Below are 69,798 nucleotides of genomic sequence, written 5' to 3'. Positions count from 1 at the left end.
GTGCTGCAAGACTGTCAGTCTGATAAACAAATCTCGCGATACTATCAAGCCAGAAACAATACTTGCCGCTGTTTAGATGTCTCAATAAAAACGTTATTAGAAAACAAACTGTGACATCACGTAACTGATTGACAACCGACAATCCGACTGATCGTTACCATGGTTACATAATACATATGTCTTCTTTTATATTCCTGAACCGATTATATAAGAAAGGTTGCAATGGTTCAGGTCCAGCTGGCTCTCATTCCCTTCACATACACTTTGATGTATGTATGCTTGCATTGATTATAGTATATCGTCCATGTTGGGCAGAAACCTCCATTATGTCCTGCAAACAAACTAAGCTTTAAAGCAATAAACATATTTTGTCTTTTCCTATTACAACAAATATACGTTATATTCCCTGTGATGCTTTTGTGAACTTATGTGTGCATGTGTGTGTGTGTGTGTGTGTGTGTGTGTGTGTGTGTGTGTGTGTGTGTGTGTGTGCGTGTGTGTGTGCGTGCGTGCGTGCGTGCGTGCGTGCGTGCGTGCGTGCGTGCGTGCGTGTCTCACCCCTGCGCAGTGGCAGCAGTTTGTTCTCCAGAATGTCTCGTGCATCTGTCCCCTCATCCATCAAGTCCAGCTTGGTGATCACACCGATGGTCCGTAAGCCTTGAGACAAAATGCTCAACAAGTCATTTCTGTGCTAACTCAACTCATACAGTGTAAAACCAGGTAGGCGTTCAGTGACAAATCAATTCATTACATCATGTTACTGATGAAACTGAACCCATCAAGAACCACTGTAACGCTGTTATATTAATACCTGTTAATGATACATTTGCTGTTGCTAACAATAGCAACATATAATTAGTTTTTTGTTTTGTTTTAATAAAAAAATTATGTTTTAAAAAAAAACGTAGGTCAGGATTTAGAAGGTGTTTTTAAAATCGGCCTAAAGTCTAAATTGATTGAAACCAAATATTCTTGAAACAATTTTCAAATTACACTCGGATTGAATAGTTACAGGAATAACAAGGAAGCAGGAAGCAAATGGGAAAAGGAATTGTACATATATTTTTTAATTACCCATTAAAAGAACAATAATCAAAATCAAAGCTAGACAAGTCAATTTGAGTCCAGGACAATATAAATTGCTAGGTCCAGAGACCAATTTATACTTAGACACCTACGGCAGCTGCGAGCAGCTAAGTAAAGCTCAGGCCTCACCCTGCGGGTCCACTTCCTTGGATATTTTGAGTGCATCGGAGTTGGCCAGGTCAGTGTTGGCCGGAGTGACGGCCAGGATCAGACAGCTCTCCTTGGTGATGAACTGCATCAGCATTTCCCTGATCTGGTGCTCGATGTCCACCGGCTGGTCCCCGACCGCTATCTTGGTCATTCCCGGAAGGTCGATCAGGGTCAAGTTCAGCACTGTTAAAGGTGAATGGAAAGATGGAGCGGGAATCTTATCGTTGTCCCCATTTCACAATGCGCTACACCTCTGCTCTGGGAGATGGATTGCTGTGGTGGAGACTTGCCGGGGACATATTATTGGTCCGACTGTCATTAGACCGGCAACTTAACCCTAACCGCAAGCATGGTGCAAGTTAACGCATGTCGGGCCAATGCATGTTCGGGAGCGACGGGTGATTTCCGCACGTCAGACTTTTGGTGTGTCGGATCCAAGCCCCCAGTAAGGGTATCCAACGTTGAAGCTGCCACTACCTACTGGCGAAATGTGGAATTGCAGCACTTTCATGGAGGTGGACGACGGGCGTTCATGTCGTCACGTGCGTAAGCCCGGACCTCAAAATTGAGGCTAAACTTCCGCTCGCTCGAGCCATTGTTTTGTGTATTTGGCAGTAAAATATAAGGCAGTGTAAAATACAATGCATGCTAAGTAAAATACAATACATTGTAATGTGATGCAATGTTGCATGTGTTGGATCTGTTGTTCATATCGCATGTATTACTGTCAGTCAACAACAGTTGCAAAGTACGTCTATGTTGTAATCATGTCACAGATAACCACAATAGTAATACATAACAACGCCTGCATCACTTTGCACATAGACAGCAGCAACAGATTAAGTATTACAAGAATGTGTGTGCTTGTGTTTACCATTTGGAGAGTAAACACGTAGATTGATGGGGACCGGGGAGATTCCCTTGTTGGACCCGGTGATCCGGTCAGTTTCCGCCTCGATCTCTGAACGGACCTCATCAAAGTCCACAAACTTGCGGCCCTTACAGTGTAAGAACTCAGCGTACTCTACAAGGAGACACAGAAATAAGCATCAATTATACTTCCTGACATAATTTCCAAGCCAACATCTGATGCGTTAGGACCTTAGCTTGAAAGTCTGTTCTTTTTGTCACTGATCGTGTGACAAAGTACTGTATAGATTAGGCTTTAGACAGGGATGGAAGGAGGCAGATGCATTGAGTTATAGACGGGATGAGAGGGAGGGGTGCGGCAGCAGGAATGGTATCAATGGTATGTGAAGTGGGAGACAGTGGTGAGTTGTGAGTTACAGCAAAACCTTAAGGGTGATTTATACTTGGTTGCATGAGTATAAGTCAGGCTTTACAGGCATCTCAAGCATGTTGCAGCTTGTTAGTGAATTCACACCGGCAGTGGTATTTTGCTTCCAGGTTCTGAGGTTGCAGGAGCATTTCCTGTTTCCTGACAAAGTTGAGAAAGGTTCAACTTCTCCACTACCACTGTGCAGCAGCCAACGTGGAACGTGATATGGTCTGAAGTAACTGTGGACTATGTGACACACAAGCAAGGTGACATGGGTGTTTCAAATGGTACAGACACATTTAGTGGAAAAATACAGCGGTATTAATAGCAGACAGACAGACAGACAGCCAGACAGCCAGACAGAGAGACAAAACCTTTTGTTTTAGGTAGAGGGAGAGATACTGTATGTAGGTTAAACAATAAACACATTAGTGTGTGTGTGTGTGTGTGTGTGTGTGTGTGTGTGTGTGTGTGTGTGTGTACGTGTGTACTTGCCTGCTTTATTGTTGACCAATTGTAGAATAAGGGGGCGACGGGTGACAATACCATTTCCTCTCGGCAAAAAGTCTCTGTGAGGAACACACGCATGCGCACACACACGCACACACACACACACACACACACACACACACACACACACACACACACACACGCACACACACACACACACATTAACAGATATGATAGTTGTGGTACTGGAATATCATTTTGTTACGGTATTTTACTTCACACATTTAACCCCAGCAGCACTGCCATTTCAGAATGTGACCGTCCGTGATGTATTGTTATGAAATGATAAATAGCTACCAATGGTCGTGGAATGATTAACATTTCAATCTAGTAGTCTTGTCCTGATTTAACTGACATGCAAATTAGCACATTGCCATTATTATATGCAGAAATGTCTGAACTCACTCAGATGCATAATAATAATGTCAGCATTCAGCTAAATACAGTCTCTAAAAAAAAAGAAGAAAAAAATGTGTTTGGCCATACATCTCCTCGGGCAATGAGAAAGGCTTATGTGGCCATGTATGTCTACATGCTTTACAGATCAACAAGGGGAATGGGGGAAACAAACGGGGAAGTGTCTAGTGAGTCGTTTCAGTTTGACACGTGTGAGCACAGCCACACACACACACACACACACACACACACAAAAACACGCGCACGCACGCACACACGCAGCACGTACACGCACACACACACTGCTGACAGGGCAGGCAGGATGTTGCACAACAGTGATGGCTGTATACGACGTTCCTCACCTCTCCCTGAAACTTCCTGGAAAGCACAACATGAATACTAACAACAATACACCTCATACACCTCATAACGGAATTGAGGAGTTTTCATCTCATACGCCAATAAACAAACATGAAGAGATGAAGTCAGCAGCTCCCTCTGGAAGCCGGCGTGTCACATACACACACACACACACAGTCACACTGCAGCTGGTGACATCACTCACGACAACCCATCAATGCTGCTACTGTCTCCTCAACATGCCTCCAGGGAGATGCTGGGACAAAGGCAATGAGAAAAACATTCACCCATCAACAACATTCCCTATTGCTTTAGGGAATGTTCATTTATCCATTTGTAACCAAATGTAACCAAATGAACCTGTAGGGGTCCAAATTAACACTGAGATATACTGTGTGATGTGTAATACTGTGTATGCTCCCCCTTAAGTTAGGAAAAGGGAACACCTGCAGACTTAATGTAAGTAAGCTGCTGCCCTATTATACTTTGTTGTTGTACATCAAATAGCAAAGGAAAAAAGATCTATAAGCTCAAAATGCATCGATGCATTGATGCAACATGATGTAAACTTGTAGACTTGATATATTTTCATTACTTTTGAAAGAATTTGAACTTTTTGGAACAATTTCTCCTATAATAACATGGTTAAAAGTAGTCCTATAACACGTTAAAATGCCATATAGCCAAAGCTACGTAGATTAGGCCCACAGCAGCACAGCGTCCAAAGGACAAGGTTGTTTTCTTGAAACCCACACCTGTGGGTTCTCTGTCTCTGTCTGACTGGCCTTGGGTCACATGGCAGAGTTAAATCAAATATTAATGCAAGCTTAGTTTCACTTTTACATTGAAACAGTAACGGTGGTATATAGACTGCTGGTGGACTCTGGTTGATAAATAGTGATTGATTGATTGATTGATTGATTGATTGATTGATTGATTGATTGATTGATTGATTGATTGATTGAAGTATTTATTAACAGTTTGCAGAATTACAGTACATTTCAAGCACAATTTAATACAAAAAACTGTTAACTGTGAGTGGACAACCTATAAAGCACTAGACTTGTTTACAAGAGGGTCCACCTTGTTCAATTCAAGTGTTCAAGTGGTTAACAACTGCCTATTCACCCCTCTTGCTTTTAATGTGTTTGGTAAGGTCAAACTGTGGGAATCCCTCACATTGAAACTGCACCAGGCCCTAGGCCTATAAAGTGAAACATAATTCAGGGTGCAGACAATGACAGTATTGAACCACTTCACAATATTTGATATGACTCTGGAATGAAAGTAGGACATTTTCCTGGCCTGGCAAAGCCTGTGTAATGAGAAAGCAACAAAGACGTATTTACAACCAAAGTCTTTCTCAAGGAAATATTTCTCCTTGAGCTTTGTAAATGTTTGACAGGTTGTAATGAGCAACACAAATCATTGGGTGCACTTTAAGCTATGGCATTCCCAATGCATGATTTTGGCCTGAGCTTACTTTACTTTAAAACCTATATGTGTTTACTGTACGTCAAATATTATTAAAATACATTATTTTAAAAAGAGACAAATTCGATGCATGGCATTTCTAACGGATAAAAACAGTCGCTGACTAGCTGTGTCTACTGTCCAAGTTCAGGGGAGGTGGTAGTTCTGGTCCATAGCTCTGATGCGTTGCAATGTAACGCATTGGAGCTATGGAACAGAGCTAAGGAGGTGGCAAAACCCGTATTGACAACGCCCCCTCTGACTTTTCGACTTTTTTTCTCTGCCTCACACACTGTCGACCGCGTCAGCGTAAAAAGAAAGCGCGTAACATCTGTTCGTGAATACCACACAGCTCACGAACGGAAAGAATTCGTTGGAAAAACCGAACGATGAGCCGCTACATTGACGGACCGCGTATGTAACCAAGTCCAACTGTCCAAGTGCTTAGCTGGCGACTTTTACGCAAGAGCCGTTGCAGACAGTTCGCACCCCATGAAGAAGTATAATAACAAACATGCATAGTCAAAAACAAAACATTATTGATCCCCATTGATCCCAGTGAATATAAATTATACTACCTCCCAACGAAATTTTCCAAGACAGAGCTCTTCCCTGCGCTCTGGCCGCCGACAACCGCTATTTGTGGCAGGTCTAAATTGACGCTCTGTCCGATGGAACTGAATGCGTCTTGGAGCTTGTTGATGAGGGGAATGAGGTCTTCCATCCCCCGGTTCCCCATCGCGGCACCTCGGCCCAGTGGGCTCTCCTGTCCTCCTCGGCTGTCGGTTCAGTTCCCCCGGTGAAGAGACAGCTGGATCTGCGCTTCACTCTTAACTTCCACCAAAACCAAAAGTTGGAACTGAAGCTCCCAATTAACGCTCTATTTGATTGAATACGCAATTGTATCACAGTCAAGACCACAGTCACCCCTGCAGAAAATATATGTTACTTACTACTACAGAATACAAAAACTACATTAGACTAAACTTCTGTCATCATCCGGTCAGGCGACATCCAGCCTCCGCCGGAGATTGTGTGGCTCCTCCTTTTGCGATTTCTCCTTCCATTGGTCCAGTACAATGTCTGTCATGTCATGTATGGAGTTACATATCGTAGGTCTATTTCACCAGGAGAATGGAGATCATCATGCATATAGTTGCCAGCAGCCAGTCACTTGCATTCACACTTCATTTAAATAATGCATGATTTATGAACAAATGAACACACATATTCCTTTTTTATTTGCAGAGTTTGGCAGCTGGAAGAAATAAAGGACTTCATGCTTTAGTAAATATAGTTTACTTTACATTGACATATTTTACTTTCCACAACCTGGTCCTGAATAGGCCTAAAACTGTGCAGAGTTTTAATGGCGCAGGTCCAGGGAATTAAATAGTCACGCCTTGATAATAACTATGGGCATAGCATTTATTTTGGAGACAAACAATTTATATTATAATATAATGAATGTAAAATAGTCATGTGTTGCGAATTAACATTAACACATAATAGCAGATAAAAGGAGACACTGGCAGCCGGTAAACCAGCGGGGTCATGTAGTCTAGAGTGACTCTCAGACTCTACTCAGTAGAGTCTACTGCATAGCGTTCTCTGATGTTGGAGTGTGATTGACAGTGGAATTTTCACAAGTTCCCTCTGATGAGATATTGACAGAACTAGTCCAGAACCCGCATTGAGAATGGCAGGAGAATCGAGATGGATTGTTGTGGAAACTGACGGTGGCGTAGTTTGTAGGGGAAGCTGACAGCTAGAGGAATGAAGGGAAGCGCAGTTCCCGGCTCTGACTGCTGGGGGCGCTCCTGTACCTCCTAATAGTCATGGTCTGTCTGGGTACCCTGGAGAGGAGAGGGGTATTGGTCATAGCAGAGTTGTAACACAGTGGTGCTCAACCAGGGCTGCCAACACTCCTGCATTGTCATTTCTCCTGGATTTCTCCTGGTTTTGTTAAATTCACCAGAACAGAACACATCTACTATGTTAAAAAGTTTTGAGGGGAGGACCCTCTGGGCAGTGCATGCAATAATACAGAGATGTTCACTTAAATAATAAATGGTTATTGATTGATTGATTGATTGATTGATTGATTGATTGAACATTTTATTAACAGTGTGTAGAATGGGTATACACTACAGTTCAATGAAACTACAGGTCTTACATTGCTTCAGTCCACAAATCAATTGAATCAGTGTGGTTTTGTACTAACAGATTCTGTATCCAGTGTTACAGCGCTGTGGTGTGCTATGTTTTCAAAGGTGACAGTGGAGTACAAGTTGTCATCAGTCTCTTTGGTTAAGAGTAATATGCCATGACTTGAGACTCTGAAGGCGTGATGAGGTGTGATCTCGGTGCTGAATGGGGGGGGGGGGGGGGTGGTGAGCCATATATGGGGTTGATCCTGACCTCTGTATGCCACATGCCACATCTCGATGCTGATTGGTTGGCTGATGTGCTGATGTCATGGTTCTTACCTGAATAGGAAGTCATGGTCAGAGAAAGGTCTAAAATGTATATAGGTATGGTAAAGACATTACCATATACCTACATTAACATTTCAGTAAGTATCACTTGTCTGATACTGTAGAACTGCCGGTCCATTGTATAACTACTGGTCTATTATACATTTAGAAGGTGGTCTGGTGTATCTAGAGAACTACACAATGCATTTTACAGAATTGTTTCCATTCATTTGCTAAAAGCAGCTGGATGAAATGAACAGAAATGTCATGTTTCCATCACCATTTCCACTTTATTACGCTTCATTACCTCTGTTGAATGTTTTGCTTTTGCATACTACTTTGGCCTTCTAGCGATTAGCTGAACTCCTCTTACACATACTGCTCTCACTCTCACATCCATATCTTAACTTAATGTGAGTCTGTCATACTGTTGGATATCCTTTTTCCTCTGTTTCGTGGTCTGATGAATAATATGAGAATGAGTGCAAGCAGTACCACAGCTACTCCTAAAGTCCTATACTCATTTGACCTGGGCACAGTGTGGGCAGCAGAGCACAGGGCTCACATGGCTGTTATAATGGGACAGGGCTTACTATCGTTCTATGACTGTTCTCTCTGTCACTTTCACTTGCAATTGCACTTTCACTTGCACGCATTAATTCACACTACACCCCCCCCCACACACACACACACACACACACACACACACACACACACACACACACACACACACACACACACACACACACACACACACACACGCACACAGGCACACAGGCACACTATTGTATTTGAGCCTATGCATACAGTACACCTGGATGAGGTCAAGGCTAGGGCAAGTACTACGGCAAGTGCTATGGGCTAAGATGGAGTCTGAAGAGGTGGGTTTTCAGACTGCAGTGGAAGATTGGGATTCCATAGTTTTGGAGAGTTTGGGATGTGTGGAGCGCTGTCCCGGCTGTCTAGAAAGAATAGAAAGACTGTGTTCACATGTTGTCTCATGCCACCACCAGGTCTTACCTTCTGTCATAGTAGAAGTAGTAGTAGTCATAGTAGCATCAGTGATAGGAGTACTCTGCTCTGCAGCTTTGTGGTGGTGTTGGTGTCAGAGGAGGGAAATGGTGGAGCAGGACATTATGAATAACTCTGGGTCATACGTTCAGTGAGTCGTCTTGTTTCACCCACTATATATATATAGTGGGTGATGGATAGATTTGAATTAGCCTACAATTAATGTCACGGTTTTCTCCATATCACTCATATTTGTCACCATGCACATCCATAATCATCTTTAACTTTGGCCCTGTTTTATGTCATGTCACGTTGTCCCATTCTGTTGTCCATTTCACAGCCCTATTTTATCATTTATATATATGTCTGTCTCCAGATTCACCCACTGTCTCCCTCCCTACTCCAGTAACTTGCAATACTGTAGGCACTGTTTTTAATTCAGTTTGCACGCAGCTGCCGTGTTATCAAATACCATTCGAGATAACTTATACTAAGCTTATATATAAGCTTAATATCATAACCTAAACAGTGTGTATGCTAAGAAATAGAGACACTCAGTGCAACTTACAGTAATATTGTTGTAAATAAACTCACCATTTAAAACATTGAGTTCTACTGCAGTGTACGTGTCGACACCAAGTCTGTCTATTCCGCACCTGTATCGGCCTGAATCTTTCCCTGTCAGATCAGTAATCGTCACGAAGAATGTGTTTCCTTCATCATGAATGTGGTATCTCCCATTTGAAACATTTCCACCTTTTATCCCTTTATTATTCATTGGGACATCTTCGTTTTCACATGGTATCTTGCAGAAGGATTTGAAATTATAAAATGCATTCCTGTGAGCAGCATTTGATTGTGACCGTGCTTCCCTCCTTCTCTTCCTCCATCACACCCACAATGCTACATAACACTGTCAACAGATGATGGACAATAGTCAGCAGGTATTTTCTGTTAACAATCATTCATTGATATAGTAACAAAAATGTAGGGAGAACGACAGAGTGTGTGTGTTGGATGAGTATATGGTGTAATACTTCCAACTATGGTAAGGTAAACCATCTCCATGTTGCTCATACCATCCACTCAAACCCCCTAATTACTGTTAATTACCCAGACTTTCCTTGTTTCTTGCTTGCAAATGAAAAGTGAGTATAATTTGTATTACAGTTTCCGGTTCTTTAATTGTCTTTTTTCTGCGGTTCCCCTTTTGTCTCTCTGCCCAGCCTATTTCCTCTAGGGTGTGTGTGTGTGTGTGTGTGTGTGTGTGTGTGTGTGTGTGTGTGTGTGTGTGTGTGTGTGTGTGTGTGTGTGTGTGTGTGTGTGTGTGTGTGTGTGTGTGTGTGTGTGTGTGTGTGTGTGTGACTGTGTGTGTGTGTGTGTGTGTGTGTGTGTGTGTGTGTGTGTGTGTGTGTGTGTGTGTGTGTGTGTGTGTGTGTGTGTGTGTGTGTACTGTATATATGTATATTATAAATAATTAAAAAAATTACAGAGTTCTGAGATTATACATGTTAAGATTCATTATTTACTGAGCATTTGAAAAAATATATAGAAACATATGCTTTAACTTTCTTAAAGACAAAAATAAATAAAATAAACAAAAAGAAGACTTTAAGGCCCGGCCTGGGCCCTCGTCAACCCACACTCAAGACACTGCCCCCACTGCCATCCTTATAGATCTCCATATATGGAGCTGACCTGTTCTGACATTCCATATGCTGATCTGACCTTATCAAACCCTGTACACTCAAGACACGCTCCATATATGGCCAGTACAGAATTCATTCCATATGTTGAACTGACCCCCATGCCCTGCAGTCTGCCGTCACCCAGGCCGATGCGTGCACTTCTCGCCCTCAGAGCGTCTTACTGGTATGATAATGGGGGACGGGTTTTTGGGGAGGGGATAATTTTGTGTGTCACTAAAATGGTGTATTTCGATTGGGCCTTTTAACTCAAAGGCTTTCTGGAAGAAACCATAAATACACAGGGAAGACATTTGAATATTATAACCAAACCTAGGGGTCTATTAGGGTAGGCAACCTTAGTCACGGGTGCCAACATTGGCACAGCAGAGGGTGATCACTGGCACACTGGCACAAGTGTGAGAGTTGATTTTTCTTATAAATGTATATAAAAAAAGGTTTACAGTTACATTAAGTCCACTCACATCTGTATGCAAATTACATCCTGCACATAATTCTACATTAATTTAGACTCACATTCATTGAACTCTGACTGGAGAGACAGTGGTAAAAATAATAATTGAGTCTAAAAATCATACATTGTTCATGTATGAACAATCAAAATCAGATGGAAATATATAGTTTGGATGTGGTGTCATAATTAAACGTCGATATGGCACCTCGACTATCAAGAAAATAAAGACACAGCACTTCATGTCGAAAAGGTTGCAGACCCCAAATGTTAACTTCATAGACACATACAAAACAGAAAGGTACAAAACTATGGCACTCCAACAGTATCATATACAACAGATTCTTCATCAAGTGTCACTGTGACAGCACTGCGCCTGCGGTGTGCTGTGTTTTCAAAGGCGACAGAGGAGTACAAGAGGCCATCGGCATCAGTCTCAGTGCTTACGGGCATAGAGATGCCACCATCCAGTTTGACTTGAGAATCCAAAGGCGTGATCATGTTGGAGTTGGAGATGACTGTTCCCTGGTGCTGAATGAGTGGTGGTGTTCTGACTTCTGTTTCTCGATTCCCATTCAAAGTTGAGTGGATGGCACCGATGTCACAACAGAGGTCTAAGATGTAAAGTACATAATGACGTTCAGCATAATCATTTCAGCAAGGAACTACACAAACACCCTCCCCAAATGATGTTTCATAATGTGTCATAATGCATATCTATTGTAACTTCCTCTGTTGTGCACATAATGCCCATGAGTCTGTTTGTGTCATACCACTGGATATCCTGATTCCTCTCTTTCGTAGTCTGATGAATACTATGATAACGAGTGCAAGCAGTACCACAGCAACTCCGAGTCCTGCTCCAATATTTATCAGTTGACCTGGGCAGGAAAGGACATGGACAAGGGCACACATGTCAGTTATGGTCTCTCTCTCTCTCTCTCTCTCTCTCTCTCCCCTCTATCTATCTCTATCTCACTAACTCTCTCACACGTGTGCACGCACGCACGCACGCACACACGCACGCACGCACGCACGCATGCACGCACACACACACACACACACACACACACACACACACACACACACACACACACACACACACACACACTTACCTTGGGTTGAATAATTTTCATTTTCTCCCAGTGTATCTTAAAAGTGGAGGAGATTAACACAAATAAAGAGTGAAAGAAAAAAAGAATGAATGGACAAGAGATATTGAATGAGTTGAGTTATGTTCGTATGTTGTCTCATGCCACCACCATGTCTTACCTGCTGTTGTAGTAGTAGTAGTAGTAGTAGTAGTAGTAGTAGTAGTAGTAGTAGTAGTAGTGGGTGCTTTGTAATGGTGTAATGGTGAGTCAGAGAGAAAGGTGGAGCATGAGACATGAAGAAATAGAAATGGACAAATATGCACAACTCAGTTCAATGAGTCAACATGTTTCACTTACGGTACTATACATTCATGCTACAAGATAATAATTATTAGTATTATTAGTAGTATTATTAATAATTAGAAGTATTATTATTCTATGAGAAAGCACTGCAAAGCAGAATGCCTACAACACTCCAGATTAAACAAAAGTCTCAAGGTGCACGGCCCAATACCCATAAATGTCCCATTGTTTACCTCTCCCACACATTTCAACCTAACAGGTCTTCCTCAGACCTGGTGAAACAGATTACTTTATTTTGTTTGTTTTGAATAGGTTCAGATGTCAACCACGGCCTAGTTAAAATCTTCTCTGTCTAATTTGTCGCCCGACAAAATTATACAAGAAATACAGAAGCTGAATGCAAATTGTATTGTGTAATTATGGTGATGCTATTATGAAAGGAAAATGACAATATCTTAACTAACTTAAAAACTAAACAAAAACACTAAAACTAAACTGCCATTACGTAACTAAAACAATAATATTGTTGTTAATAAACTCACCATCTAAAACTCTGAGAAGTACTTCATTGTATGTGTCAAGACCACCTCTCTGTATTCCACACCAGTACCGGCCTTCATCACCCTTTGTCAGTTTATTTATGGTCACGATGAATGTGTTTCCCTTATCCTGAATGCTGTATTTCTCATTTGAAAACATTTGTTTTCCTTCAGTATAGATTAGGACATCTGCATAATTACATGCATTCTTGCAGAAGTATTTGGCATTATGAAATGCATTGCTGTGAGAGCATATTATTTTGACCAGGCCTCCCTCCGTCCCTTCCGCCCTCACATCCACAGATTCAACGCCACATAACACTGTCGGAAGGTAATGGAAAATAAGGGTCAGCAGATATTTTCTGTTAACAATGAGTAATTGTGACAAGAGAGATTGTATGTGGTTGTGAGGCGTGGTCTAATAAACTCACCTCTCAGAAGAATGACTATGGCAAGGAAAACCATCTCCATGTTCATATCATTCACACACGACAATCCTTTTCGTATGATACCCAGAGTATCTCACACTCATTTACAAATGCGTATGAGTTGTATTACTTTATATGTTGCAGGTTCCTCAAAATTTTTATCTCTGAATTTCCTCATTTTCTCTCAGTCTGCCAAGACAGTTTCCTCTAGGTTGTGTCAACTCATGTGTTTAGCAATATTGTCATCACTTTATCTTTCAAGGCATATTTAAAAGATCTTGGCTATACCCTCTCAGGGCGCAACAAAGGATGGGGGACGCATGGCACCATAATAATCAAGTAGACAATATGTAATAAAATAAGGAAATTAGCTACATAAAATAGGTTATGGACATGAGCAGTAGTAGGCACAGTTAGCTGTTTTCATTTGCCTGTGCAAAACCATTCAAGGCCTCCCTCCACTTCTCAGAATCTAGCTCTATTACGACATTATGACCCTATATGGGGTCTTGGCTCCAAAGGAGTAATATATGTTGTGGCTGTCAAGGATCACAAACCAATTCAGGCAAAAATGTGTACATTTAGAAAAAAAAGGCTTCACAATATTTAGAACATATAGGGCAAGCGTGTATATATATGTCGTCAGGGTGGCCAATGCTAAAATAACAAACAAAACTCCCCCCAACCCTACCTAGAAAAGAAACAATCCTACACCAAAAACTACACCAAAAGGAAAATCACAATCTAGGCTCCCTAACTAAACAGAAAACAATGGGCTTGGACAGTGATTTATATGAGTTGAGTTGATTAAAGTAACTTTGACTAAGAACTTTGTCAGACTAGTGACTTTGTCTGACTATAGTATTGTTTCACAGAACAGGGTCTCAGCAACATGTGGTGTTTGTTACAATGGCAAAAGAGGGCTTGTGGGCTGTTCTCTTTTATACTTGTTGGTGATGAGGCCCAGGTGTGTCACAATCTCCACGACACGCCTCCAATCTCTACTGCCACTCCCACCATCCATCATCAGCACTGGAAAACACTAACAGTGGATTATACACAGACCCAAACACCACTATGGCTGCCTTTTTCTTATGGCTTTGCTGATTGATTGATAGAATACTTTATGCAAAAAGGCACAGGAAAGTACAGTTCAATACAAGGTCTGCTAGATTTAAAACCCAAGAAAGCCCATGGCTTGTTTCCATTGGGGTCCTCCATATTCAATTAACCGTAACATTTAATGGCATAAAAATGTCCAGTCCTGCATAAACGTCATATAAACAGTTATAAATCAAAATAAATAATAGTGTACAGTAAGGGGGGGGGGGGGGGGGGGGGGGGGGGGGACAGTAAGTGCTCTTTGAGAGCTCTTGCACTGACATTTTCTGTTTTACCTCAGGACCGCTATCTTCTTCTTCTTTCGTGTATTTCTGCTAATAAATGAACACATATACAAGACACACTCACTGATATCACAAGTCAATTTATTTATCTGAATGTACTTTAACTTACACTTATGGTTAAACGAGAGGTATTGCCTCTCAATCATTATGATCGGCTGTTGGATTGAGATGGTGGTAGATGTGCTCGTCTTGCAAGCCAAGGTTTTGGTACTGTCCTGACACATGGTCACTGAAACCCAGACAGACACTAGTACTGTCAGCAGGCTCCCCATTCTTCATGATAGCATTGGAGTAGAGAGCAGGTGGAGGAGGTACTGACACGGCTGCTCCTGTGCCTGTGCAGTCTGAGAGCTCAAGTCCAACACTTCCAGAGGGGTTCATAGTCTCATAGTCACATGAGATCTGAGCAGGTATGCAAATCATAAAACAGGACAGGTACAATGTAAAACCCAGAGTGTTCCTTTGACTCACTACACTCCGATGGATACATTCACATTTTACAGTACAGTTTCAGAGTATCAGTATAGTCAACACGCTGATGGCCATAATTTAGGTATAGAGAAGTGGACCTGATTCATTGAACTCAAAGTACGGGCAGAGATGTTGAGAGGTAAGTCCCTTTTACTTTCAACGGTGTACGTCACATTCACTGTCTAAGCCTATGGGTAGGGCAGCTAGGGCCTACTTCTGTCCATTATCAAAGTAAAAAATGAAATATCCTCTCTCTGGTATATTTACACACCTATGGCTATGGCACTTTACCTTCACATTGGGATGGGGGGAATCTGGCACATGGAGAAAACAAACAAAACTAAACCTCTTTATTGTGGTGTACACCTGAGTTTCGGTGTTTGAAAACCTGCTGGAGAGAGAGTGTGAAAACACACACAAACAGCAGTGCAGCCGCACACATTACTGCAACAAGGACCAGTGGCAGCAGAGACTCTGGAAAAGAGAGCAACAACTTCAGTCCACCTGGCATTTCTGATTTTCACACATAGATACACAAGCATGCATGCATAATTGCATATACACTGTAAGACACCATGCAGGCCCATACATATTGCCATAAACCTACCCACATGTACACAAATAAACACACCCATGAAAAAAAACACACACACTCCACCAATTCACTACTCACTGTCACGTGTAACGTCCACTGGAGACAGTGACACAGCTATTGTAGTTTCTGTAGTTTCTAGGTAAATGCAGCAAAATGTGAATTAGTTAGTTGGTAGTCAGAGGTAACAAAAATAGAAATGGTGATATTTAGTAGGCCTACATATTATAGCACAGTTCAGTTGTCTATGAACAGAAAGTTCTGTAAAGAGGAACAGCCATGATGACAGTAAACTATACACGGTTCTCTTTTAGCAAAAGTGCTCTCACATGCATTTACAAGAAAAGAACACCATAGTGACCACCACACAGAAAGTTTAACTAGAAGTAATATGTACCTTATGTAGCATTATATGAATCCATAAACTAAGGAATGGTACAGTTATTTATATTCTGTCTTATAAGATGAACAAGTACCGTATAAGCAGTACCAGCTTTAACTGATTTGCAGATATCCATCTCTGGATTCTATTTTTAAAATAAGTCAAAATATGTTATTCACACATTCATTTTAGAGATATTTTGTGGTTGTAAATTGTGTTCCAAATATTTTCTCTAAGATTTTGGGAGGCAGTTTATCTTGTACATTTTGTAACTTAAGACATAAACAGCATTACTCTACTTACCAGGGGAAACATGCAGCTGTATCTCACTAAGGTAATCAGCGGCAGAGGGGATATCCACCCCACACCAGTACCTCCCACTGTCCTTTGGAGTGAGTTTATCCACACTGATGATGAAGAACCCTCCGGTGATGTTGTCGTACAGTGAAAGTCGTCCCTCTTTCACCCACTGGTCATGTTTATTGGTGTTGATCATCAGATGCTCGCAGGACAGACTGTCGTCTACGCGGCATAAGTACTTGGTGTAGTTCCACTGGCTTGGCGGGTACTCACATCTGAACTCTAAACGCTGGTCTTCTGCCCCTGTCACAACTGTGGTCCTACCATGACTGAGAGCTGTCAGACAGAACGACACATAAGCAGCCTGCCTAATCATGTAGAAAATAACAATGCTGTGTTGGTTCAGAGAGCGCATCATAATGCCAACTGCCAAGCATGACATAGATGAAAGTGCAGGCCATCAAATATACTGTAAAACCCTTTACAGAGTATAGGTGACTCGGGTCATTTCTGATATAGGTCACAGTCACAATAGTTCTATAATAGCACTTATCTAGCTTACCTGTGATATTTATTATACTGATAATGAAAATCTTGAGGGAATTCCAGTTTGTTCCCATCACTCCCAGCCAGTACTATTAATCCACACAGTGTAAACGTTGCAGCGGCAGCATGAATCTGTGACCTTCAGTAGTAAAGGTTTCGTCTTAAATGGGTTAGTGTGTGTGTGTGTGTGTGTGTGTGTGAATGCGTGCGTGCACAACATTTCTCATATGTAAACCTCTTCCTCTTTCATCAGTTAGTAAATCACAAACCTCACCTTTATGAATCCTCAACAGTGTCCCCATTCCCCAGCCTAGACTTGTGCAGACTTTTTTTTCTTTCTTTCTTTTTTTCCCTCTTTTTTATTTTAAATATTTGTTTATTGACAATTAATGGAGACATTATCATCAGATCACTTTACAGAATCACTCTGAAACAAAACAGGAAAAAGTCCGAAAAACTAAAACAAACACCAACAGGAAAAATAAAGCTGGCGAGCAACACAAAATACAGAGTTTTCTTTTTCCAATCAGAATTCTTTACTATAGCAGTAACTAATTAACCTGACGCTGCCAGATGGGGGCAAGCTTCTTGGATCTGGCAGCGTCAGGTTAGTAACTAATGACAATAGGATAAAAAAAAAAGAAAAACACAAACATACTGTATGCACACCACAGGAGGCCAGGGTCAGGGAGAATGGTCATCTCCAATATAATTGGGGTAGTTTGACTATTTTAAGCAGAGCACAAAATGTAATTGTACAAAATTCTTTCCCAAACCTGGCCACATTTACATTCTCTTAATTCCCTAATTACTTCCACTGACTTTGTATATTAGATAGATAGCAAAGAGATCCCGTTTGGATAAAATTGGTGTCCTGAGTCCAGACCTAAAAAAGTATTTTCTGAGACAGAGATGCATTTGGAGAGACATACAAAGAATATCACCTTGACCCCCTTTAAGGTGTTTAATTATTGGTAAGCATTGTATGATAGATCACTGGCCCTACCACTCTAAACACTGGCCAAGGTGGAATCAAGAATTATTGACCCCATAATAAAGGATTTAAAAAATGATCATAAACTCACATCTGGGCCTTATATCATGTGTAAATAAGTCAATAATATAAATGCCTAAACTAACCATACATTCTAAATCATTATTAGATTATTACAAAAAATATAAATATCATCATGATCATTCTAAAAGATACCCCATACTCCTATTAGAAGGAGGATGAAATATATAGTAGCAGTATTCTTTTTATACGTGCTTGCTTGTCATGGAAGATAATAATAACTTTATTTATATAGCACCTTTCTAGGCATGAGCCACACAGTGCTGCAGAGGAATAATAACAAGACAAATTCACAATAGAAAAAAATAGAAAAACAAATAAGTGACATGATCTATCATAATGAACGTAATAAACAAGAAATACCCAAACATTAAACAAATCAAGATAACACAAGATCAGTAAAAGGCAGGGGAAAACAAAAACAGTTATTTATAGGAATGCTTTTTGAGGAGTGTAGTATAAAATGTGTAAGTATAAAGAAACATACATCAGAACTGAATGATATCAGTGTGTATAATATAATCATCTTGTCTTTGTACACTGTTCAGAGCAAAAACCCCAAACCTCACTTCAGAGGTTTGGGGTCCAGTGCCTGGTAGATGGCGTCATACTGGTCGGCATCCGTGGCCTTGGAGTCAACGTATGTTACGACACGCTGTAGCCTCACTGCACGTTGGGTTGGGACGCTTTCTTGTTCTTCGCTGACATCATTGTAATCATCCTATAATCAAAGAATTATCTCTAAGACAAATTCCTTTTTAACCCTACATGTTGATGAACACGAGTCATAACAATTGAGATGAATCAGTTCATATTTATACTTAATAGGTAGTAGATGATGGTTACTCACTTTTCCACCTTTCTCTGCATCAAGTCCACATGGACCTGTATAGTAAAGACAAGGCGTTATTGTAAGAGCATGCATGTTTAACGGTTTCTCTTGCTCTTTAGAAAGGGTATGCCCAAAGCATACTGAAAAACAAGTGAACTAACAGCTTGTCTGATGTAATTTCCCTGGGAAACAGTTACAAAGAACGTTCAGAACAGCCTGAAAGTGAAACCCTATACTGGGCCCTCATGTGTCACATACCGTTATGGCTCCGTATGCAGAATATAAAAGGGATGAGAGCACACACCAGGGCAGCCAAACTCACAAAAACAATGAAGATCACTGTGGTGCCTGGACACATAACAGATTTGTGCGAGGTGATTAAATTGAACATATGTTACACTTTATTTGGACAGTTTTGATTTATTATCATCAAATATCTGAATTTCTGAAAGATTGGCTGTTGTTGGCTGTTAAATCTTCAATAGAATGAATTAGCTGCATCAGTGTATTCAACATGAACAGGACTCCAACTCAAAAAAATTCTGAGACGTCCTAAGAAAGCTGTAGCTAGTTTACCTGCATGGTGCGTTGATTTAGGGCGTTTTGTGGATGGATGTGTTACTGTTACTGCTGCTGGTGCCGATCCACCCATTGACAGATAGCTCCCTGCGTACATTGCATCAGTTGTGGTTTGCAGACTTACATTGGAGAAATGTGGACTAGGGGAAACTCTGAAAGAAGCTTTGAAAGCACCAACAAAGAGTTAGTATCAATGAATGAGGGAGAGCATGTGTGTGTGTGTGTGTGTGTGTGTGTGTGTGTGTGTGTGTGTGTGTGTGTGTGTGTGTGTGTGTGTGTGTGTGTGTGAGACACTCGAGTGTGTGACCATTGTAATGTTTGATGTAAGAGGGAGACATCACAAGATCTAGTTTGGTTAGGCTACTGTGAAATTATCTACAATACATAGCCTGTCCTTGTGTTTCCACTATTGACATTTTGATTTTATACAAGTCACTGCTATCCCTATTTTATTAAATATTTGGTTGTAATTATTTCATTTTATTTGAACAGCTTAAGAAAAACTGCCTCATGCTTCATTAACTAACTAAATGATCTGGATCCTTTGTGACAGGTCAACATTATACTTAGATTAGATTAGTGCTCTAGCCTGGACAAAACTATTCCTATTTAAGGAAATAATAATTATGAATGAAAAAAAAATGAAAAAAGAATATGCAATGTAGTATGTAAATGTCACCAAACAAACTCTTATCTGTCCTTGACCTAAAACTACACCAGAGTTGGGGAAGTTACTTTCAAAATGTTACAAATTTACTTTTGATCATTTGTTACTTTTGCGTTACTGTTGCATTACTTTCACAAAACTCAAATGAAGCACAAAATAGAATAGGCATAATGTTAAATGGAAGCCTAAATGGAAGAATGCCTCAATAATATTACTGGTATTAATTAAGTGAACAAACAGATTTTTTTTCTGAAAGTAGTCCATTACATGACATGCACAATTTATTATAGTAATGTGTTATATTACTTTGTTATTAATTAAATATTTTTGAATGATTATATAATGCATTGCCCTCAAGATAACTGGCAGCTGATGTTAGATTGTACTTGCAAGGGGAGGAGTAAATTGAGTTTAAACTTTAGAGGTATAGAAACTACTGAATAAAATAATGAAAAAAGGTTTAAGCTTTGATAAATAACAAATTACCATGGAGAACTTTGAGATGAACCTCTTGGTCAAAGAGTGTGTCCACTCCGCAGTGATATCTCCCTGCATCCGTCTTCTCCAGACTCCTTATGGATACAGTGAAGACTCCATCACCTCTGTTGTGTTCCATGCGGTATCGCCCTTGCTCTGTAACAATGGACTCCTTCCCCTCGCTCTGAAGAAGAATGTCTTGGCTGGAGCACATGTCCCTACAGAAGTATTTATTGTAGTTGTCATAGCTGGTGTTTGTGGGCCATTCATGTGAACATTGGATGGACACCTCTCTTCCAACAAACCCAATAGCTTCCAACTCCGTGGAGGCCTCCACACACGCAGCTATAGAACAAAGACATTGGCACATTTAATTGTTGTATGTTCTTGACTAATCATGTCGGAAATACTGAGAGGAAGGATATGTACACTCTAGGAGTTTAAAATGGATACATTGTATGTACAGTATGCTTATTGCTTTAATTAAAATTGTATTAAAAAATAAAACATAAAATATATTTGCCAAGGAGGCATGCTCGATAAATTTAAAGGCAAATATTTACTGTATATGCAATTTTCTCAATACAAATGGCAATCAATAAAACAAATACAGAGCACATCAGAAACCAAATCACCGTTTTCCGTTTGCTATTTGAAAATAACATCAAATACTTGACATGAATGGTTAAAGGTGAAATACAACAAAACCTGAGAAGAAGAAGCAAAGGATGCCAGTATGTAGAATCCTCATGCTTTATCCTGTAAACCAGCAGACCTCCCAAGGAAAATAGAAAAGCAATTTACGATTCTGAAGAAGACTGTGGTGTGTTTTTTAGTAGAGCGAAAACAGAATGCTCTAAGAAGAACTTAATTCCAGGGCTTCATGGAGAAGATGGGTGATCTGATAAAAGATATCACAAGTACAATAATCTGATTGTACAAGAAGCAAATGAAGTGGATGCGTCCTGCCTTTCGTGGTTAGATCATGAAATGAAAACTATTCAACGTTCCCCTGGGTCCCTATCTAACCATTAAACGTTCCCCTGCAGTCACTATATTAAACGGTTTTCTTCAGGATATATTTACAGCGTGAACACATCCTGCTTTCTCCCTATCTCCAACCCCATCTCTAATTCAGGTCAGTTCGGGCCTCAGGTTGATTCATTCACTGATTCATTCACTGCTGCTCCTCAAGTTTACTGAGAATCAGTCTGCATGCGCACAAGGCTCTAGTCTAAAGTATGAATGCTCATCTGCATCTGCAAAAAAGAAGGAAAAAATAAGCATCATGACTGAGTATTGGCACGGCAGGTCCCCTAGTTACACCCCTTGTTGTATATTTGTCTGTTACAAAATGTTTCAATGAATTTGACCCCAATGGAAACAAGCCATTATGCTCTCTCACTTTCTTGGGTTCAATCCTTTTAGCATTGTATTTCTATTTAAAGTTACTCTTCTGTGCTATATTTGCAATTATGTTAATAATGTACCATTCAATCAATCAATCAATCAATCAATCAAACAAACAAACAAACAACTATCACTAGTCAACTATCACTAGTGGGTCAACGACGTGCAACAAGACATATCAAGCCCTAACCACACCAAAGGGTCAAGACGTTTTTAGCGTTGTCCCTGCGGTGTGATATGTCTTGTTGCACGTTGACCACATCAACGCATGGAATTCAATGGCCCAAAACACACCAAAGGGTTTAGCGTTAACTCCTTGCAACCGTTTGGACCCAAGGAGTTGCATGGTGACTCTTTGGTGTGGTTTGGGCTTTACACACCACACCAGTAATGCACGGGCTCCCAAATGAGCATAAGAATGCTGTCCCTGTGGAAAGGTATACATTGGCCAAACTAAATATATGTTTATGATTTCTGAACATAAAACTGGAATAGGCACAGGCATTGCTGAATATGCCATGGTTAATCACTAACTTGAAGCGCAAATTATATGATTTGATAGAACCATAATGGTTCCCATTAACCCTGTGTAGAACAGGTCACTGCCCCTAGAGGGGGTAACCTCCCAAGTTACTATCTTAGTTAGCTTAGTTGATGGGAATGTACATTAATTTGTATACAATTACACAGATCCATATACTAAGGATAGACATTTCAATAATAATAGATTAGAAAATACATTATGATCAGGATATAACAATGTCTAAGCAATGAATCTGAAATAGATTTGGCATAGAAAGGGGACATAATTCCTTTTCCAGAGAATAAACTTCATCAATTATGTTCATGGTCATTTCATATTTATTTAAAAGTATCAAATATATATAGGTATAATAATGTATTTGAATAATAGTTGTTTTTATACACAGGTTTTATCTATACTTCTCACCCGCATACCCCACCAGCAGGGGACATCAATTAGGGCAGCCTATAAAAACTATTTTTATTCAAGTATAATTTGTGTTCAACACAATAAACCCAACACCCACGTCACACACACACACACACACACACACACACACACACACACACACACACACACACACACACACACACCCACACACACCATATATTAACTTTGTATTATTTGGAGTAAGACATTTTATTTGTTACAAAAGATGTTGACATCGCTGGTGAATAACTTACTCCTGTCAAAAATTTAAAAAAAACTCCACTCCACACAAACCGACAGAAAACCATAAAAAAGGTATTTTTTTCCTAAACCATTCCAAGCTGTCTGAAATGCTCAGGATATTTAGATTGTTTTATAATGTATACAGTACATACTATACATCACAAACTCTTAAAGTGATGTCACTTTAAATTATCAAGTGCAATGAAGTACAATCCCCACTCAAATTATAGAACATTCACCCCATCCACCAGACAGTAGTATCACTTTTATTCCTTAGCCTATAGTTTATGTTCAGCCCGAAACCATACGAATCTGCCAGTGGGAAAAAAAATTAAAAAATAAAGCCCTTGGCGGATTAGTCTGGCCCCGCTCGGATGTGATTTCCCTGCCCCCAAAGTTATGGGGCATCAATCAGGGCCCAGTATGCAAATACTGTGTGGGGAAAATCCGTCCCATGGAAAGGCAGGTTCCACACAGAGATTCCAGACTAATATCTACACAGAGATATTACTCTGGCCATGCCAGGCTAGTTCAGCTCAGTCAAAGTCTTGGCAGCATTGAGCTAAATAATAACAGAACTCTTCCCCATAAGCGAGTCCTTGTTGCATGTTAGGACAAGAAGCAACTTGCTTCTTGTCCTAACATTTATGGCAGCACCTGGGCGATCACGTCTCGTGCATTCTGACTAAGGTTCTCAGGAAATTTCACCTCGTATTCCACCACGAGGTCACCGCGACGACTGTGGGACTTGGACAATGGCAGCCCTTCCCCTGTGATGCGCCGTTTCATCCCTGGCCGCACAATGTCAGTGGTTGTCACAGGTATGGTCCTGCCATCCAATGTGGGTGCAATGACTGTGCTGCCACACAAGGCCTAAAAGGAGCCAAAGAAAAGAGCAAAGTTATTCATTCACATTTTGGTAACATCATCCATTCCAAATTACAATTTCCAATGATATCTTAACCACAGTGTGGTCCTAATTCCGGGGGGAACATTTGTCAAAAATAACAGTTGTGAGCTTGTAGATTTGCACATTTCTGCAAAGAGTTTTGTTGTAGAGGACATATAGCAGACCTAGTATAGATATATACACCCCTGGAGAACCCAAATCAATGAAGTATATGATTTAAGTGGGTAATAATATGTAGCTAAAAAGCATTTGCTTGAATTTACATTTTACCATGCATATAGTGCATACAGATACAGAATGATGACAATATGTGAAAGCTGCTGATGTGATAATAACTTACTTCTTTAAGGGAGACCTTGGCTGGGTAAATGATGTCGGAGCCGTCGCGTCGGAACACTGGATGAGGCCTGTCCTTTAAAACGAACACTACATCAGCGGGAATGTTGGAGTGGGTCTCGTCACCTTCTTTGGGGAAAGTGATTTTGGTCCCCTCCTTCCATCCCCTCTTTATCGCCACCTCAAGGATCTTGTCCTCTGTTCTTATCGTTTGCCTGTCAGGATTCAGACGTTTGTGGGAGATCTTCATCTTCTTGGTGCAGCCCGAGAACACTTCTTCCAGGGTCACGCGCAGTTCATGCACCACAGGAGGGTCCTGGCGCTTCACAATACTACTACCACCATGACCCCCCATACCTCCCATCCCAGTGCTGAATGAACGGGGTAAGCCCCCCATTCCACCACCTGGCATCCCAAAGCGTGCAAATGGGTCATCCGTGTCCATGTTTTCGCCCATGCCCCCGTTACCAAAGAACTGGTCAAAGGGGTTGCGGCCACCAAAGAACTCTGAAAAGATGACATGAGGATCACCCTGGAAAGAGTAGTTGAAAGTGCCAGGACCACCAGGACCACCGGGACCACCGGGACCACCGCCTGTGGGGCCTCCACCCTTCAGACCTGCAGTTAGGGAGAGAAGGAGAGAGGAAGAGAGAGAGAGAGATAAGCTGCTTATCCTCATCACAGGCCTATACAATACACTATATTGCCACAATTTGCCAGGCAATACTGAATACATGTGAATATGATCGAGGCTAAGTCTGATTTAGCTAAGTCTGATTAGAAAGAATATATTGGCTATTCATATAACGCACTTAAACCCCTAAACATTAAGGCCTTTCTTTCATAATCGTGACTTGTGGATCGCAGTGCCTAAATTGGTCTTTTTATGTCATGCATGGAAACTTTTGATAAGACACACCGCTCCACCCAGCAGAACCGTCCGGAATGAACGCACGTCGCACCCCAAAAGCCTCGCCCTCAATCTCATGTTTGCTTTGATAATCTGGCTGTTTGGAATTCAAACAAATTATAATAATGTACTGTAGAAGCTCTCAGTCTCTATTACAATGTTTGGAAACCTTAGAGTATTTGAAACAGAAAATCCTAGGCTGTGTATCACAGTGAAGTCTGTCACTCTGTTCGACTATTACAGTGGCGACTGTTATTTCAATTTGTAATATTTCCTGTGCCTTTTTTCCAAACTGCTAATAAAGTATCCAATCAATCCATAAAGGTTAACAGGAGTGAGTTATACATGCGTCCAAGTTCCAATTTACTATACTTTTACAGTAAACGAATGTATATTTATATAACACTTGCCTTCTTCACCAAACCGGTCATAAACATCTTTCTTCTTGTGGTCGCTCAGAACATCGTAAGCCTCTGCGATCTCCTTGAACTTCTCCTCGGCTCCTGGTGACTTGTTCTTGTCGGGATGGAACCGCAGAGCCTGTTTGCGATACGCTTTCTTTATGTCGTCCTCCGAAGCGCCTTTCTTAATGCCCAATATGTTGTAGTAGTCTTTGCCCATCTTGACCATCGGGTTGTCTAGTGTGTTTAGTTGTTACTTTGTAAAGGCGAACCTATCTCTCAGCAGCAGGCATGTACAGTGACAGTAGGTGCTCATCGGCCATGTTATTATAACGCACCGTAGAAAGTTCCAGCATGTTCCATGAGCACCACGAACAGTCTGGTTCTATGGTGGCTCCAGGCTCTGGGTTCTATCTTCAGTGTTCACATCCCATTAGCCAGAGGGACGCTCTCGCACGTTGACCAGGGATTTGGAATAATTGTTTTTTTGTTTAATAATAAATAATAATATTAAGGCTACTGCTCTGTCAACCCTTGGCCTAAACTATAAAGACGGAAGATCCCCTTACTGAGTGAACGAAATTATTTTTGTATTAGTTTTAAAGTTGCTTCTGAACTAACACTGTAACCAATCACCAATCACAGCAGCAAGGTCTCCGTCCCTCTTCCAGGCTATGGGATTGAATTTGACAGTTGCCTTAAAAAACAGGTCTGATTTGTTTACAAATTAATGCATGTTTAGACTTGACTTGAACTTTATGAAAAGTACTCTTAAACCATCTCGAGTTGATCCAGTTAGTGTTGTGACTGTTGTCATTGTATTTACTAAGAGACAAATAACGTCACTTTCCAGGCCTGGGATATACAGTTGTACATTCCTCCTGGGGCTATTATTATTATGATATTATGTTTGTCTGCCATTGTCATTGGTGACATGACATCATGCAAAAAGTCAGCTGTCTGGGGTATCCAAAAATACCCCCCCCCCCCCACACACACACACACACACACACACACACACACACACACACTGAACTGTAAAAATAATAAAACATAATAATGAAGGCAGTATAATACTCAATTCTACCACAAACACTATGTCAATGTATTTTCTTTCTGTGATTTTCCTGTTTTTGCAGGTCTACAGTTATCAGTCACGTTTTTATAATGCTGCCTGGCATCAAGAGTTCATCATCCTTCAAGTCGCTTAACCAAAAAGAACCAAGAGTGTCTGACTGCAGGGCAGGATTGATTGATCAGGAAGTCTCTGCGAGGGGGGAGGGCATTGATCAGGAAGTAGCTGCAAGGGGGGGAGGCGCCCTACTCTATGGGGAGGCGGGGCAAGTCAACATCAACCAGAGTAGAGGAAACACAAAAACGGAAACGGAAACAGATAAACGGAAACAGAAAAGGGCGTTCCCTTGTTCCCTCCTCAGGGACTCGGCCCCGTGGGTCTCGTGCCCGGGTGGGGGTCCGCGGGGGTCCCCGGCGTATCTCGGCCGTCTCTGGTCCGTTTTGGACAGGGGGAATCTCGTTGCGACCGGGCCGCCCTCAGGGACTCGGCCCCGTGCCCGGGTGGGGGTCCGCGGGGGTCCCCGCCGTATCTCGGCCGTCTCTGGTCCGTTTTGGACAGGGGGAATCTCGTTGTGACCGGGCCGCCCTCAGGGACTCGGCCCCGTGCCCGGGTGGGGGTCCGCGGGGGTCCGCGGGGGTCCCCGGCGTATCTCGGCCGTCTCTGGTCCGTTTTGGACAGGGGGAATCTCGTTGCGACCGGGCCGCCCTCAGGGACTCGGCCCCGTGCCCGGGTGGGGGTCCGCGGGGGTCCCCGGCGTATCTCGGCCGTCTCTGGGCCGTTTTGGACGGGGGGAATCGTGGGCCCTATTGTAAACAAGTGTAATGCTTATGGCAGCAGTTCCCAAAGTGGGGTCCGCGGGCTAGGGGTACGCGACGCATAGCCAGGGGGTACCCAAGCTGACAAAAAAAAAAATCATGTGTGTGTGTGTGTCTGCCCAGTGTCTGCCCAGTGCCTCCCCAGTGTCCGCCATGGTGCCTCCCCAGTGTCTGCCCAGTGGCTCCCCAGTACCTCCCCAGTGTCCCCTGAGTGCCTCCTCAGTGTCCCCTTGAGTGCCTCCCCGCAGTGTCTCCCCAGTGCCTCCCCAATGTCTCCCCAGTGGCTGCAGTTTCTCCCCAGTGCCTCCCCAGTGTCTGCCCAGTGCCTCGCCAGTGTCTCCCCAGTGCCTCCCCAGTGTCTGCCCAGTGCCTCCCCAGTGTCCCCCTAATCACAGACTGCTGGACATTCACTGGAGAGCACTCCAGGCATAAGGTTGAGCAACCCTTTTTTGGTCCCACCTGGTTTCTTAGGAGGCACTATCAATAAAGTCTCTTCAATAGTTTGTTCCACAGTAATTCAACAATCTGGATGGATAATAAATAGGTTGTTTGGTCATAGTAGTAACTTAGTAAGGACTAAGGAGTAGTAACATATAGCCTACACTTACTGCAGTAGGTGTAAAAGATATGCAGTCACCTTCACTCTGCGCTCCAACAATATCACTACCATGTGAGGTATGACAGCAGTTGAGCCAAATAAGTCCATACTAATTATCCATAATGTATAAATAATATGGATAAGAGTTCAGGACAGACAGGCCTTTTCGGGGAGGTTAGATGGTTAACTTAGATGTTTAACTGCTCTTCTGGGGTCATGTCAAAATTGGTTTCTACGTCCTCCTAAACTCAGTAGGCCTATGGGGACCAGGACAATTCCGGCTGTCTGTTGGTGTATTATGTTGGTCATGTCCATCTATGGTACATGGTGGTACAGTATATTATAAAAAAAAAATCTTTTCAATAATTGTTACCTATTTAAACCCGGCTATAACCCACTAACCCTACGACACTGTGGTATTGTGGTTTTGCATATTCAGACTATTACCCCAAAACAGTATGTATACTCACTCTGCTTCTCTTCTGAAACTGGCAACTTCTATCACATTTGATCACTCCTGGATGTCAGACTATAACACTTGTATAAACCAATGAATAGTGTGACAGTGCTTTAATCTGTGGGCACAATTATGGAAACTCTGTATACAATACATATTTTGTGATTCAAAGTAACGTCTAAATGGTTTCTACATCTTCATAAACACTTACTACACCGTTACACTACACTATACTATTGCACTTATCATAGTTCATGGTATCATATTACACGTGTCATAGCAGCATCCACCCACCTGGGAGGTACCAACATGGACTTCCAGAGCAGTACATGGACCTGGGAGAAGTGGCAATTCAATAAAACAAGCAGAAAGCCTGCAACACTGCATGTGTTTGGAAACAACAATAGAGCCACAACATAGTGAAAACCTTTTATCCTTTTCTTTATTGCTTAAAGAATACAACTTTGTAATCAAATGAATGTGTATCAATTACAACCACGTTATCTATGTTTATATTAAGGGTTTACCACACAGTCGCATTGCAAATGTTTGATAAAAAGAACAAATTCAGCCCAGATAACAAAGCATTTTACAAAGTAAACATCCTTAACATTGTGTACATTTGCTTGGATGCACTCTGCAGCCAAGCATCACATAGCTCCTACACCTCAGAAAATCACTACCCCAGGGTGTTATGCCTCATTCATACTTTACTACTACAATAGCGAACCTACAAGCTCACAACACCTCCATTTGATATGCATTGTGAGTTTGAAGGTCTGTTATTTTTGCGTGCGACGGAGCATACATTAGGCACTAGTCTGTCCTATGTCTTTGGTTCTATAAGTCAAAAATAGTCAGATTCTGTAAGGTGTAGCTAGCTAGTTGTCTGTCCCGCTATCCAAATATGGAGTGTGTTGCATCAGCAATCACTCAGCTCCATATATGGGCACAAAAGGGGCCAGGTCCACTCAGCTCCATATATGGGCACAAAAGGGGCCATTGATTTGTTTGTTGTGGACCTGGCCCCTTTTGTGCCCATATATGGAGCTATACGTCCAAAACCAGCAACCATTTTGTCCAGGATTGACATGTCCAGAGGTTCCTCAGTAACTATGCGATCACAGTAATCTAGTGAACGGATGTGTTCACACTGATCATAAGGAAGACCACTCCGTTGTGCCAACTGCAGGTAGCTCAGGCATTCATCCAATTCACACCGTGTTCTCTGTTTTTCTCCCCAGCATTTCCGTTGGACATGTATCGGTGTAGAAAAGCCATGGCCAGTTCTCTGGACAGCTGAAATGCCATTCTTAGCATCTACACATACACCTGCAAGGTGGCTTATGGCAGTTATGTCCTTGTTCGTTTCTGAATGTGCGCGTGCAATGTGAAGACGGAGATTCTTCCGGTACATGACTTTAGAGCAGTGCGGGCATCTGGAATGGGTAGAGGGCTCAGAAGGGCTGGGCGCCTGAACACTGTGCATCGCGGGGCTGGCAGACTGACCACTGTGCATCGCAGGGCTGGCAGACTGAGGAGGGCTGGACAGCTGACCTGAATAGAGTTTGCACTTCGGCAGGTGTTTTCTCATCGCATCAGCCCTTAAAAGGGTGTTCTTACACCGCAGGGACAATGATAGTGTGCCTGAGATGTGTCTGATCTGCAGTTAAGACAGCATCTAATGATGCGCAGATCTAGAGGGAGGGGAGACATACAATATGACAAATTAATATACAGTATATAATATACACACACAGCACCAACTCATGAAGCGTTCTTACATTTCAAATGTACTTAAGGGGAAATCCATCCTTCATAGACCACTGGCAGTCACTAGACTGACTCACTGAACACACAAATTGCATGCGTTGCAGAGATGGAACCTGGGTGAAACGAGTGCATGAATAACACACCCTGCCTGGCCAAGGCCAACAGTCTGAATAAGTCCCAATGTCAATTTGAAAGATAATGAAAATGCCTCCTCTCTACAGTACATCCAGACATACATCCTAAAAATAAAAAACAAGCTTATACATACCTTCAAAAGCGATTGCAGTTTTAATATGAGCAGTGGTACAGTGTACAGCAGGTTGTACATTGTTTGAGCTGTACAGACTCATTGGTGGTCAATATGGAACGATGCATCTGCAACGATGCATCTGCAAAAAACAAGACAATTTTAACAATTACACTGAATTTGCAGAGCAGATAATCTACATCTGTAGACAGGCATAAAGGCCATAGATCTGTCAATTTGCCTATGCTGTAATAATAACAGTAATCTTTTTAAAGTATTAAACTAATAAAAATGATCCATCATTTAACAGACCTCACAAATTAAAATAATATGTCACCAGAAGCAGGGATGTATGTTGTATGCAGCCATGCTAGCTGTTGCTGAATAACCTAACACTTTGGCTACATGTTTAAGCATTTATTTCATATTTATGGTATTAATGGTAGTTTAGCTTCATAAGTTAGAATCGGAATATTGCTTGTTGTGTTAGTAAGAGGCTAAGCTACTCGAGCAGGCAAGAAAGAAAATAAAAACGAACTCATTAACTCCTGTTCATAAGGCTATAGTTTGCACTGCAGAACGTTTACATTTATATTAAGTTATACTTATAATATTAATATTGTCTTGCTGGTTTTACGTACCTTGCTTCGATGAGAGAGGAGAAAGAACAAGAAGCGTCTGGAAAGTGGAAAGAACTGCAGCAAACAGGCTGTAAGTGGTGCCAGATTTTGCAACAGAAATGTTGAAAAGAAGCCACTCAACAAATTGCAACAGATTAGCTAATTTAAATCTAATGTTCATCAACTGTTTGAAAATAGCAGAGCTAGAAGCATAGCAGCATATTAAATTAATAATAATATTAATAATAATACAAATAACGATAATAATACAAGTCGCTTATAATAAGCGGACATGGCATGCGGACAACAACAAGCTCCCATGGACCGCCCCCACCCTTGCAAATACTTCCTGATCAATGCCCTCCCCCCTCGCAGAGACTTCCTGATCAATCAATCCTGCCCTGCAGTCAGACGCTTCTCAAAAGAACAGATATACAAGCTTAAGCTTCGCATCGCGACCGGATAGCGACGCGTTGTCAGCTTGTAGATCTGTTGCTATTTGCAGGCTTCCTTCGACGGTACGCGACATTTTGATTGGGTTAAGAACACGCGTGCTAAAGTGACCGCCCCTTCTCCCCTCCGATTGGATACTCCAGCTGTCACTCAACACGGATGATAGGAAGAGAGCTGCCAGCCAAGATGAAGCATTACGAGGTGAGCATTGTCTGTGTAACTCTAAACCGTCAATGGGGATTAAACATTCCATTTACTTTACTTCTGTCAATACGAAATAATTAGTAGTTATGGTGCACATGTGACATCGAAATGATCAAATTATTTAATGAATTATGAAAAGAGAATGGTCTTGAGAGTCATGCGATAACCACCTCGCCTGTTTTCAGGCTGGATGCTATGGTCGGTTATGGCCTTTGTGTTATGCTTATGGTTGCAATTTTAGACATACTGTGTCTGTACGGTACAATGGTACAATACATCGAATTGTTAAATAATGTATAGGATGTAGTCACTGTTTTTGTTACTTGTGCAGCTTTTGCTCTTTATCTATGTGATGGACAATGGGCTATAGTGAATCACCCGGCCGGTCCCCGGCCTATGAACTCTTATCTTGTGATTGGGGTTGAAGTTGAACGTTTAAGCAATCATTTATTGCCCAATGATTCAACTTCAACCCCACTGAACATGATGTCGCTGATTTGAGCCAGTAGGCCTATAGTACCTTTTGAAAGGTGTGATTTTGAAATTTGCATTGCACAATCCCAACAGGGTGTATTTGTGATTGTGAATAGGCCATGTTGAGCAACCAATCACTTTGGGTGATAAACTTCCACAAAGATGAGATGTTCATTGTTCACCTTTCTTCTTAACCACTCAAGCCCTATTTTAAACTTTGGCTATTGGAAAATAGCTTGTAGATATGCTATTAATGATTAAACTGGAACAAATGTAGTTTAATACAGATGAAAAACCCACCAGACAGCATTTCAGAAGAACTGACACAAACAAACTGCCCCAACCAGTGACTTGTCATTCCTTTTCACTCTGGTAGAATAGTTGTGAGAGACAGCATACCAGAGAGAGAGAGAGAGAGAGAGCAGCGTATACATTTACTATACAGTGATAGCAAAAATCAAGCTGCCTACAGCTCGTCATTATTATATTATTAAACTATAAATACACATCATTCTTCAAATGCCCCCAACAACACATTTTATGATCTTACTGAAATTGTGATGGAAGTATGTATTCTGTTCATATTCAGAGTCAGACCAGTCCAGTTGTATTTTCTCAATCTATACATGTGGTGTCACCATAGAGCTGCCTAAGGCTTTAAGTGACACCTGCTGCTACTAACCCAGCAGCTCGGCTTTAACACTACCACTGACCCCAACACCTCACCATAATGTGGACAGCATTGCTTAATGCTTTCATTTAAAATGTACCACGTTTGAGCGGTGCTAGCCAACATGTGACTATTCCTTTTTATTCCGCCCCCTGTGATGTCACGTCATGTGGACCAATACATCATCATTCAGACATCATAATCATATTATATCATCATATTATGACTGTGTTAAAAGGCACGGGCGCAGTACGACAACCCATCTCAAACCCTAACCTAACCCGCTCACTTCATTTTTGAGGAATGGCATTTGTGATGATTTGATTGGCTGAGCACGGAATGTGATGTATGATGATAAGAGCGCCCCTCACTTCACACGAGTGTGATTTTATTTTAGCTGGTGCCCTTCCCTTATCCAGATTCTAGATTAAATTCCTTAATCATAAATAAATATTACATGCAAACGGGCAATAAAGAGCTCAAGAGTCTGATTGTTTTCTGGGGAACTGTGTGCCGTTACAGTTACAAGGACATTTTACCGACAGGTCAAAGCACCATACCAGGACAGGGTAGTAAGTAGTAGGGTACCGGCCGTGTCACTGGTTACACAGGCAGGTCGCGGGAGGGGTCTTTATTTAGACATGAAGGGGGAGGTACAGTGTTTGGATAGACCTGGCACTGTGCTTATGGGGATGCCTTGAACTGGTTTGACCACCAGTTAAACTGATTCACTATATTGTCATTCATAAACGGTACAAGGGGGGTTTACTTCCTTCCACACACTACAGTACTAAAATCCTATTTTTTTTAAAATTAATTTGTGTTTACAAATTAAAATGTAACCAAACTGTAACCAACCATTACACTATCAGCATAACAGGATTTTACAGTGCACAGAGATAAAGGCCACACAAGACACAACTACTTGACCACCATGATATGCCCTCATTTTCCCCTCAAGTGGACGGATGCCATCCTTCCCTGCAGAGCTGTACTCACTGAGCTGACTGCTAGCTGTCATGCCATGATTTTTGGAAAGAGGGGGTGGGATGCCCTGACTAAGCCCCTGGGAGTCTGGAGTATTATCACTCTAGTGTGGAAGGAAAGGCTTTCTCATGTGTACTCAGTAGACATCTTCAGTGTTTCATTAATTTAGTGTACAAAATGGAACCAAATGGGCCCAGAGTTAAATGAACAGAAGATTTTACAGTTTATGTATTATGTGGCCGTTCCATTTTTGGCATTGGAGTGGAGACGATCATTAGACAACGACCTAGGGTCAAGGTAGAGAGAACTGAAATGATATGAGGCATAAATTCACAGACTGACCAATTAGGCACATGATGTCATTACGTAGGGATGAATAAGGGGTGGGGGGGTCGGGGTCGGCTTGGTTATGCACAGCCAGCAGTAGATGTTTATATTTAGCTGAGGAGGCAAGGAAAGGGGGTCGGGTTGGGTAGATCTATTTATCTTAATGCTGGGTGGCAGCAGTATAGTCTCCAGGTGTCATTAATAGTGGGGATGTGTTTTTTGTTGTTGTTGCAAAATTAATCCACCTGTTCTGGAGTAATTTCCTGACAATGTTCTAGATAAATGTCCAATATCTGATATGATCAGATAATTACTATAAATAATTTCCCTGCAGAAGTTTGCTGTGCGCGCTCACACACACATGTGCTGCATGTCTCTACTCTACAGAGCAGGAGTAGGTTGGCAGTTAAATAAAGAAGCGTGTTCGGAGTGAAGGAATGAGAGGCAGGGGGAGAAAGAGAAGGAGGGAGGGTGAGAGAATGACAGAAAGGAAGAAGAGGGAGGGACTGGAGAGTGGCAAGGGAGAAAGAGAGAGAGAGAGACAGAGAGATTTATTTCCACAGCTGATAGCTGCCCCTCTCCTCTGGCTTTAGTGTGTTTCTGGGTAAGAAGAACACTTGGTAGAAGTGATAAGCAAGGAGAGAACAAAGGGGAAAAGTGAAGGAAAGGAGGAAACTAATCTTTGAGGAGGAGGAGGAGTGTGGATATGGATGCTCTAGCACTAGAGGCCACCGGCCCTAAGAAGGGGAATAACGGGGCAGCACTGCCGCCACCCCCTGCCCCAACCAAACGAAAGCCCGCTAAAAAAGCTAAAAAGGCTGTTGTTTTCTTTGAGGTGGAGATCTTGTGTGGCAAGACCAAGGACAAGCTATGCTTCCTGGACAAGGTAAGAGCTGTGTTCTCTTTTTCTTTTCTTAAAGCTTACTCATAAGTCATTACTAACCTCCCCTTCTTAACGTCTTCAAAGTGATGTCCTGTGGCGCTGTGTTTGCACAATATAACAGGTGCAAGTTGGCTGGCCCCTATAGTATTGTAGTCGCCAAGGCTGTGTGTAAGTCTTTTCTGACTTATGTACAGCTGGGGTTACAGTGTTTGCTGTCTGTCAGTCAGTGAGAGTTTATAGTACTATACATAAAGCTGTCTTGTAAAAGTATAGCTGCCTTGCAGCAGCTAGACTGACATATATTGTAAACATTACCATCGTTTCCATTGCCACATCCACTACAGTATTTTATTGATTTATTGCTGCTAGGTCAATTATAATCATATTTTACATATATTTTTAATACATCGTCATCAACGAATCAATGTGAAAGAAATTTAAATTGACTAAATCGATTCGTCTAATTACCGGTAACCAATTTATACTTCTACAACTGTCTCACAAAAAATACAAAAGAATCTAATGTGAAGCTTCAAAAATATTTCCTTTTGGTAAGAAACAACAGAATGGCTTTACACAATGCAAGTCAAGTGCAATTTAGTTTTGAAAGTTTCAAGCAACTATAGTTGTGTTAAAGTTCACCTGTGTAAATAAAGCCATTGGAAATGTGTGTGAGAAGATGGGATATACAACAACCAAGTCAGAGGAAGTACACACATGAGATGGAGGCAGCTCTTAAACATGATAGCCTAACTGCCAGTATAGTAGTTCTAGGTTCAGTTTCCCTGCTTGTGTTCTTCCACCAGGGTACTGTGTATCAAACAGCCTGACTTTGGCCTAATTTAAGTCTACTGACTGACCCATGTGTTAAGTGTTAACTGTGGAAAATGTATTGCTCAAATGTACAATGTATATGTATCGAGTAGACAATGGTACTTCCATATCATTGTGTAATAATACCTTTCCATAGGTAATGTACAGTTAAAACAGAATAGTGGAATAAAACAGTTTCTAAACAGTTTTAGTCATTATTACAGTTTAATCAGACATGCTTAAAAAGTGTTAAGGTGGTTGCACACTGCACGCGTTTTTCGGAAAACCGACGGACAAACGCAGCTAAAAATGCGTCCAGTGTGCACTGTGCAGGAACCTTTACTGTTTTTTATTGGTCAAAGTTCTTTAGAGTTAATTCAAGTCTGCTATAGTTATCCAAGAGTGTGCAAGGCCTGTTCGTTTATAGAGTTGCTTTAACAAAGTTTACACTAGTGGTATCATGACCCTGCCAAGCAGGGCATTCCCAACTCGTCAAAGCCATCTCCTCAGGAGTACCCCATGTATCAGGTACCCTCCTGGATTACCATGGCTTTCTGCGGTGTTGTCAGCTTAGCGGTGTTTCCACAGTGATGTCATTTGCAAGATGCCGAGATGGAGAGACTGTCAACACGTGTTAAGTTAGTTATAACAAAATGTAAGGGTATGAACACACAAATATTTGTGACCCAAAAAAAAGGAAAAAACATAAAACGATTAGCAGCAGAAGATTTCAGTACCGGGCTACCGGCACCAAATACAAACATTTAAGTTAAGACAATGCGTTATCCCATCTCCATCTGTTTGTTGATTCTGGACTGTGTCCAAACAGTTCTGAAACACAGCAAGGTATTAATGATCATGTTTGACTAAAATGGCTGGGTTCTTCTTCTTGGACATTGATGATGAGCTTCAAATAATATTCGCTTCAGCTGGCTTTATGCTAGCCTCGGAAACCCAGACGTTTTATATCCAGGAAGAAAGAAAAGCGTTATGCTACTTTTCTTTTAAAATGGGTTACTTTAATTTGCCCTAGTGCTCATGTAGGTCAAAACATGAGAAAAAAAAAACAATCAAGCAAATGTATTCGTTGCTGTCGGGAGGAAACCACCTAACTGCATTTTTTATAAATCAGTGCTATTGAACATCCTTTACATCTGTGTGTGTTAAAACAATATTGTACCAATGGAAAGTATTAAAAAGCGCTTTGAACAAAACCTCTTAACTCCATTGAACCCTCAAACTGCTAACCCACCACCTCTCCCCCTCTCATGCAAGTAATTGACAATATATAAAGTCACAACACCAACTTTGATGAGGCAGTATTGCTTTGTTTTCTTCTCGACACCAAATATATTAAGATTCAATAACTATGGTGTCTTTTCCATATATTTGTAAAATAGCATGAGAAAAAAACAAGCACTCTTGCTGCAGGAGTAGTTTATGTGTCATGTATTCTCCCGAGCCAAAAACCCAATAATACCTGAGATCCGTACGGGTTTCGGTTGCATGTTTTATGTTCTCTTGGATTCAGGTCAGCTCCCATTCTATGAACAAGGGTGCTCAGATCTGTTGATCATTATGTAAAATACCTGATTAGATCTGACAAGACCCGTAATCAGTGCTGATCAGGACTGGAGAGAAACGCATAAAGTGTAACTTGTGTGATGATTACGCTAACCTAGGATCAGATTATAGCAGCTCAAAATAAGGAAGGGAAAGGTTGAGCAGTGCATCAGCAACTTGCGTCAGCAGAGGAAAAGTGCATGCTAACTTGGCATATACTGTATCTATACATCTATCTTGTATGTGAATTTGTTTTGAAAACGGATTCAACAGCTAAATCCATGACAAAATGTTTTTTTGCCAATTAGTTCCATTTGATGAACCATACGCCTACGTGATGGACCAATCACCACACGAACGCTCAACTGACTAATATACACAATGTATGCAGCTGTTGTTTTAATCGTCCATGCAGTTTAATTTCATTGTCACTTAATTCATAGGTTTTAGGTTGCAGTTGGCTAGATTCCATTGTGGTTATTACAATGGTAGACAACTGGTAGAATTTCATGGGCCCATTAGCGATAAACAAATTCCAAGATCCATTATGGTTCTGTAATTTTGGACCCGTAAAGACAGAATTGGACATGGGTCTCCTGGCCCACCACAATGCACACCCACTACTTTCTGCTAATGTTGTCCTGCAAGACCCGCATAGAGCAAGCATAAGATGGAGTGTACAGCGTCAGCATGTCATGTCAGCCCAATCTCGTTTAACCTGCTGGTGCTAATTTATACATGATTTTCATTCAATACCAATGCTAAAATAGGACCACACCCAAAATTATTACGAAGCCATTCAGTGGAAATTTTTATATTGTGCAACAATGGAAATGTTGATACTGTAGTAATCACACAGAGTGAATTAAACAGGCTTGTGCACCTTTTTTCCCCCACTTTTGGGGGAGCATACAGTTATCAACTAATGCATCGAATGAAGACACTCTTGTCTTGTGCCTAATTACCTGGTTTCAGATGAATCTGGAATTTCAAACACCAAAAGCTTAGTTAGGATTGGTGAACATTTGGATCCAGACCGCAATGCATGTATCCATCCATGTACATCAACATTCTGTACATCATTCAGGATGTCACAAAGCTCCAGGGCTGGATTTCACACAACCACTAAGTTAACCCCGGGGGGCAGCCAGGCAGGAATCAAGGATTTATTCAATGAACAAAAAGTAAATGGCGGCCAGCTGGAACGCAGTGATTTACAGAGTCCATGACGGAAGAGTCTCGGCGTGGCATGTGGAGTCTAGCTGCCACTGGCCAAAAGGATATGGCCATCAGTTTATACTTAGGTTGTGCTCTGGTGGTGTGTACCACAATTAGCATATCTACAAGCTCACAACATGTCACAGTGTGACATGTTTAAAGCAACTAAGTTGCACATGGAGATCATCGGAAACTGATAATCATCCAAATGGGTTGCGTGCGTTTCAGTCTGTACATGGTTCTTTATTGTTGTCATTGAGTGTTATATTTAGATGCTTTATGGAATCGGTGGTGGGTGGGCTGACACCGTCATGGGTTTTTTGGCTTTGTGTGCGCGTGCCCACACATACACATGTATGCACGCACACTTTGAAGCCATAATACTTTACCAGCTGTTAAAGTCCCCATGCTTGAGGAGAGTGGGTACTTCCAGAGCTAAATTTACAGCTAATCACAGACATTACAAAATTAGAACATTAATGTGTGTATTGTGAGTGTGCACGTTCATGCATGCATGTGGTTATATACAGTATATGTATGGGCATTCATTGTTTTCTATTTGCAGGTCGAACCAAATGCCACCATCGGGGAGATCAAGTCCATGTTCCACAAGAGCCGTGAGTCATGTCTCCCATGTCATTCTAAAGCCAAGTTTATACTTCTCACAATGTTGTCGCTCACCAGAAACCTCTGATTACCACAGTACTACTGATCTTTTTAGCCTGACAAATATTTACTTTTCAGCAAGCAACACAATCATAAAACAAAGGGTCTTCAAGTTTAATAAGTCACTTTCCTGATCAGAGAATGACCTGTACTTAATAAGTCACTTTCCTGATCAGGGAATGCCCTGTACTTAATCTGTGTTTCCATTGCTCTGCTTCAGATCCTCAGTGGTATCCGGCCAGACAGTCCATTCGCCTTGATGCCAGTAAGCCAGCTCACGTGGTGTTTCTGTTTGTTTTATAAATATATATAATATCCAGGGAATGAGGCAGCAAGGCCTGGCGGCATTTATAGGTGGAGGCATTTATGAACATGTCTGTGTATCGCATGGCTTAAAGTTCACAGTCATCACAACTTGATTACAGTCATTTGGATTCCGTAAAGGCCTGCATGTCTTTCTCTTGGCTTGTAACTGTGACACTGCTGCTCGGCACCATGTGGCCAAGCCATACAGTAATAATATATATTTTATGTGAACCTGTGAAGATTAAAGAATGTTTGTACATGTTCAGAAGCATCTTCCATAAAACGAATGGTGTCAAATATTTCTCAATCTACAATTTCTCCTGTATGTATAACGGCAGGAACAGGAACACTAATACCAAACACCATAGTTTTACACATTATGCCAATTGTTTTAGTGAACAGAGCAATACTGTGGTGGACTCCTTTCATGCTATTTCACACACCAAAAAAATAATAATCTCTGGTCTCAGCATGTGTATGTTTGTTCCAGAGGGGAAATCTTTGAAGGATGACGATGTTCTCCAGCACCTCCCTGTAGGAACCACTGCAACGTTCTACTTCAGAGACCTGGGAGCCCAGATCAGTTGGGTCACAGTGAGTACGCATGCACATGCACACATACATACAGGTTCAGTCTTGCTCTGAAAAGTAGGTTGAAGAAGTTGAAAAAGTGTGTGCGCCTAATGTGAGAGTTAGATCATGTGCTATATTGAGATCTCTCAAAGGGCAAGGTGAATTGCACAGAGAGAAGGTTTCATCCCATCCCTACAAATTGAATATGCTCAGGTCCTATTCTATTAGCAAGGGTCTTGATTCTAGACTGCAATCAAATCCAATTTATTTCTCAAGTCCGATCTTTTGGCCTGACTTTTCACACTGCATTTGCAAGTGATCAGACAAGCAACAACAACAAAAATGCATGCATGATAACGGTGCCACTCTCTTAAATCAAAATGAAATTCTTGCGCACTGTAATGACGTCAGTGGCGCTCGCGTCGCACTGCAAGTGACATTTTGGACGGTTTGATATGCGACTTGGGTGGTTGGATCAGGTTACAGCGTTCAGACTGAGACGCATCTTTAGAAATCAGATTTGAATCGCATTTGAAACCACCTGAATGTGGCTCAAGTCGGATTTGTAAAAGTCAGATTCCATGTGACTTGTATGTGTATAGACTTAATTAAAACAAATCGGATGTGGCACAGATCTGATTTAGGCTGGATTTGGCTGCCAGTCTAAATGGGGCCTGATATATACCTGATACCTGGTCAATGCTGATCAGGAGAGAAGCGCATGAAGTGTTTAACTTGTGTGATTACGCTAACCTGGGATCTGCACTGTAAATAAAAGCAGTAATTTACATAAAAAGATATAATTGAATTCTCTCATCTACTCTCATTATGTTTATTTAGTCACACACAAGATGCTACAGATATATATGTTATTTTCATTAGTAATTACTGTCCAGCTTTAGCCATCCTCCTTTAACTGTTTTTCCCAGGTATTCCTGACAGAGTATGCTGGTCCTCTGCTCATCTATCTGATGTTTTACTTCCGGGTGCCGTTCATCTACGCAACTAAATATGATTTCACCACCAGTAAACACTGGGTTGTACAGTGAGTCCCCATCCACAACAACACACAATAACACATAATTACACTAAGCTAAATTGTTTTCTGGAATTGCATAACTGAAACGGCAATATTCTTTGTGTTTTGAGTTCATATAAAATGTTATGCCAGTGATGGTATTCCGGGGGCTGACATGTTACCGGTATTCCTTCTGTTGTTGTACCATTGTTTATTCAGATGCCAATTGATCCCCCTTGGGCATAAAGATCTTATAATGTCTGATATGATTTTGTCTCGTTAAAGCATTCTGGCCAATAAGCCCACTGCAAGAGGGATAATAATACACCCGTCCACAGCCCTCCCCACATACAAACCCACATACAGTAGATAGAAGACAACACAGTTAAAGCATAACAACAACAATAATATTATACAAAAAAACGTGGAAAACAAACGCAAAACAAAACAAGAAGAGACAAATCTACTATACAAAGAAAATTGTTTCCGGAAGCAATCGGTCCAGACTGATTGTCTCTGCTTTTTTCACCCAGTCTGGCTTGTATGTGTCACTCCTTCCACTACATAAAGAGACTGTTGGAGACCCTATTTGTTCATCGCTTTTCACATGGAACCATGCCATTGCGCAACATCTTCAAGGTGAGACATGACATTGCATGAGAATGAGCCATCGTAGTGTTAAAATACACCTTGGTGAAATGAAAAGCTAGCATAAAGCCGCACTGATAATATAATAAATAATATTCAAATTAAAATTAAGTTTTAAGCTGAGCACGGGGGAGCAGTTGGTGGGGGTGTGTGTCTTGCACACCTCGACACTAGGGTTGGGATTCGTTAGGATTTTAACGGTTCCGGATCCCCCTTAATTATATTTTGACTACTGGATTTTCAGTATGTAGAGTATTTCTACATTTACTCGAGAATTCAAGATTTTTTTGAGTACTTCTTCCACCACTGAGAACCATGCTGGGCACAGTCAGTTTTTTCCAACACCGCTATATAGTTTTGCAGCAGTGATGGGACAGCCAATGGGTAAGGTCTATGTATGTAGAAATATAAATCACCTTCAACTCCAACAACATAGCAACAGTGACAATGTGACACAGAAGCATAAATCAGCCTTAACAACTTGAGTCTGCTCTTTCAGAACTGTACCTATTACTGGGGCTTTGCTGCATGGATGGCCTACTATATCAATCACCCACTCTACACACCACCCAGTGAGTACACACACACACACACACACACACACACACACACACACACACACACACACACACTGTCATATTATGTTACTTACCTGTATAGTATACCATTTTAAGTGTGCATGTCTTTGTTGCAGTCTATGGTGAGCAACAAGTGAGACTGGCCCTCATCGTATTTCTGGTAAGGGCCTTCTACTGTACACATGTCACCAAAAGGCTAAATGTTTTGTTTGGTTTTGATCATGTATTTTATATAATTCATGCTGTGTTTGAACATTTTTGTGTACTCTGGTCCAGAATAGTGGTGTCTTTCGAACCCTGGTGTTAAATAAATTACATTTTCCGCTCAGTAATTGCCTCACTGTCCAATGTCCAACCATCAGTGAGTCACACTGCCTTTGATTAAATCCCCAGTTCTGTCAGATTGGTAACTTCTCCATCCACATCGCTCTACGGAACCTCCGCCCTCCAGGTACACTGTGGAAGGCATTTCTACTTCAAGTACACTAGTAACCTAAATCAACTGTTGTTGTTGTTTTTTTACATAATCGATTCTGGCCTACCTCGCACTCATAAATCCACTGCTGCTTCATTTTTATTCTATTTCTGTAATTTCCTTACCCAGGCTCTAAGACGAGGAAGATACCGTACCCAACTAAGAATCCCTTCACCTGGATCTTCTTGCTGGTCTCCTGTCCCAACTACACATATGAGGTACTATGCTCTCTTTAGAAATGCTCTCTAGAAATGGATAACCTCCTATCTCGTTCCGTGCTTTCCTTGAGAGCTCTCGTGGAAAGTTATTAAGGTCTTCTTAGCCATCCACAAAGCCTCAGATTGCTTCCGCGGCTAGCATCCATAGACCTCTGATTGTAGAAACAGCGAACATGATAATCTGCGTTACACGTGCACAAGGTTATTAGTCTTATTTATCAGAATGGCATAAAATGCCATGTTTATAGCCTATTAAAGTTTCCCCGCCAAATTACGTAGCCTGCGTTATTTGTCGGGCAGCGACACTGCCAAAATACGTAGCCTATGTTTATTCAGGTGTATAAATGTGTTTGGTTCGATCTAGTGGAAAGGCTACGCACATTAGCTTCGGATGGCTATCTGTTATTAGCTTAGACCCTGGGCTGCGCCATCTTTGATTGTGCACACGTGTGTGTGCATGCACACGCATGCTTTCAGTCGCTTAGTCTCCAAATGCCCCTGTCAGGCGGCATTTCTGAAAACAACGCTTATTGCACAGAGCCTAGCGGTCGTAGTAATGGCGTTGGCCTGTACTGATCATGCTCCAGGTAGACAATAACATCCGGTTGAGAGTCAACACACAACATTAACCTGAAAACATCCGGTCGCGGTGTTTTGGATCTTCAAAATAAGGGTTGAACGGTGTGATATCCTGGCATGTTATTAATTAATTAAGAAAATTGTGTTAAAACGGTAATCTGAGCCGTGCTGATCACCATCGCTGCTCTGGGAGATCAAATGCTGTGCTTGTTACTGTACATGTGCTTGTAATACACCTGACATTTGATTTTGAATATTGTGATATGGCATAAGTGTTGTCTTGAATACAGGCAATGGCAAGGATATATGATCCACATTTAGCTATTTGTAATGACGAGGGATGACCTGACATGTCTGGGCTTGTATACACCATGTCTGGTTATGTCTTGTATACACCATGTCAGGTTCTTTGTATGAAGCTGGCAACTTTATCTTACACACAAGGACAATGGCAACCTATAGTAAACTACTGCCCTCTGGTGGTACATTTCTGCATCCAATTAAACATACTATGCCTCATTTCCTCCTATTAGCAAATTATCAAAATATTAAATGTTTTTAAAAACACGTAATAATTAGGGATTATGGACCAATAAAAGGTTAAACTGTGACTTTTCAGAGTAACAATGCAAAATTGTCTTGTCTGCTCCTGTAGCTGGGGTCCTGGTTTGGCTTCACACTGATGACCCAGTGTCTGCCGGTGGGATTCTTCTTTCTGGTGGGCTTCATCCAGATGACAGTGTGGGCCAAGGGGAAGCATCGCAGCTACCTCAAGGAGTTCCGCGACTACCCACCTCTGCGCTCACCCATCCTGCCCTTCGTTTTATAGATGGCCCTCTCTCCCTCCCCCCTAACCTTCAATGTAGGAGCAAGTACCCCTCCACCTGCTGAGCTCCTTCTCCCATTGTGTACACTGGAGCCGATAACCGATGTCTTGGAATGGATTCAAGTCATTTTTTTACTTTTTGTTCTGTAACACGCATACTCTTCCATTTCCCAGCCGGAGTCGCATACACTCTTGTAGTAGTGGGACTTGATGTAGTCGAACACTATGCCTTTGCCCTGAACTGTTATTGGCAAACCACCAATTCAGACCGGAAATTGTGACTTTTATCTGACTTGCCGTGGGGTTCTTCTTCCTCCAAGCTTGGTTCTGATCTTGATGAACAGACACAAAGTAAGCAAATGTGAGCCAGATGTCTTAACAACTCGGACATCATCACAAAAAATGTCGTCTTTTGTTTTTTCTTAAGTATCCCATGTCTCCACTGACCCCTGCTGGTTGGTCTTGGGGAGAACATTGTGGTCTTTAGAGAAGGTTCTGTATATTTAACTTTAGTTCATTGTCACATCACAACTGGTTTACTGGTATAAAAGAGTACATAATGGAGAAAGAAATAATAGTAACAATTCAGATAACAGGAAAACTATGTGTTAAACTATTAGACAGAATATCGCAGTCTCTTGTGCAAGTAAGGGACATCTCTTAGCAGCAGTATCTGTTGAAGAATGGGTGTTCAATAAATCTTGAAACAGTTTAGTTTCAAACTTGCCCATTAATCAAAATGTGGAATCTGATGACCTTTTGGTTTGTTCTTTCTGTTGGAACTTTAATTGTGTGTTTGAGGTAATTTATTAAAATAAAATAATTAACCAAATGATTTTGTGGTCTAAATCAGTGATACTCAACCTCAGGCCCGCGGGCCACATCAGGCCCGCGGGACCATTATGACTGGCCCACCAATGAAAATCTAAAAAAAAAGAAGAAAAAAAAATCTGGAAAATGAAATAAAAATAAATAAATCTGAATGAAGTTATCTTTAATTACATTATTATAAGTAATACTATTAGAGTTGTAGTATTACTCGAACGAAAATAAAAACTTGGGGGGGGGGGGGGGGGGGGGAGATGCAATGCAAATGAAAGACATATACTGTGTATCCCTATTCCCTGACATAATTTTATAGCTAAACGGACAGAATTCTATTTTATTTGAATGATGAAACCCAGCTGCCATTAATAGTTGGAAATGGAAATGGAAATTGCGGAAATTGTAATTGCGGAAATTGTGGAAATGGAAATTGCGGAAATGGAAATTGAGGAAATTGTGGAAATTGCTCTTCACTTATAGCATGTCCTTTTTTCCCACTTCTTTGTCTTGACTTGTGCCAAATTACCAATTAGGGAGAAGGTAATATTTGTTGATACTTAATGTATTCGATTTGGTTGAAAAACAAACTAACTGTAACCTAACACTTTTACCATCTACTGCACATTCTTCACACAGTACCTTCTCTTCAGTGAACTGTACAAATACAACTTACAGTTCAACCATACTGCCACATTCAACGTCTTGTAGTTGATAGTCGGATTCAGTCGCAATGTGTCCTTCAGGTACATGCCAACCAGCTTTCAGTTTCAACACGGAAGCCAATGATTCAACAATATCCATTTCACAGGATTGAGTTTTATTTATTAGCAGATAACTGAAGAAAAAATAACCATATTTCACAGAAGTTTAGAAGCCTAGAGACTTGGATAACTTCACCTTTTTGTGAAATCAATGGTGTGAAGTCTTATCTTTCCAAAAGTTTTTTTTTGCCTACAAATTATATATTTATTAAATAAAGGCATATTACACTATTTTACAAATGTGTACTATCTATAACTTAATTTCTCACATGATGGAAGGGTGACCAGATGTTAACTTTATAATAATAAAACGTGGAATGGGTTGAGCTGAAACAGCATTATTTATTTTGGACAGCAACAGGTATATACAGTGAAGAAGAATAAGGGCCAGATGTCAGCAAATTCACGCCGCCTCAGCCTGGGCTGCGTCTGCGAGTCTCTTCTTCCTCAGCTGGAGCCTTCGTTCCCTCTCATACTCTTTCATACGCATCACATAGCTGTGAAGAGAGATGCATGGTATTAGTAACTAATTTACATTTAAAACATACAGTAGATCAACAATAGAAGCAAAACAAATAAAATACATCACCTGGGAATTAGCTAATTTCGCAAACTATTATCGAATGCACACAGTACATGGTAGGAAAAAAGGACAACAGACAGAGCAGACTATGGGAGAAAACGGTGAATTCACACCAGAAGTGTCATTTTTCTTCCACATTCTGAGACAGCAATTCAATGCATTGTCTATGGAGAGGAGCGATGTCTGCCTTTCTCAATATGGCAGGATACAGACTACAGAGCCAGCAAAAATCAGCCACTGTGTGACGAGCCAACCAGAAACCACGCTGGGCAAGACCTACGCTGTAGTGCATTGCTAGAATTAGCGGGATTTTGGCGGAAGTACCACTCGAGGAAATGACGTTGACGTTTTACAAATCCGTTTGGCATTTACATTCTCTGTGAAAGTGTTGTGATTGGTCGGAAAATAAATCTGACTGGCGTTCCGGACCGACACTTCTGCCTATGCAATCTCTGCCTTATATTGTGACCAGGCTTTTCTCTTCGCAGATGAGTAAGGCTGGGAGCTAGTCAGAAACAGACAACTGTGTGTACACTGTTGTACTGAATATATATATATTTTTTAAAGATATATATTTTTTTGGCTTTTTCTGCCTTTATTGATAGTTAAGTAGACTGACAGGAAATGGGGAGAGAGATGGGGGGGAGAAGACACACGGCAAAGGCCATCGGGATCGGGAGTCGAACCCGCAGCACACCGTCAGCAGCCTGAGCCTAGGTGCCTGGATGGTTGACCTAACCGTCAGTGCGTTCGGCTGGCTACTATTTCCACCCAGCTGGACATTGTATAGAGCTGTTGAACACCCTGTGTGCAGTGTGGACTCCAGACACACTTACTCCTGATTCTGGCAGGAGTCCCAGTCGTGTCGCTCATGCTTGCAGGACAGGAAGTTGGGCCAGTTGTCCCTCTTACACTTCATGAGTTTAAGAAGATGGTGGGCACAGTAGTCCCTCTGCTCCAGTGGTAGCTGGGCCAAGTTCATCTGCTCCTGGGTTGCTACCATTTCTGATAAAGAGACAGAACTGTATTATTTTTTGCTTGTGGAGCCTTCCTACGCTGCACCCTGTCCACAAACATAATTAAATTGTTGCATTAATTAACACTATAGACGCTCAAGGTCTAGAACTTAGTGTGACCATATACCTCAGCAAACCTATCAATAAGAAGTGTACACAAGGGGCAGCGGTGGCCGAACGGTTTGCGGAGCGGTCTTGATATCGGAAGGTCGCTAGTTCGTATGGTGTAATGGATAAGTTTAACACAAATAACTAAAGAAACTTTTAATACCAGTAATTAAAATAACATAATCACCTGTTTGGCCTAGAAGAAATGGCAATGTGTGACTTACTGGGTCACTGGGGTAATTGTAGCAAGTAGCAACCGTTTAAATTACTAATTCGGCATAGTTGATAATGACACGATAATAAACACATTAGATATGATAATGACATGCAGAGAATAACAAGCTAGAAGGAACAAACCTCTCTCATTCCTGTCAGGAAAGCCGACCTGCGGGCCAAACTCGGATTTCTTCTTTGGGTCTGGCTCAGTGTCCGTTTCGGTGATATATCGTTTAGCGAGATGAGCCCCCATTTGGACAACGGTCGCAATACACTACACACTCCAATTAATAAGTTATGTTTACGTTAAAGCGCTTTATTCCAGTAGCTTAATGATTATTATGTTATCTGCCATTCGGTCACCTCCACAGGCTCCCTTAAGCTACTTCCGTCCCTAAACGGAAATAAACAAGACGGACAGTACTGAGATGAAACACTTCCCCGTTTCACCGACAATTAATACAATAGTTCCGATGGCTCAAAAGAAGAAGTGATTGATCTCACGTTTTCTTTCTCATAGATATTAAGAAATAATTGTGTTTCTGACGTCACTCTGACCTGACTTCTGACGTGTATGGTTTATTAAACTGCTCTGAGAACGACTGATTGTACATTGGCAATTTCGTCATGTTAAAGCAGATCTAGTACCAAGATGGTAAACATTCTTAGATTTTAGTCCTAGACGTTTGTTACATTTTCTACAATAATGTTAACGCCTTTTATATATATTTTTTCATATAAGTTCATTGTGTTTTTCTTGTTGGCCATGTTTTCAGTATTTTCATTTGTTAAACAAATCCCCTGACCTGTAAGTAGCCTAATTTGTGGATATAGAGGAACTCCTTATAAGGTCTATTAGCAGAAAAAATACAAATTTGTATTCTGAAGTAAGTGAAATCACAAATCACTTTTATCAATACCTTTAACTTGAGTGATGGTCGATTCCAGTTTCAGACTGGAGTACAGTGGGATAGGCCAGTGTTTGGAATTAAAAGCACTATGCATGGCATGCACATATTGAATCTGTAATTAAAATCATCATAATGTATAGTACCGGTATGTCCTTTTTGCGACGATTAAAAAGATGTATGAAAATCATGCTTTTCGACGACATAATATTATAGGCCTATGTCTTGTGATAATTTCTTGTCCGACATACTATAGTATGTCGTTCATGATTTTATATATATAAAAAAAATGAAAGTCATACTTTGATGACCATGAAAAAACATAATTTTCATACTCTGAATGACACAAGATATTTAATTGAAAACATTTAAGGTTCAACAATCCACCATGAAGCACTTCAAGGTATTACAATCTTAAAATGTGTCAATGCACACATGCACAGCTAACGGTACACAATGTAGAGGTTACAAATCAGACACAATTAGTAAAACAGTAACTTGTCAAAAACACCTTACTTATATAAGGCCAGATTTATTTTTTACACACACATAGATCATCATTCCTTAAAAAAAAAAAAGAAGACAGCATTAACAGCCAGACAGGAATGTCCCATTCCAGGCAGGCACAATTTATCATGATGTCATTCAGGAAAGACATTTTCTCATTTCTTCTCATTGATAAAGGTCATCTTCCCCTCCTTCTGACCCTGAGCCCAACACTTGACCGGAGGGAAACCTAAGAGAGAGAAAGATAATTGTGAGAGTGTAACCAAAACAAAAGAGATTTGTGTTTGTAACTACATAGTAGAGGAGAAGTTAGATGAAGACTTCATTGATTGTGTGCGCGTGAGTGAGTGCGTGTGCGTACTTAAAGGTTCCAAAGCCACGGCTCTGCTGCAGAGTCTGAGCGAACATCTCATATTTCCGTATGTCGTTATCACTGACAGAGCGGCGAGCAAACCGCATGGCCTCCTCAAAGTGATCCTTTCTGATTTCAGGGACCGGATCCTCAGGGACCGTGTCCTCATCCTGCAGTTACACACACACACACACACACACACACACAGTATAGAGGACGGTAAATTACTTCACATAATTATTATCCGTCCATGCAAATGTATCATGTATGCGTCCATAGATGTACTGTGTGTGTCTTCTCATATGCAAATGTACATGTATACAGTATACGTGCATGCATGAGTGTGTGTGTGGAATGAACACTCAAGCTCTTTCTTCTGATGTGTTCATAAACTATAGTGCAGTGCACAGCAGGAGAAGATGTCAGTCTGACCATTGCTGTGCCTGGATTCTCCTGTCTCTGACGCTCAGCTTTGATCTCCGCCTCAATGCACTCGCGGATGGCCAGCTTACACGCCCGCTGGCAGATCTCTGTCAGGTCAGCCCCAGAGAAGCCCTCTGTATTGCCAGACAGGAACTCCAGGTCTACGTCCTATGGAGGAAGGGGATGGAGAGATTAAGAGCCTGCAGGAAGAGAGACTGCCTAATCTATATTATTATAAGATCACAGTTCTTGTCAGCAAGTGACACTTGACTTTTGTTTGATGGACTAAAGAATTAAACTTTATAGTAGAGATCTACTATAAAGTATCCCTTCTCCGTGTAAACAGGCAAAACGGTGAATCCGCAAAACTTATGACATCATGGCTCACAGTGCATAATTATGTTATATATATATGATATAATGGAGTTCCTGAACAAGCCTCCCTCTCGCCTACAAAGTGCTGCTCATCAGCGATGGTGAATGTAAAACCATGATGTAAATAAAAAGCCTTGAGATAGGCGGCAGCCGCGGCAGCAGCATTTATGTAGCCTTATGTATTATAAAATATATAACCATCCCGTGGCACGCTCTGCCTGCATAGTCTGGGTTGCGTGAAGGGGTTCTTCTTCTTGTACGTGGGTGACTGGTCTATTTGGCAGCCCGTTATCGCCACCATGGACGTTATAGCGTTTTCATAAAGTGTGCGTTCTCGTGTAAAGCCCCCCCCCCCCCAAAAAAAGAGAACGCAACGGGACATTGACGTTTTATCTGGAGATGGTCGCTGTGTAAAAGAGGCCTCAGTATGATGCCACTTAATAGAAGGACCAATCCCTTCTCTGCCATCATGATACACTTTTAAGTAAGCAGTGAGAGCTAATCATTAAAAAAACCTGCCGAGTCATGTAAATTGTATTTGTGATTATATTGGCCTCACCAGTCTATGTGTAAAAAATGTGGGTACAGGCTTTAGTTTAAACATACTATTGGTCTGACTGTCATTAGACTGACAACCTACCCGTTACCCTAACCTAACCCTAACCGCAGCACATGTCTGACCGCATGTCCGACCGTTGTTTCAGCACATCGGTCCGTTGGCGTGTCTAATCCTCGTGTGCATCCCGAAAATGTCCCCGACCAAGAAACTTAACTCCTAACTGCTTCCTGGGCACTGTCTGTCCAACTGCTCCCAACAGTTATGGGTAAATGCAGATGACACATTTCATGGCATGTCCAAAATGTAAAGTGACAAATATCCCAACAAGAACTAATAAAGGAGTAAGGGGACTGCATTATATTATTACTAACTTGTGCGATTGGGGACTTGCGCAGGTTGGCGCCTAAGATGGCTCTGCGGGAGGCTTTGTCTGGCAGGGGGATATAGATGAGTTGGTCCAAACGGCCAGGACGCAGGATGGCTGAATCTATGATGTCTGGTCTGAAGGGAGCAGAGATGGAGAAATGTGTGAAAATTTTATACTGTAGCATAACAACAACGTTCACTCACAACACCGTAGTGTACACACAGCATGATAGCAGAAGAAGCAACTATTCTTCCACGCGTGTGTGTTGGTTCTCGCTCAAACGCACTGGCCTTCTTCTCACCTGTTTGTGGCACCAATGATGAAAACATTCTTCTTGTTGCTCATGCCGTCCATTTCAGTGAGAATCTGGTTGATGACTCTGTCCGCCGCGCCCCCGCCGTCCCCATTCCCGCCACCTCTGGACTTTGCGATGGAGTCCAGCTCGTCAAAGAAAAGGATGCAGGGAGCAGCCTGCCTAGCCTGAGGCACAGAGTAAAGAGTAGACATTCAACAAGATAAACGGAGTGTATGCCTTATTATTTTGTACTGTATTGTATTGTTTATTTATGCTGCTGGTCCGTGTGTCCAAGACAAATTTCTCCCCTAGGAGACAAAATAAAGTAACATTGAAGATGTCATGTAAGGACCCCTATTAACACAATTTGTGCCCAAGACACCTCCAGACGTCCTAGGAATTATACTGCATTGACATGACGGGTAGTTTCAGCCATGCAACATGATTGTTAAAACACATACCGGTATATTCTCCAGTTGCACCAGTCCTACCTCATGGCACTGCTCTACAGACTACATTAGTAGTTTAGTGGTACAAAATCTTTGTTTCCCCCCCCCCCCCCCCCCACCCCCGTGTACTCTAAGTAGGCAACACTACTGTATACTGAAGAACAATACACTTGCCACACCTGCCATGGCAACTGTTGCGTAAGCTATAAGGGATGTCGTTTACTGTACTGTAGTAATATCATTATAGGTATGATGCGATGAAAGCTTTGCCATGGGTTGTTCCTACAGTCACTGCTTGCATACATCCCAGACCACTGATCATGTTCACACAGTGGCCATTTTCTTACAGTACCCCAACAAAATGGTCACCATATGATAATGATCAATGACTATGTTCTTCTATTACCTCTTCTTGCACCCTTCTTCCATTCTAACCTTGTCAAACACATCTCGCACGTTGGCCTCGGATTCTCCAAACCACATGGTGAGCAGCTCCGGTCCTTTGATAGAGATAAAGTTGGCTTGGCACTCGTTGGCAATGGCCTTAGCCAGCAGGGTCTTCCCGCAACCTGGGGGTCCGTAGAACAACACCCCGCGTGATGGGGTCATTCCGAACTTCAAGAACTTGTCGGGATACTCCACTGGGTACTGAAGAGAGGGATGACGATTAATTATTTATGGGCAATTTCTAGCAGTTGTGTGTGCTATATATTGATGTGTGTGTGTGTGTGTGTGTGTGTGCGCTCGTGCGTGCGATGTGTTCAAGCCTCCCCACCTGTACAAGCTCCTGCAGCTCTCTCTTGACCTCACCCAGTCCTCCGATGTCGTCCCAGCTGACATTTGGGACCTCAGCCACAGTCTCCCGAAGTGCAGAGGGGTTACTCTGACCCAGTGCCCACTGGAAGAGGGACACAGTTGTGTAACAGAGCCAGTGACAATAATGAGAAAATACATATTCGTTCATGTTTGCATGAGTTAGTATTTAGCATTTCACTGGTAAATAACTTAAGGGATATTTCACTTTAAAACAAACTTTGTCATTTAATCGTCTACTCAGGCTTATGTGAACACCCCAGACAGGTTTTAAGTTGCTCGATTCAGTATTTAGATATTTTATATTATTTTTTAGCTGCCCCGCCCCCTTCCTATGCAAACTCATTGTAACTTCAACCAAACATTTTAACCTTGTGATAGGTTCATCGAAAATACCTGTCCTTTTTTTTCTGGTGCCTCATACTGCCCTCCTAATACGCGAGGGGCCGTGTTTTTTAATTTACTGTTAATTTATTTTTATTAATTATTTTAGATTTTTTTGTCTCCTTCGTCCTCCTGCTGGCGGCACTTCTTTCCCAAAACAATTATAAAAAATAAATGAAAACAGTAAATGAAAAAACACAGCACCCTCACATATTAGATGGACAATATCAGTCACCAGAAAAAAGTATGGGTGTTTTCGATGAATCTATCACGGCTAAAATAGAGTTTGAAGTTACAATGGTTTGTATAGGAGTAGACATGGTGTAGTAGACAGTGAAATGACCAAAACATTTTTTTAAAGTGAAATATCTCTACAACTGTTGTTAATAGTTGTAATATTGACTGACAACCACCAGGGGTCACCAAATGAACTTCTATGGTGAGCCCTCAAACTCCCAGAACACAGAAGTACAGATACTTCTGTATGGAGATCCATATTAAACCTACTCAGACTGTCATGTGACTGTTTTACACCTTTTACAGTGGTGTGTTTTTTACACACACAATGGACACAAATTGCCATGTTATGATTAGAGATTTTCTATCGTTTCTTATAAGCAAATGGGTTCCCATTAGCCTGGAAACCAGACGAATCTGCAACAGGAGAGTGGACTGGCACTCCTCAGTTTGAATTACATTTTGCTCACCCTAGAGTTGTGTGTGACCAATCAGAGTCACTATTTAAAGTGAGACTTTTTGAGGGGCGCTATGCCCAGCTTTGTGTGTACCCCATAGCGAGGATTTGATTGGCCGAGCACGGAATTGAGGATAAAAAGTGAGTGAGAATGAATAACACTACAGATTAAAGTACACAGTGAATCCCGTTTTCAAATATGAAGGCTGTGTATGATCATGGAATTGAGGATAAAAAGTGAGTGAGAATGAATAACACTGCAGATTAAAGTACACAGTGAATCCTGTTTTCAAATATGAAGGCGGAATGTGATGATGTATGACGATAAGAGAGCGCCCCTCACTTCATACAAGTGTGATTGTTTTGCTGTGACGTAACTGACCCCTGGAAATAAATCCTCCACACCGAAGTTCCAGACTAATAGCTTAGCAGTGATATACACAGGTCCCCATGCCCAGGTTATTCATTGGAAATTTATGTTCATGCAGTTACAATAAGATGATGCTGTGTTGTAAATCACATATATAGTGAGCCTTGTACATGTCTGCAGGCATGCGTGTGTATGTGCGTGCACCCCCCAGATTGCATGTGTCCGTGCATGGGTGTACTTTAAAGTCATCCATGGTGACGGCTAAAGAGTTGAGCACGTCAGCGTCGATGGTGTCATCCTCCAGGTCTATGAGAGTCATCTTCTTGCGGATGGCTTGTAGAGCAGCCTCGGAGCACAGGGCAGCCATATCGGCTCCAACATGGCCGTGGGTCTCTTTAGCGATCTGGGACACATGGAGAAACACATACGGACATACATTATAAATCCCTGTATACCGAGCATGCATATGGTATCACGTTAATTTGAGGATTTTCACGGTTGATAAGATAATTCACCTTTTGAGCAGCACCAGTCTTAACATAACAGGTGTGTGGGTGCCTGACTAATGTCAGTAACAGCCGCTCAGGTTGATTTACGTGCCTTAGAATGATTACCAGACTGTGAGGGAAGACAGCCGTAGTGGGGGAAAATAGTACCACAAGTCAGGGAGAATTGTTTTGACAACCCCCCTTTCCCCTTTTTTTGTGGATGTACATATGGATCCTATTTTACCAATTACAATGAACTCTTTTCCCAAGTATGCAAGTTTGCAGCTGGAAACCACTGGCTGAGTTTGTGGAGTGACGCAGTCGCAGTCAGCTGATTTCTTGCCATTGCAGAAAGGCCTACACTCCTACAGGTTGCCCCACCGCTAACCTGATAGATGTGCTGAGAGAGTGAGCTTATTGCGTTCACTGCCGAAGGCTGCTGGCAAATCATAGAGACAAGCCTTAACTCTATAAGTTATTACATTAATAATTCATAGCAGAGCTTTTGAAAGTGATGACACATAGCACGCATTGAAGCGAAGACTCATCATACTGTCTTCACAGAAAGTAAATTGTGTGTTCAATGCCTGGATGAATAACATAAATCTTAAAAATGGCTTTCTCTGATGTCTCACCCTCTCCAGGTCCACATCATCAGATAGTTTCATGTTCTTGGTGTGGATCTGCAGGATCTCCAGCCTGCCAATGGCGTCTGGGATACCAATGTCTATCTCACGGTCAAACCTCCCTGGATGAACACACACACACACACACACACACACACACACACACAGAAATCACACACAGTGCACATGCGTATGATAGCATTTTTGTAGACATAGCACTCTATAGTGTATATAGTTTCATTATATAGATATTACGTATAGCTTACGTATGATTGATGACTATTTTTATGCATTTGATGTATTACCATGTTTTGTTCTTGCTTGCTGTAAATCGCTCTGGATTAAGAGAGTCTGCTAAATGCCTAAATTGTATGTATATGGGCATTGTATGTGATCCCCGTGTGTGTGTGTGTGTGTGTGTCCTAACCAAACCGTCTCAGAGCAGGGTCTATACTGTTGGGGCGGTTGGTGGCTGCCATGACAACAACATGTACTCGCTGCTTCAGGCCGTCCATCAGAGTCAGGAGCTGGGACACTATACGCCTCTCCACCTCGCCATGGGTCTACACACACACACACACACACACACACACACACACACACAGTGAAGTATGAATTAAGGCGTAAACCAGACTTGACATACTGTATGGCACACACGTACAGTATCTCCAATATTGTAGTGCAGAATCAAACAAACTCCATTCTCTTCTCCAGCCTCACCTTCTCTCTCTTGGGAGCGATGGCGTCCAGCTCGTCGATGAAGATAATGGCCGGAGCGTTTTTCTCTGCCTCTTCAAAGGCCTTTCTGAGGTTGCTCTCCGACTCTCCTGCCATCTTGCTCATGATTTCAGGACCTGAATGCAGTGATATGCACACATTATGTATCACATCTCTGTCATGCCTTTGTACCCATGTGGGTCAGATCAAGTGAGCACTCAGTGAGAATATAAAACCGCCATACATACAACAAATTTGGTTTATACCATGGTAATCTGGTTTGTATTCGTCAATTGAAATCATAGCCATAGAAACGCCACCCCAAGAGGAGGCAATATCATTACTAAATTATTGTGGAAGAAAGCTTTTTTTATATAGCCTTAATGCAGCATCTTCTGTTGCAGTAAATGATGAAACAAACCTCTCCTGCTTCCTCTAATGATCCCCATTTAATTTTTCTTGTTTAGATTGTACTGTGTAAATCAAAATCTAAAACATGGTTATTGAACAGGGAGGGGTTCTGCAACCCCATGCAGGGGGGCCATCAGTTTATTGTTTGATATAGTTTATAAAATATTTGAATGTCTGAAAAGACATTATGCACATGCACATCTACCGTGGCGTTTCTGGCCATTCAGGAATACTAGGCACGATGACGAGAAGACATGCTGATTTTTTAAAGTGGTCAGTTCTTTTATTGAGATGAGAAGGAAGCCGTAGAAGGAGCACTTTAAAGTGCTCCATCCCTGTTCTGATCATCAGCAACACCAGAAACAGACAAATGCTTTTAAAATGTACCTCTATATACACACACACACACATGTCTCGTCTCACACCGTGTTCCTCACAGGAAGAAACCACTCACAATACCAACTTTCAACAATGGATGTATTACAAGTCGGGATGTACCGATATGGACGTATACTTGGCCGATACCGATACTGAGGTTTAAAATAACAATTTAGTCAAAAGCCGATACAGATACCAAATAAATGTTTTTTAGTTTTTGTTGTATTTATTAACCCCCTTTTGTGCCAGGGAAACAAATAAAGCATGCTACTGCAATCGGTTAATGTCAGATTTATTTGCAGTCTACCGATATTGACCAATAACGGCAAATATCGTCCGATACCGATATGTGCCCGATACATGGGTGCATCCCTAATTAAACGTTGTGGCGGTGGTGGCGTAATGGTGTTGTCTCAGAGGTCGCAGTACTGTACCATTGATGAGGAAGAAGAAGGCTCCAGTTTCATTGGCCACGGCTCGGGCCACGAGGGTCTTCCCTGTACCCGGAGGACCGTACAGCAGGAGACCCCTTGGCGGCTGACAGGGAGGCAAGACGAGAAAAGGTCATTGCATTAACCACTTCAGCCCTATATATTTTGTTACCCGTGTTCCATGAGGTGACTGTACTTGGGGGTGCAGTTGCTGTGTGTGTGTGTGTGTGTGATAGACACCTTAACCCCTATAGCCTTGAAGAGGCCAGGGTGCCTGAGCGGGAGTTCCACCATCTCTTTGATCTGGGCCAGCTGTTTTCGGCAGCCTCCGATGTCATCATAGCCAATCTCATTCAGGTTCTCCTCCTCGTCCTGTCACAAAGCATCAGGCTGCCCATCACTCATTCCAAATCACTCCAAAGTCCCTATAGTAAAATACTGAGTGTTCATTTAATTTAATGTGTGCACTTTCTGAGTTACAAGTGGATACATTAAACATTTAAGCCTATATACTTAGTTGACCCGGGTCCCACAGCCCCCCCATCAACCAGATTTCTTTGCTTCTGTCATCTACAAGTTCTCAACATGAAATGTCTCTGTTGTGCAAACAGTGAGTCATTCATCTAACACTACATACCTCTCTTTTGATTGGGTCTCCCTCGCAGAAGATGACGGTTTCGGGTGAAACAATGCATTGGGGACTGGGGTCAGTCTCCACTATCTTGAACTCCACCGCCCGCATACCCCCTCGGACCAGGAAGATGTCACCTGGCAACACACAGGACAAGTCACCAATAGGGGACATGCGTTTGCACCTTCATGTTCATGCTCGCTCACAGTTTTGTGCCCGTCTGTGTGCAAAGGCAGCTTGTGTTCAACACACACTGGGACACTTTTTTCACTTCACTGTAGGAACCTTCATGCATTCTCAATATGCTAGTTGTAGGACCTGACTTTGGCATCTTTTACAAACCTATTTGACATGTCCTACAATTGCTATTTCTCTATCGTTCTTGTTTCTGAACTTATCTTTATTTGTTTCCTACAGTTTGTTATTGCTGTAAAAAAGTATAATAATAAAAAGAATCTTGCGTACAAATTACATAATAAAATGTTAAATTTAAACCGTAGCCTATAGTAATACTTGGCTGGTTTGGTCGTGCTACTGTTAGACAGAAAAACACATCATTACAGCAGCTTACAAACTCCTGGGGACAAAGCAGTTAAGTCTGGACAGCATCTGACAAGAGCCTTTGACAACCAGTGTTTGCAGAAATTGTTTAAATTCCCTCTAGCTGCATGGCCTAAGAAAATCTTGTTTCTCAGTTTGTGGCAGGGTTGTTGTTGTTAGAGCACCTTTGTGTGCTGGCCGGTACGCCTCCAGGAAGTAGGGCTTGAGGAAGACTTCAAATAGGTTCCCTGACAGGCCCTCAATGGTGTCATCTATGGGGAGCACATGGATCCTCTTTCCATACTTCACGTCAGGACAAGCATGGATGCTGACACACACACACACACACACACACACACACACACACACAGTTACACTAACAAAACATTTAATAAAGTTTGATTTGAAACACACATGCATATGCACGCACGCACACACACACACACACACACACACACACACACACACACACACACACTCTGCGGTGTACCTGATGACGTCACCGAGCCGTACGCGCAGGTTGTTGCGTGTGACACGGTTCAGGCGGATCCGCTCGGTTGCACAGTTGTCATCGGTCAAAATGATACACACCGTTTCACGACGCTTACGTCCTCGTAACACCACCGTGTCTCCACGGAAGAGCTGCAGCTCATCCGTCTTAACCTGACACACACACACACACACACACACAGGAGTGTTCATCTAACTTCTAATCTACTATAGTTACAAAATACGTTGTTTTGTTTACATTCACAATCTCATCACATCACATTAATTTAGCGTGTTAGTTCTCAACGTCGGGTCCAAATGTCACCTCACTTACAAGTCTGTAACTCTGAGAATGTACAAATGGAACCTAATGGCGATGTTTAACATAACACTAATTTACTAAATATGTGTTATATGTCTAATATGCATATTAGACTAGTGGTTGTTGAAATTAAAGGGATTGACAATCACTGTCAGAAATGACCACTGGGGACATTAAAGTGTCCAAACCTGGGCCAGGCACACAATGCTGTTGTCTTCATTTATGGCTTCATCCACAATGAGCCTGTTAGGTCTGTGTTTCTGCTTCAAGATGGCAGTGGATAAATCTTCTCCCTTCAGGCTGTCAACAGAGAGGCACAGTGTAAAACACACACACACACAGCTCTAGCTCCAGTTTCCCCATGTGACGGTGGTCTGGATTTAGACTGCATGCTTACTCATGGATGTGAAATCCTGAGGGTCCTTTGTACCAGTGCTATATGACAGCGCAGGATTTTGCAATGTAGCAACCAATGCTAATGCTATTGTGTCGTTGTAAACGTTGTAGGCCTGCATATCGTTACCAGTTCACCATTTGCAATCAGAGGTAACTGACATAATGTGTAAGTGAACTCAGACTAGAGTCTAGTCAACATGTCATTTGAACTTTGCATATGGTATTAATTACACGATGCTTAACGTTTCAATGTAGCCTACTGTGTCCGTATGCTGGATAAAATTGAATGAAACAAGGAAATTCAGTTCTCCGTAGTATTGAAATAGCCTAAATTATGTAGCAAAATATGTACCAATTTCAACCAACTATGATCAATGGTTAATTGCGCTATTTGTTATGTGATGAAGTATTATAGGGCTGAAGTAGTGGTTTGATGCATGCGCAAACGCAAACCGCTGTTTTTAAAACTCACTCTGTTCCTCCAGAGGCAGGCATGACTGCTCTCTTTTGTTCCCTTAATCCCTTCCAATGGTTCCAAGAGTTGTTCTCTGGACTGTGTAAAGATGACTTCAGTGGAGTTTGGATTCTAAACTGGCTTGTTGTGCCCTGAAGGGAAGTTGTATTTATACAAAGCCGTTTCGGGCATTGTTTTTTTGGCAAATTTAAGCTAGCAAATATAAAACGATCTCTTCAAAATAAGGGTGCATTCGGAAATGCGCACCGGGAGCGCACTCGCCTATTAGTTTGCATTGCACAGTGCTCAGTGCGCTATTTCCGAACGCGCCCTAGAGTAGCTCTAGTCTAGAGTATTGAAAAAAAGATTCATTTGCACATTAAAACTACAAATTAAGCATTTAAATGATTCTATAAGACACACATTATTAATGTGTGTCTTATAGAATCATTTAAATGCTTAATTGTCATTATGTTTCTGACTAAAACAATAAGTAATTAAATAAAGTAAAAAAAGTTACAACAGTTGCCTCGCGGAGCCGTCTTTTATCCAGCGTCCACTTTATAAAGTCCATGCACTCCAGTGAATAGCATTTATCCATTTAGATAACTTTATTGAATTACTTATTTTTACACAGAAACATAATGTGTTACAATAACTGTAATGTAATAATAATACTTTCGACCGCTACAAACTGTCAAATCTCAGTAATGACTACTTGTGCCTGATACGGCAGTGCATGGTGGCAGAATGAAACAATGGTAATTGTTTTTATACACTTCAGAAACATAATGTTGTAATGAATACGTAAGTGACGACTTTGGATGGTGACGTATGTCAATCAGTGCCTCCCAAGACTAAAACATATCGTCATTACGTCACCATCGAAAACCAATTACACTCTGGCATTGGGTCCTTTAATCCACATATTTCTTACGTCATCATTGAGAGCTATACATATATACTATGTATATATGTAATTTGTAAGTTGATTAGCGGTATACTGTGGTTACTTTGCGCCGTACGCACCTCCCAGCCAACCCGCCACTTTTGATGCGTATGCACCGTCCCAGCAAACTGTGCCTGATACAGCAGTGGTGCCAGATTACATGTACACAGGAGCATTACCTTTAATCCTCCCAAGACTAAAACATATCGTCATTACGTCACCATCGAAAACCAATTACACTCTGGCATTGGGTCCTTTAATCCACATATTTCTTACGTCATCATTGAGAGCTATACGTAACATATATACTATGTATATATTATGTATTTGTAAGTTGATTAGCGGTATACTGTGGTTACTTTGCCCTGTACGCAGTCCCAGCCAACCCGCCACTTTTGATGCGTATGCACCGTCCCAGCAAACTGTGCCTGATACGGCAGTGGTGCCAGATTACATACATGTATACACAGGAGCATTACCTTTAATCCTCCCAACACTAAAACATATCGTCATTACGTCACCATCGAAAACCCAATTACACTCTGGCATTGGGTCCTTTAATCCACATATTTCTTACGTCATCATTGATAGCTAGTTATACATATACACACCATGTAATCTGGTCCCAGCAAATCAGGCACAATTTGCTGGGACGGTGCATACGCATCAAAAGTGGCGGGTTGGCTGGGACGGTGCATACGAGCCGGGCGAAACTATTACTTGTGCAAGTAATAATGTAATGTAATAATTATTAAATTAACACTTTTATTCTGAAAGCAACCGGATGTCTTCAATTTGCTAGCTCTCAAATAGGAAGCTGTAGATTTGCTAAAAAGACGGAGCCGCAGTTTCGGGAGAAGAGACCTCCTTTGACCTTAACCACTCCTCCCCCATACTCTATGCTCCTCCCTCCTTATCAACAACTCCTATCTCCTTATCAAACTCACCTCCCTCCCTTTCATTATCACCCGGCCAATCCCCGGTGCAATCACCACAGTATAAATACACCTGCGATCTCTCAACCAAGTTGTTTATTCTGCTCCACGACAGACCAAACATTGGTTGTGAGTACTGCACTCGTAGATCGGCTATTTTCACCATTCTTCAAAATCGCCATCCTCCTCCACCCCAACCTCCTCCTTCCGCCTCGATTCTCAGGAATCCAGGGGGGCAGTGACGGAGCAGAGACGACCAACCGCTCATTCCGAGTAGAGAAAAAATGACCGTCAGCTCCAGAGACTACGCCCCCACCCTGAGTCTCGCCCTACCTTGGGTTCCTCACTCCACTCTGCATTCATCTCATTCTGTTTCAATAAACTGTTAATCTTGAGCGAAGGTGTGGTCTCTTACTAAGTGAAACTTAAGTATGGCATATTTATTAGTTTGTCTGCAGACCAGAATTGTCTGACATAATGTGAAAGTCTATGTAAGTCTTCTCTTAAGTATAGTTCTGGTCGGAGCCCTGAAGTAGATCACATTTAGCCTGGTCTGACCTTATGTATTTGAATCGCAGGAAGGCAGATAGTGCTAAGTCACTGGTTGAAAAGTCTTCTGCACCAGTCCATCTCCTCTCCGCGCTGTCACACTGAAATATTATGTCTGTGTGTCTTCAAGTCTCTCCATTTGTCTGTCTTGGCATCAGTAGCTCATGTCCGCCCCCCATAAACACAAACTCTGTATGCTCAAACACACACACAATCATGAAAGTCATACCCACGACCCTAAGCCATTTACCCTGAGAAGGCCAGTCGATACAATTTGATATATCCCGCACGAACACACACAATATATGATTCAGAGGTTTAAATTTTCACGTTTTATTATAAAAGTTATTCTTTACCAAATCACATGAAACAAGCAGCAAGGGCATAGATATACATAAGATATTATACATAAATATACATTCCCATTGGTCTTCTCCTTTCCATATCTGTGGTGTGATGAATGCAGCTTGGTAGAAACCCTGGGACTTTACACACTAACACACATTCCTCCTCTGGCTCTGATAGGCCCACAAATCGTTTGTTTTATAATTCATTGCTTTAACATTGGAAAATATACACCTTTTTGGGTAGTACATGAACAAGAAACATTGAAGACTAAAGTTATATTACATTACAACAAAAGTGTAAGGAGGAGTCATTTATAAAACAAGAAGAGATGACACAAAAATAATGGCAGACCATAAAGTTGGAGTAGAGACAAGGCCTGAGGTAATAAATATTGGGGCATAATAATACAACAGAAGACCGAAGATAGAGCCTTCATCTTTAGAAAGATGAAACTGAGTACATAAGAAAGAATATTTCAGGATGGTGTGAGTAGGTAAGACATGCTCCAGCCTTCGATTATTTTATCAAAGTTTAGATTGTGTGCACTCCTATACCGTCAGACGAACCTTGCATAACAAATAAAATAAAATAAAAACCTCCAGTTACGCCAGTGTATTCAGTGGACTTCACTTCAGCCTGTTTGCATCTCAAGAAGTAAGTTGATGGTTATGTTGATACTGTACGTAACGTATGTTCACAACTTAGTCTAGTCCAGTTTGCTGGTGTGTTGGATCCCTGGTGGTATTTCTTAACCACCATTCTTAGTCAAACGGTTGAGTTACAACTGTACTTGGACCACATTTATTTGTCTAGTCTACAGTACACAAAATCTACAAGCTCAACGGCTATTTTTAACGAATGTTCCCCAAAAATAGGGATGTTGTTAAACACGCCTATCTAAAGCTTACTTTTTTAAGGTTGCAGTGCAAAGGGGACAGAGGTAATCGTTGGTACCTCTTCGGTATGGAAACTACTAAAAAAACAAATTGCACATTTATTAACCACTTAGTATATGCTTTGCTGTAGGCCTACCTCAAACTGTGAAAATATTTTCACAGAATGTTTGCTTATTTCCGTCTAACGTGACGTGACATGACATGCACATAAGCTTGGTAGTGTTTATGCAGTTACGCCTAATTTGTACTTAACCAATTTTCAGCGGTTGCATTTTTTATTTTCCGTCAGTGTCATAATCATGCCACAAAGCATAGATTCAGCTTAACTGCTACACACAGATGTCTCACACTACTACTGCTCTAGCAGCTTAAGGCTTATAGGGGCGGTAACGAACACTGTGTTGCTTTGGCCAACGATCATGAATTAAAAAAGTAGGTCATTATTCACACAAATACCTTGGAATGTAGTACAATGTTCAACACATCCGTTCCCCCGGACACACACAAATTCACACGCATGCCCCCACCTACATAAACAAACAAACACATACAGAACCTGTAATTCTCAACCTAGAAAAGATTAGCCTAATGTATACTTTGTTGTGTCGCTCACAAAACATTACAGATGTCAAATCTAAAATCTGAGGCGAGGAAAAACAAATTAACCAAAAAAAAGGCGAGCGACAGCTTTGTGCAATGAAGTATAAATTAGGCTTAAACATGTCAAAGGACAACACAACATTACAAAATAAAAAATAATACATTTTGCACAGTTTACCTCCAAAGGTTCAAAGTGCAGGGCCATGATTGTATTTAAAAAAACAAAACAGAAACGTCATGACTGTCTTATGTTATATAGGCATTGTGAGGCATCGAGTTTCATATTTCTATGATTTTGCCACTTAAGCCTGACATCATATATAAATTAAGCATATAGGCTATTTTGGAGAATTTCCACCTGTAACAACAAGCCCAAAATAGAGATGCCAGGTTCAATGTGTTAATATCTCTCCTTTCCTCACTCCTATGTGCTACCGTCCATATTGCCATCCACGTACAGTACAATATCCAAAGAGTCCGTTTTCAAATGGCTGATCTACAAAGACCAGGGCAGTTGTGGAAAGAGGAATGGAGTTGTGTGTGTATATTTGTGTGATTTTATAAAATGAGATGTCAAGCATTTACCCTGCATGCATTTGTAACACTTGCTCTAGTTGCATGTAAGTATATTTTCAAATGGTCTTGCGTGTGTGTGTGTGTGTGTGTGTGTGTGTGTGCGCGTGCGTGTGTGTGTGTGTGTTAAGTGTTTGCACGCACGCGTGTCGTGTGTGTGTGTGTAAGAGAGAGGGAGAGAGAGAGACCAGTAAGGTCAGGAGTCATCGTCAAAATGTGTTTTCTGCAGAACCTTTACATGTCGCTCATAGATCTTGAGGGCGGGTCCGAGTCTGATTGACAGGCCAGTCAGAACGTCATTACGTTGCATCAGGAGGAGAGACTTGCCATCAATTTCCTTTTGGACACACGCGTGTGCGCGCACACACACACACACACACACACACACACACACACACACACACACACACACGATCAAAAACACAGTAGCATTACAGACACCTCATCTCATATTACTAGCACATTTGGACAGTCAAGCGTGTGCACAACTGCACATAAACAATAGTTTGGACAAGTATTACGCCTGTCTGTTCTGTCTATCTAACACCCTCTTGTGGTTGTCTGAGGTAGTGCAGGCCTACCTGGGTCCTGAAGGCAACAGCCTGCTCTGGGAAACCTGCCACTGTGAAGTAACTGACCACGTCTGACACCGTCCAGTCCACTGGGTTTTCACTGCCCCCCTCGCACTTCACACGTCTAGAGACAGAGAGAGAGAGAGAGAGAGAGGTTTACACTGCCCCCCTCGCACTTCACACGTCTCTAGAGACAGAGAAAGACCATCTGCCCACTGTACCAAGACTATGAGTACCAGTAGGGGCGCTGTTGTGCCAGAAATAGAGAGAGGAATAGTGCTGCACTGTTGCCTGCTAATGAGAGAGAGAGAGAGAGAGAGAGAGAGAGAGAGGTGGAGGGGTGGAAGTAAGGATATCAAGGACGGAATAAGTCATTCTGTGTGGTTCACTCACATTCCTCTGTTGACTTCTCCGTTCATCCCTCGCTCTTCTGCAGGGCCAGAGTCCCTCGGAGAGGCAGTGGGGGTTAGTAGACAGGAGGAAACCCCAACTTCTGCTTTACACTGCACACCTATAGGAGACAACCAGGAAGCTCTTTTCAGACACATGCACGTGACGTGTGCATACTGCATGCGTATACGTGAGACACACGCAGAACATCGAGAGAGAAATCACTTACAGGGGAACACTTTGTCCCCTGAGCATCAATGGTCCCCACATCAAAAGAGTTTCCTTTTGAGAGAACTTTAGTCTCACTCAGTTCAGGCTGCATGAACAGCGCTCGAGCGCTCGGTTTCTGCCCTCTCTATATCCTAACTCTTCTATTAGATGGCTCTGGGAAATCTCCAAGCTCGGAACGCAGCACGTGTTGTGTGCTTGTAGATCTGCTATTTTCACTAGTCCCGTGCAAACATCTAATCTCTCTTTTGGGTCTTGACCTGCAAAGGTCTGGGAAGCTACATTCAGTCTCCCAGGCTGCAGCACACGCTCCTTGGACAGAAGCTTTCTATACACTGCTCTTCAAGGTATGGAACAGCCTACCAGAGCATGTCATTGGATGCATCACAGACCATCATGGTCTTCAGGCCTTCAATGCAGAGCTCCTAGACGGTGTCTAATAAAAGATTTGATTCCGAGCTGCGCTAGTGAATCTGGCGTCAAGTACAAAAGTATACAAAATACCAACGGACCAGTATGCCTAACTGAATGTCATCTATATATAAATTAATACTACTACTCAAAAAATAACTGGGTAGAGATAATTGAGAGAGGAAGGTAGCCACACTAGCCAGAGGAAAGATTTGACATTGGAGATGTGCATGAAACATAGACTGTAAAAAATATGGACAAAGCGTTCCCCGGGTCTAACATGAATGTAAAATGAAGCCTGAAATCCCTTGCACTGTAAGTCGCCATCTTTCAAGATCCTTTTGAGCCCAGTTTGGCCATTGGCTGGCCCAGACAACGAGGCGGGACTTCCCCCCTTCTTCTTCGTTGGTTTTTATTTTGACTCGAGTGGGAGGGGAATCCCTATCATAGACTGTAACGGTAGCCACGCCCCTCAGAACATGCGCGACTTTATGGTCATTTTTTTAATAAATGGGGCCATCATTTTCCAAAAAGAATATTATGACATTAGAAATGAGACTTTAAACTAGTGACTGGAAGCGAAAAGTAAGGTAATACAGTCTAGGTGAAGTTGGGCCCAAATACATGGACTTCTATGGGGCTATGGGTTTTTTTGAGCCCAATGATAGCGCCACAACAGGCCATTATATGAACTTTCATTTCCTTAGTGGCTTCACAAAAAATCTGTCTGACTGCCCCCCTGGCATGAAAGAAAGATGAAAGAAGCAGGACTGCACAACTGCTTTATTCGTGGTGTGTGTGTGTGTGTGTGTGTGTGTGTGTGTGTGTGTGTGTGTGTGTGTGTGTGTGTGTGTGTGTGTGTGTGTGTGTGTGTGTGTGTGTGTGTGTGTGCAAATTGAATAAATGTTCACTTCTTCTGGGGGGTCCCTGGCACAAATCCTCCGATGGGGGTCCACAGCCAAACATATCATTTTGGGGGTTCCTTGGCACTAAAGTTTGAGAACTATACTAAAGGCATTGGTAGAATCAGGACAGCACAATTAGACAACTGGAAGCACCTGCCGCTAGTGACTTAGCCCATGGCACTGCTCTGATTCCCTCCCCACTGCAATCTTGAGTTGACCAAAAAAACTAATGCTAATAAATATATTTAATGGATTTAATTTGGGCAGAGTGAAAAAGATGTCTTAGTCACTCTCATGACATGCACTTCCTTCAGAATGACTCATTTTAAAGTAGAATTTAAAGAAAGAAAAAGAACCAAAAGTGACTGGATATGTCAGCCAAAATGGAAGAGAAAAGAAAGGAGAGGAGCTAGGCAAGTCCCACATAGGACCAATCTAACCACTCTCCTCAACTAAAAACGACTAAACTAAAAATCACATGAGTGTAACTGTAACAGGACAATGAGGACATGCCGCTGTTCTGTGCTGCATTGACTGACTGAGTGAGAATTTGAGAAAGCAGGAGTGAGTTACTGGAAGGCTTTTATAGGGGTGTTGGGCGGGGCAACACCTGTAATCAGGAATGAACAGCAGGTGTGCAGCCTAATAAGGAGCACAAGCTAGTTAACCAGATTTTAACCCTTAAAATATGGACTTGTACAACTTTGTAGAAAATTCAACAAAGGCTACAATAACATGGTCAGAACGTGACCAAAAGTCATATTTCTCTGCGTAACACTACTAACCATAGGGTTAGCTTATTTAAGATGAAAGGTCTGAAACACGTGCTTCTAACGGTGCAAGAGACATATTTCTCCGACGTTTGGTTCAAGAGATAATGGTCTTTGTTTAATGTTAAAACCATATACTGTAAAAAATATGGACAAAGCGTTCCGCGGGTCTAACATGAACGTAAAATGAAGCCTGTCCTTCTCCTTGCAATGGAAGTCGCCATCTTTCTAGATCCGTTTGGTCCCAGCTGGCCCATTGGCTGGCCCAGACAACGAGGCTGGATTTCCCCCCTTCTTCTTCGTTGGTTTTTATTTTGACTCGAGTGGGTGGGGGATCCCGTTCATAGACTGTAACGGTAGCCACGCCCCTCAGAACATGCGCGACTTTATGGTCATTTTTTAAATAAATGGGACCATAATTTTCCAAAAAGAATATTATATTAGAAATGAGACTTTAAACTAGTGACTGGAAGCAAAAAGTATTCATGACCATGTTTATTAAGGTAATACAGTCTAGGTGAAGTTGGGCCCAAATACATGGACTTCTACGGGGCTATGGGTTTTTTTGGGCCCAATGACAGCGCCACAACAGGCCATTATATGAACTTTCATTTCCTTAGTGGCTTCACAAAATATCTGTCTGACTGCCCCCCTGGTTAAAACCTATTTATCCCAATGGGATTTCCTTTTTTCAATGTCCACAAGTCTCAGAAACTGTTCCTAAACCCCCAAACAGGTGTCTGTGAACACCCTTTATATTGGGAATTTTGGCCTCTGACCACTAGAAGTGGGTGAAAGTTTGATTTGATTTTATTAAAAAAACTGCCTGTAGTTCCGTCCAAGAGGGAGCGGATAAACACGTTTTTAAAACAAACATTGAACTAAAAACGAGTCGGGTATAGCTGCAGCCTGCAGCTTCATAGTGGAGCGGGTGGGACCTCCTCTTCTCATGACCTCCACTCCGTTAC

At 41.7% G+C, this 69,798-nt stretch overlaps 8 protein-coding genes and 1 long non-coding RNA gene across 12 annotated transcripts in view; 1 reads left to right on the top strand and 8 right to left on the bottom strand.

Moving 5' to 3' along the window:
* LOC308312827 (dynamin-2-like) overlaps window positions 1–6,267 on the bottom strand; it is a 21,890-nt gene extending 15,623 nt beyond the window's left edge. For both annotated transcript variants that reach the window (XM_080759552.1, XM_080759553.1), the window contains exons 1-5: window positions 5,833–6,267; window positions 3,011–3,084; window positions 2,111–2,260; window positions 1,216–1,419; window positions 559–657 (exon numbers count right to left, since the gene is read on the bottom strand). In XM_080759552.1, the coding sequence (XP_080615678.1) occupies window positions 559–657; window positions 1,216–1,419; window positions 2,111–2,260; window positions 3,011–3,084; window positions 5,833–5,993 (688 nt within the window). In that variant the 5' untranslated portion in view covers window positions 5,994–6,267. The remainder of the gene's footprint in view (window positions 1–558; window positions 658–1,215; window positions 1,420–2,110; window positions 2,261–3,010; window positions 3,085–5,832) is intronic.
* Window positions 6,268–10,422: 4,155 nt separating this feature from the next.
* LOC308312834 (uncharacterized protein) lies at window positions 10,423–13,377 on the bottom strand. Its single transcript, XM_080759562.1, has 6 exons — window positions 13,267–13,377; window positions 12,839–13,156; window positions 12,172–12,237; window positions 12,015–12,050; window positions 11,673–11,780; window positions 10,423–11,513 (listed from the first exon to the last, which is right to left on the bottom strand). Exons 1-6 carry the CDS (start codon window positions 13,310–13,312, stop codon window positions 11,209–11,211), a joined length of 879 nt encoding a protein of 292 aa, XP_080615688.1. The 5' UTR covers window positions 13,313–13,377; the 3' UTR covers window positions 10,423–11,208.
* Window positions 13,378–17,370: 3,993 nt separating this feature from the next.
* On the bottom strand, window positions 17,371–21,740 carry LOC308312835 (uncharacterized protein). 2 transcript variants are annotated; one of them, XM_080759563.1, is made up of 6 exons: window positions 21,299–21,740; window positions 20,600–20,935; window positions 19,444–19,608; window positions 19,126–19,215; window positions 18,886–18,920; window positions 17,371–18,756 (listed from the first exon to the last, which is right to left on the bottom strand). In XM_080759563.1, the coding sequence occupies exons 1-6, from the start codon at window positions 21,339–21,341 to the stop codon at window positions 18,601–18,603; spliced, it is 825 nt and encodes a 274-aa protein (XP_080615689.1). In that variant the 5' UTR covers window positions 21,342–21,740; the 3' UTR covers window positions 17,371–18,600. The 2 variants fall into 2 exon arrangements, with proteins under 2 accessions (XP_080615689.1, XP_080615690.1); XM_080759564.1 differs by lacking the exon at window positions 19,126–19,215.
* Window positions 21,741–23,821: 2,081 nt separating this feature from the next.
* On the bottom strand, window positions 23,822–26,117 carry dnajb1b (DnaJ heat shock protein family (Hsp40) member B1b). Its single transcript, XM_080759555.1, has 3 exons — window positions 25,762–26,117; window positions 24,446–25,059; window positions 23,822–24,068 (listed from the first exon to the last, which is right to left on the bottom strand). Exons 1-3 carry the CDS (start codon window positions 25,979–25,981, stop codon window positions 23,841–23,843), a joined length of 1,062 nt encoding a protein of 353 aa, XP_080615681.1. The 5' UTR covers window positions 25,982–26,117; the 3' UTR covers window positions 23,822–23,840.
* A 3,550-nt stretch (window positions 26,118–29,667) lies between these two features.
* LOC308312842 lies at window positions 29,668–31,416 on the bottom strand. The gene is made up of 3 exons (XR_013963817.1): window positions 31,359–31,416; window positions 30,739–30,859; window positions 29,668–30,394 (listed from the first exon to the last, which is right to left on the bottom strand). It is a non-coding gene; the product is annotated as an uncharacterized lncRNA (long non-coding RNA).
* Window positions 31,417–31,959: 543 nt separating this feature from the next.
* On the top strand, window positions 31,960–45,651 carry tecrb (trans-2,3-enoyl-CoA reductase b). Of its 2 annotated transcripts, XM_080759557.1 has the most exons (12): window positions 31,960–31,991; window positions 35,288–35,338; window positions 39,495–39,546; window positions 39,816–39,860; window positions 40,392–40,495; window positions 41,404–41,519; window positions 42,026–42,131; window positions 42,640–42,712; window positions 42,835–42,878; window positions 43,112–43,169; window positions 43,323–43,411; window positions 44,646–45,651. In XM_080759557.1, exons 1-12 carry the CDS (start codon window positions 31,977–31,979, stop codon window positions 44,817–44,819), a joined length of 927 nt encoding a protein of 308 aa, XP_080615683.1. In that variant the 5' UTR covers window positions 31,960–31,976; the 3' UTR covers window positions 44,820–45,651. The 2 variants fall into 2 exon arrangements, with proteins under 2 accessions (XP_080615683.1, XP_080615682.1); XM_080759556.1 differs by lacking the exon at window positions 31,960–31,991 and having other exon boundaries at window positions 34,960–35,338.
* A 1,073-nt stretch (window positions 45,652–46,724) lies between these two features.
* Window positions 46,725–48,729, bottom strand: ndufb7 (NADH:ubiquinone oxidoreductase subunit B7). The gene is made up of 3 exons (XM_080759571.1): window positions 48,467–48,729; window positions 47,822–47,990; window positions 46,725–46,899 (listed from the first exon to the last, which is right to left on the bottom strand). The coding sequence occupies exons 1-3, from the start codon at window positions 48,576–48,578 to the stop codon at window positions 46,806–46,808; spliced, it is 375 nt and encodes a 124-aa protein (XP_080615697.1). The 5' UTR covers window positions 48,579–48,729; the 3' UTR covers window positions 46,725–46,805.
* A 998-nt stretch (window positions 48,730–49,727) lies between these two features.
* On the bottom strand, window positions 49,728–60,903 carry LOC308312828 (transitional endoplasmic reticulum ATPase-like). Its single transcript, XM_080759554.1, has 18 exons — window positions 60,723–60,903; window positions 60,043–60,154; window positions 59,534–59,706; window positions 59,229–59,371; window positions 58,510–58,640; window positions 58,113–58,244; window positions 57,876–57,978; window positions 56,656–56,789; window positions 56,363–56,498; window positions 55,945–56,057; window positions 55,060–55,224; window positions 53,336–53,458; window positions 52,996–53,208; window positions 52,118–52,296; window positions 51,821–51,950; window positions 50,525–50,683; window positions 50,102–50,262; window positions 49,728–49,969 (listed from the first exon to the last, which is right to left on the bottom strand). Exons 1-18 carry the CDS (start codon window positions 60,743–60,745, stop codon window positions 49,906–49,908), a joined length of 2,394 nt encoding a protein of 797 aa, XP_080615680.1. The 5' UTR covers window positions 60,746–60,903; the 3' UTR covers window positions 49,728–49,905.
* A 4,847-nt stretch (window positions 60,904–65,750) lies between these two features.
* samd1b (sterile alpha motif domain containing 1b) overlaps window positions 65,751–69,798 on the bottom strand; it is a gene marked incomplete at its 3' end in the record, with an annotated part of 11,861 nt that continues 7,813 nt past the window's right edge. Inside the window, exons 5-7 of the mRNA XM_080758899.1 lie at window positions 66,520–66,637; window positions 66,136–66,250; window positions 65,751–65,891 (exon numbers count right to left, since the gene is read on the bottom strand). Of these exons, the coding sequence (XP_080615025.1) occupies window positions 65,751–65,891; window positions 66,136–66,250; window positions 66,520–66,637 (374 nt within the window). The remainder of the gene's footprint in view (window positions 65,892–66,135; window positions 66,251–66,519; window positions 66,638–69,798) is intronic.

This window comes from Protomyctophum bolini (genome assembly GCF_963924005.1).
Source record: "Protomyctophum bolini genome assembly, chromosome: 3".
NCBI classification, from domain to species: domain Eukaryota; kingdom Metazoa; phylum Chordata; class Actinopteri; order Myctophiformes; family Myctophidae; genus Protomyctophum; species Protomyctophum bolini.
This window is presented reverse-complemented; position numbering and strand designations above follow the sequence as displayed.

Bases quoted from the DNA above. Each gene is read 5' to 3' on its own strand.
- LOC308312834 (XM_080759562.1), bottom strand. From the start codon at position 13,312: ATGAACATGGAGATGGTTTTCCTTGCCATAGTCATTCTTCTGAGAG. The intron at 12,238-12,838 runs GTGAGTTTATTA...ACCATTACAAAG, and splicing joins ACTTCTCAGAGTTTTAGATG to CACCCACTACTACTACTACT. The intron at 11,781-12,014 runs GTAAGTGTGTGT...TTTCCTGCCCAG, and splicing joins TGAAAATTATTCAACCCAAG to GTCAACTGATAAATATTGGA.
- LOC308312835 (XM_080759563.1), bottom strand. From the start codon at position 21,341: ATGAGGATTCTACATACTGGCATCCTTTGCTTCTTCTTCTCAG. The intron at 20,936-21,298 runs GTTTTGTTGTAT...TTTGTTCTATAG, and splicing joins CCTTTGCTTCTTCTTCTCAG to CTGCGTGTGTGGAGGCCTCC. The intron at 18,921-19,125 runs GTATGTGACACA...TTTACTATACAG, and splicing joins CTGCATACGGAGCCATAACG to GTCCATGTGGACTTGATGCA.
- dnajb1b (XM_080759555.1), bottom strand. From the start codon at position 25,981: ATGGTCAAGATGGGCAAAGACTACTACAACATATTGGGCATTAAGAAA. The intron at 25,060-25,761 runs GCAAGTGTTATA...CCCTAACTGCAG, and splicing joins TGACCGGTTTGGTGAAGAAG to GTCTGAAGGGTGGAGGCCCC. The intron at 24,069-24,445 runs GTAAGTTATTAT...GGCTCCTTTTAG, and splicing joins CCAAGGTCTCCCTTAAAGAA to GCCTTGTGTGGCAGCACAGT.
- tecrb (XM_080759556.1), top strand. From the start codon at position 35,159: ATGGATGCTCTAGCACTAGAGGCCACCGGCCCTAAGAAGGGGAATAAC. The intron at 35,339-39,494 runs GTAAGAGCTGTG...TTCTATTTGCAG, and splicing joins AGCTATGCTTCCTGGACAAG to GTCGAACCAAATGCCACCAT. The intron at 43,412-44,645 runs GTACTATGCTCT...CTGCTCCTGTAG, and splicing joins GTCCCAACTACACATATGAG to CTGGGGTCCTGGTTTGGCTT.
- ndufb7 (XM_080759571.1), bottom strand. From the start codon at position 48,578: ATGGGGGCTCATCTCGCTAAACGATATATCACCGAAACGGACACTGAG. The intron at 47,991-48,466 runs GTTTGTTCCTTC...TCTCTTTATCAG, and splicing joins TCCTGACAGGAATGAGAGAG to AAATGGTAGCAACCCAGGAG. The intron at 46,900-47,821 runs GTAAGTGTGTCT...CTCTCTTCACAG, and splicing joins GACTCCTGCCAGAATCAGGA to CTATGTGATGCGTATGAAAG.
- LOC308312828 (XM_080759554.1), bottom strand. From the start codon at position 60,745: ATGCCTGCCTCTGGAGGAACAGA. The intron at 53,459-55,059 runs GTACACCCATGC...TCCCTCTTCCAG, and splicing joins TCACCATGGATGACTTTAAA to TGGGCACTGGGTCAGAGTAA. The intron at 49,970-50,101 runs GTACGCACACGC...TCTCTCTCTTAG, and splicing joins CGTGGCTTTGGAACCTTTAA to GTTTCCCTCCGGTCAAGTGT.